This window comes from Pan paniscus, chromosome 14, assembly GCF_029289425.2.
Source record: "Pan paniscus chromosome 14, NHGRI_mPanPan1-v2.0_pri, whole genome shotgun sequence".
NCBI classification, from domain to species: Eukaryota; Metazoa; Chordata; class Mammalia; order Primates; family Hominidae; genus Pan; species Pan paniscus.
In genome coordinates, this window is record NC_073263.2 from 58,515,833 (window position 1) to 58,576,861 (window position 61,029).

The 61,029-nt window shown below is 49.7% G+C and overlaps 9 protein-coding genes across 9 annotated transcripts in view; all 9 read left to right on the forward strand.

Moving 5' to 3' along the window:
• Positions 1–1,492, forward strand: part of LOC129393721 (proline-rich protein 20E) — a 1,684-nt gene extending 192 nt beyond the window's left edge. Inside the window, exon 2 of the mRNA XM_055097187.2 lies at positions 879–1,492. Coding sequence (XP_054953162.2) covers positions 879–1,492 — 614 coding nt within the window. The remainder of the gene's footprint in view (positions 1–878) is intronic.
• Positions 1,493–6,366: 4,874 nt separating this feature from the next.
• LOC134728867 (proline-rich protein 20E) lies at positions 6,367–8,050 on the forward strand. Its single transcript, XM_063596024.1, has 2 exons — positions 6,367–6,418; positions 7,437–8,050. Exons 1-2 carry the CDS (start codon positions 6,367–6,369, stop codon positions 8,048–8,050), a joined length of 666 nt encoding a protein of 221 aa, XP_063452094.1.
• Positions 8,051–12,923: 4,873 nt separating this feature from the next.
• On the forward strand, positions 12,924–14,607 carry LOC129393729 (proline-rich protein 20E). The gene is made up of 2 exons (XM_055097196.1): positions 12,924–12,975; positions 13,994–14,607. The coding sequence occupies exons 1-2, from the start codon at positions 12,924–12,926 to the stop codon at positions 14,605–14,607; spliced, it is 666 nt and encodes a 221-aa protein (XP_054953171.1).
• A 4,874-nt stretch (positions 14,608–19,481) lies between these two features.
• LOC129393716 (proline-rich protein 20E) lies at positions 19,482–21,165 on the forward strand. The gene is made up of 2 exons (XM_055097182.1): positions 19,482–19,533; positions 20,552–21,165. The coding sequence occupies exons 1-2, from the start codon at positions 19,482–19,484 to the stop codon at positions 21,163–21,165; spliced, it is 666 nt and encodes a 221-aa protein (XP_054953157.1).
• Positions 21,166–25,649: 4,484 nt separating this feature from the next.
• On the forward strand, positions 25,650–28,667 carry LOC134728868 (proline-rich protein 20E). Its single transcript, XM_063596025.1, has 3 exons — positions 25,650–25,863; positions 26,018–26,088; positions 27,107–28,667. Exons 2-3 carry the CDS (start codon positions 26,037–26,039, stop codon positions 27,718–27,720), a joined length of 666 nt encoding a protein of 221 aa, XP_063452095.1. The 5' UTR covers positions 25,650–25,863; positions 26,018–26,036; the 3' UTR covers positions 27,721–28,667.
• A 3,922-nt stretch (positions 28,668–32,589) lies between these two features.
• LOC129393731 (proline-rich protein 20E) lies at positions 32,590–34,273 on the forward strand. Its single transcript, XM_055097198.1, has 2 exons — positions 32,590–32,641; positions 33,660–34,273. The coding sequence occupies exons 1-2, from the start codon at positions 32,590–32,592 to the stop codon at positions 34,271–34,273; spliced, it is 666 nt and encodes a 221-aa protein (XP_054953173.1).
• An 11,428-nt stretch (positions 34,274–45,701) lies between these two features.
• On the forward strand, positions 45,702–47,385 carry LOC129393734 (proline-rich protein 20E). The gene is made up of 2 exons (XM_055097201.2): positions 45,702–45,753; positions 46,772–47,385. The coding sequence occupies exons 1-2, from the start codon at positions 45,702–45,704 to the stop codon at positions 47,383–47,385; spliced, it is 666 nt and encodes a 221-aa protein (XP_054953176.2).
• Positions 47,386–52,262: 4,877 nt separating this feature from the next.
• LOC129393748 (proline-rich protein 20E) lies at positions 52,263–53,946 on the forward strand. The gene is made up of 2 exons (XM_055097212.2): positions 52,263–52,314; positions 53,333–53,946. The coding sequence occupies exons 1-2, from the start codon at positions 52,263–52,265 to the stop codon at positions 53,944–53,946; spliced, it is 666 nt and encodes a 221-aa protein (XP_054953187.2).
• A 4,877-nt stretch (positions 53,947–58,823) lies between these two features.
• Positions 58,824–60,507, forward strand: LOC129393725 (proline-rich protein 20E). The gene is made up of 2 exons (XM_055097192.1): positions 58,824–58,875; positions 59,894–60,507. The coding sequence occupies exons 1-2, from the start codon at positions 58,824–58,826 to the stop codon at positions 60,505–60,507; spliced, it is 666 nt and encodes a 221-aa protein (XP_054953167.1).
• Positions 60,508–61,029: the final 522 nt, after the last annotated feature.

Sequence of the window (61,029 nt, forward strand, 5' to 3'; positions counted from 1 at the left end):
CAGCTCCCAGGTTCCACATCCTCTGGCAAATTCCCTTCCCTCTTTCGAACTGTAATCCCATTTCCCAAATCTGAGATTTGCTGTTGTTGTCGCTGTTTCCTTCTGTTTCGTTTTGTATTACTGTTTGTCCGTAGCAGAGCGAGTCCTCACGCTACGTCTTGATCTATGATAAACCGGTACTTCCACCTTGTTCTTTCCCGGAGGAGTTGGAACTTTACGGCTGTTGCCACGTTGTTCTCCAAAACATTTCCCTTCCTACGCTGAGTGTCCTAAATCTTTTAATCTTGTCTAGTTTGACAGATGCAGAACAATAAAGCATCCACTGAAAGCAAATTCTTTAACATCTTGCTGGTCTGAAACATCTTCATTCTCCCCTCCCAGATTCTTTAGTGAAACTTTGGTTGGACAGGACACTTTAGGTGGGAAATTCATTTCCCTTGAAATTTCGAAGACATTTTCTGTTATGTTCTAGACTGAACTGCTGCTTTTGAGATGTCTGATTTTTGAGACATGTGGAATCCTAGCCCTTTCCATGTGACTTTTCCTTTCTCTGTCTCCCGCTCCCTACAATCTTTTAGAATCTTCTCTTTTTCCTCAGCACTCTGAAATTTTGTGGTGAAATGTCTCAGCCACAACATACCTCTAATTCTCTTATATTTCATCCTTCTTTCCATCCTTTTAGGTTTTTGCTTTGTTCTGTGGGAGATCTTCTCAACTTCATTCTCCAATTTCCATGGAGAGTTTTGTTTCTTCTCTGACAATTTTAACTTCAAAAATCCCTCTTTTCTCTGAGTATTTATTTTTAAAAGTATCCTATAACTGCTTGATGGGTAAAATTCCTTCTATCTCTCTCTGCTCACGCTCTGCTTCTCTTTTAGCCTCAGGTGGGCCTCCTCCAGAGCCAGGCTGCTGTGTTGCGGACCCTGAAGACTCCGTGGAAGCAGATGGGCCCGCACAGCCAGCCCAACCCGCAAAACCCATCGCTTACGTGAAACCCTTCAGATGGCAGCCCCCAGCTCGCCCAGAGTCACCCCGTCCTGCAGAGAGAGGCCGGCGCCGGGGAGGAAGCCGGCGGCCAGGGCGAGGCCGTGGCAGAAGGGCTGGGCCCCGCGGGGACGCTGGCCAGAGACAGGGGGCAGAAGGCGTGATGGGACCGGACGTGCACATCCCACTGGACCACCATGGAGAGCCAGGCCACCAGGGGGAACCGGAAATCACGGAGACCGCAGCCTTCTCTCTTTCTGAAACAGGTCCTCTGCCTGGAACTGTGCAGGAAGGCCCTGGCCCCGACGTGGCGCAACCTGAGCTGGGGTTTCAGGAGCCGCCCACTGCTCCTGGGCCTCAGGCTGTTGACTGGCAACCCGCGTTGACCCTCTATCCCTGCATCGGGTTTAGGGCTCTGGGTGACTCAGCTGTTTTACAAGTCATTCAAACCCCCCACGGCACCTATGTGCAAGGGGTCCCAGTGTTCCTCACCGACATTGCATATTGACCACTATCCGCCACCCACGTTGTTCCCAGCCTCCCTTTCTTCCACCTGGACGTTCCCCCCAGCCCCACTTCTGCTCCACTCCTCCCCCGACTGGACCTGAAGCCTGAGCTTCCCCTGAACTTAGAGTACGCAACTTACAATATGCAAGCTGCCAAACCCCCTTTCTGTACAAGGCGATTGGAATGGAACTGTCATGTACAGTGAAAGTACACGTCACGTGTTTCAGCCAAGAAAGAGCCAAACCAGACGACCGGGAGGAAGTGGGATGCAACAAGGATCAGTAAGCATGGAAATTAGGAAACTGTATTCTTAAGTCCAGAGGAGTACGATTCTGGAAAAAGGATTGATGACCTAGAATTAAAATTCCAGAAGACACTCATATAGACATGTGGGGCATGCGAAAATTCAGAAGGAGCTAGAAGTTACTACAGTTCTTGTCTAGTGCCTGGAGACGATAGACTGGCTGAATATAAGAGCGATAAAACTCTAGACTGACACATTTTTAAGTCTCAACGTGGGTACCCTTTGGGAACCACTAAATGAATTGGAATAGAAGGTAAAATTTCAAACAGATTGAGGAAAAAGTGGATCAAAGGACATTTGATGAATCAGACAAAAGGTGTCGGGGTGGTGGGAGGGAGGCTAACGGAAACAAGGAGAGTGCATGACTCACTGGAACCGCTAAATGAGGAATCAGTGATTTGACGGCAGTGTCCTTGGCTTCCTCCTGGCTTTAATGGGAATATTTTAAATGTTTCACCATTAACCAAGATGTTTGCTCTAAGTTTCTCATAGATGTTTAAGTTGAGTTAGTTCCCATCTTTTCAGAGTTTGATAAATGTTGTATTATGAATTTTTGTATTTTTGTATTTTATTAAGTAGCCTCTTATTGGCTGGTTTTCACTCCTTTGTAAACGTCCAAATAAAATACAGATAACTTTTTACATCAAAGATTTTTCTCTTGTGTATTCAATCCTTCTAAATAAACCGTTCTCTTCGGACTTATTTTATACAACAGTTCTTTCACTAAACTTTCACAAATCGCAAATATAAAATGTGTTTACTAAAAGCAGAAAGGAAGGTAGAAAAATGGCTCCAGTCTCTGTTCTCCATTCATATCGCATCTCTCCCCATAGTCACACAAGTCTACACCAACAAACGTACACATTAAGAGCATCGTTTGTGGCTCGCTTTTACAAACACCTGGCGTGCCATGTGCCAGGGGTCCTGCTGAAGTGACTATAAGGTCCAGGCAGGCAACACAGGTGTGGTCAGGAGCACAGCCTCTGTGGAGTCCGTGCGTCTCCAAACTAGGAACAGGCGACTTCGTATTGAAGCATGGCATGGATCACAATGAGCACTGTGCAGTGGGAGCTGCTTCTTGGCTTGCCATTGGGGTCTGTCATCCATAAGCCAGAAAGCCCCCTTGCAGTCATCCCACGCACATGTGCCACTCTCTTCCTGCTGTATATCTGTCTGGAAAGAGGCACAGGTTTTACATTCCGCAGGTGGCGGTCTGCTGATACGCCACTTCCAGGACATTTCCACCACCAGAATGCTTCACTAAACATGTGTACGTGGAGTAAGACAGGGTCTCATTCAGTCATCCAGGCTGGAGTGCAGTGGTGCAATCACAGCTCACTGCAGCCCGCACCTCCTCAGCTCAGGTGATCCTCCAACATCAGGTTGCCAAGTAGCTCAGACTGCAGGCAGGCACCAAGACCCCTTGGTAATTCCTCCGGGTTTATTTATTCATTTATTTATTTATTTATTTATTTATTTTGAAACAGACTCTCACTCTTTCACCCACGCTGGAGCGCGGTGGCTTCGGCTCACTGAGAACTCCATTCCCGGGATTGAAGCGATTCTCATGTCTCGCCCTCATAAAAATAGAAAAATTAGCCAGGCATGGTGGTGGGCCACTGTAGTCCCAGCTGCTCAGGAGTCTGAGGCGGGAGAATCCTTTGAACCCAGGAGGCGGAGGTTGCAGTGAGCCCAGATTGCGCCATTGCAGTGATCCGAGATCATGCTATTGCACTCCAGCCTGGGTGACGGGAGCAAAACTTTGTCTCAAAATGGACAAAAGAGAGAGAGAAGTTATCCCAATAAGAAAGATAAACGTTTTGAAGAGAAACTTCACAGAAGAATCTATGGGTTTGGTCAGTGAGCACACGAAATCCCAATCAGGATGAGAATATGCAAATAAGCATGGAGCATCCTGTGGTGCCAGGGAGAAAGGAGCCGCCCAAAACCAAACAAAACCAAAAGCCACAGCGATGGGAGGTTGACAAAGGGACACGCAAGCCAACTAAGGGAGCTCCCGGTGGCCAAAGCTGGCGACACTCAGTAACAAAGTAATTAACTAAATAATTAATAATTAAATAGTTGAGTCATATATTTGACAAAATAATTAGTTCAATTATTAAATAATTCATCCCCTGAAGTATTGGAGTGTAAACCAAAGCATACAATAGGTGTCCATGAGTCCATACGGATATAAATAAGTGACTAAATCAACAACCATGTGGGGGAGAATGGGAAAATCCTCCACACAGGAGAACTCCACAGAATTTCGGTAGCTCTTCCCCCGCACGGAGATAAAGCAAAACTTCCCTTTTATTTAAGTATAGGCCCCAGGTAGCGACTTCCAAAAAGTACAGTAGAGAAAGAGGTGGGAAAATCACTTGATGGTGGAGAAACCTAATCAACACTGCCCCAGCCAGGTGACCAGGACTAATAGCAGCAGTGATAAGCCGGCTTGATGGTGTGTACTGTAGACAGGATGGGATGGGAATGGCGCTTTCCCGCTGCAATCTTCCTTACAAAAACATATAATTCCAGTCAGATCACAAGGAATACATCACACGAACTTCAGGAGGGGACATCCCACAATATATCTGATCAGTATTCCAAGTGTCAAGGTCATCAAAAACAAGGCAAGTGTGAGAAACCGTCGCAGCCAAGGGGAACCGTGACGAATTGTAAGGTGGTACCCTGGATGGGGTCTTGGGACAGAAAAGGTATGTGAGGTGAAAACATAGCAAAACCTCACTTCAACAACAAATACAACCCAAAAAAATAATTGGCCCGGCATGGTGGCTTGCGCCTGGGGTCCCAGCTACTCGGGAGGTTGAGCGGGAAGGACGGCTTGAGCTCAGGCCTTCCAAACAAGCCTGGGCACAGAGCGAAACCTCGTCTCTCCAAAAAATCCGAAAATTGTCCCGATGTGGTGGCGCTCACCTGTAGTCCAGCTACTCCGGAGGCCGAGACAGGAGAATCACTTGAACTGATTCTCCTATCTCAGCCCCCCAAGTAGCCGCAGCGAGCCGAGATGGCACCGCTGCACTCCAGCCTGGGCTACAGAGCGACAACCCGTCTCTGTAAAAAAAAAAAAAAAAACAAGGATGCAAACCAACCAAATAACCCACTGCGGGATTCCCCTCCAGTGTCCTGCTGTGTTTCCCGCTGTCTTCCTCCACCCGTGTGTGCGGCCACAGCAATAAAAGCCAGTGGTGTGGGTCTCACACGCATCTCCAGCCCCGTCGCCATCGCGCTGAGCTCGACTCTTTTTACAAAAGGCCACCTGACAACCTCACTTGGCAGTTCAAAAGCCCCTTCAGCCAGATGTGCGCAAGCCAAGCTCCGCAACTTCCCATTCAGAGCAGGTTCTCGGTCCACCTCTGCCTGAATGAACGGGCGGGCTACCAAGGCCGCAGTCTCTTCCTCAAGGGCTGTCCACACTGGGTCTGGCTTTCTCTGGGAAATTTCTCTCCCACCAGGGAACTTTCTCCTCCTCTACCTCCCTCAGTCTCAGTCTAACAGCACCCTGCGCCCAACCCCGAGGGCTGCAATAGCCTTCTTGCCTCTCCTGACTTAATTCTGCGGACCCTGGGTTGGCGCTCCTTCACAGCCAGGCTGGTCGTTTCTGAAATGTTAACCCGCTGCCGGACACCGTTCCACGGTTTTCCGCTGCCTTGGAACAAGACCAGCTCCTGCGCGGACCCTGCCTCCACCTCGCACCACCTCTGGGCCTGGACTTGGCCTCCGGTCCATTGCCAGAATGTGCCGGGCTCCCTTCCAGTCCGGGCCTCAGCACACCCTCTTCACTCCCTTTCCTTTCTCCCTGCCTCTCCCAACCCGGTTCAGGTTGACTAATTTCAAATTTTATGTTCCAGATTTCAGCCCAGATATCCCCCCTTTGGATGCTTTCCTTCACCGTGCTCAGATCTAAGCTAATCGCATCTTCCTATCAGCCGCTTTCCGGGCACCACACCCCATTGTGCTGACACTCAAAGGCCATTATGCATTTTGTCCCTCGATGATTAGATTAATCAATCAACCACGGGCGTCTAGAAATGGCGGCATCTCAGAAGGGCCCCATTTGACTGGCAGGGGACTGGCCCAATGCGCCTCGCAAGCCCAGCCAGGCCCGCCCCAGCCGGCCCCCCTCTGACCACGCCTGTCCCTTACGCGACTGCCTTGCTGCCATATAAGAGGGACCGCGCTCGGCCTCCAGCAGTCGGCTTTCTGCTGGGCTCGGAGCCAGAACCTGCTGCGTGCTCCCTCCAGACTCCCTGGCTGCGGGTGGACTACCTCAGAGCTACAGCGGTGAACCTGTGGACACCTCCGACTCCTCGGGCCTCTCTTCGTCGAAGAGTCTCCTAATTTTCAGATCTCCGGAGCCAGCTGTGGGAAGATCAGGTGTGTGTCTGGGAGTCCCGGAGGGGTGGACAGATCTTGGGTGGGTGCAGCTGGGGACAGAATCCTCATTCCCCTAGAAAGGCCACGGCCATCCCCCTGCCTTGTCACCTCTGTCTTCCTAAATCCGTTCTTGCTCTCTTGTTTTTCTCCCCAGCCCCTCCCGCCGATTGCTCATGGAGGAACCAAGGCCTTCGAAGCGACTTCGCTCCATGGCCCCTAATCAAGGTACATCAAACGCCTGCCACTCTCTTTTTAATTTCGTTTGTTCCCCAATTCTTCCCCAATTGTTTGAATTCAAACTCAATCGAGCATTCTCTGTTTCACCTTCTCCTAGCCTGCCTCAACCTGGGCTGGTTGTTGGAAGTCAGCTCCCAGGTTCCACATCCTCTGGCAAATTCCCTTCCCTCTTTCGAACTGTAATCCCATTTCCCAAATCTGAGATTTGCTGTTGTTGTCGCTGTTTCCTTCTGTTTCGTTTTGTATTACTGTTTCTCCGTAGCAGAGCGAGTCCTCACGCTACGTCTTGACCTAGGATAAACCGCTACTTCCACCTTGTTCTTTCCCGGAGGAGTTGGAATTTTACCGCTGTTGCCACGTTGTTCTCCAAAACATTTCCCTTCCTACGCTGAGTGTCCTAAATCTTTTAATCTTGTCTAGTTTGACAGATGCAGAACAATAAAGCATCCACTGAAAGCAAATTCTTTAACATCTTGCTGGTCTGAAACATCTTCATTCTCCCCTCCCAGATTCTTTAGTGAAACTTTGGTTGGACAGGACACTTTAGGTGGGAAATTCATTTCCCTTGAAATTTCGAAGACATTTTCTGTTATGTTCTAGACTGAACTGCTGCTTTTGAGATGTCTGATTTTTGAGACATGTGGAATCCTAGCCCTTTCCATGTGACTTTTCCTTTCTCTGTCTCCCGCTCCCTACAGTCTTTTAGAATCTTCTCTTTTTCCTCAGCACTCTGAAATTTTGTGGTGAAATGTCTCAGCCACAACATACCTCTAATTCTCTTATATTTCATCCTTCTTTCCATCCTTTTAGGTTTTTGCTTTGTTCTGTGGGAGATCTTCTCAACTTCATTCTCCAATTTCCATGGAGAGTTTTGTTTCTTCTCTGACAATTTTAACTTCAAAAATCCCTCTTTTCTCTGAGTATTTATTTTTAAAAGTATCCTATAACTGCTTGATGGGTAAAATTCCTTCTATCTCTCTCTGCTCACGCTCTGCTTCTCTTTTAGCCTCAGGTGGGCCTCCTCCAGAGCCAGGCTGCTGTGTTGCGGACCCTGAAGACTCCGTGGAAGCAGATGGGCCCGCACAGCCAGCCCAACCCGCAAAACCCATCGCTTACGTGAAACCCTTCAGATGGCAGCCCCCAGCTCGCCCAGAGTCACCCCGTCCTGCAGAGAGAGGCCGGCGCCGGGGAGGAAGCCGGCGGCCAGGGCGAGGCCGTGGCAGAAGGGCTGGGCCCCGCGGGGACGCTGGCCAGAGACAGGGGGCAGAAGGCGTGATGGGACCGGACGTGCACATCCCACTGGACCACCATGGAGAGCCAGGCCACCAGGGGGAACCGGAAATCACGGAGACCGCAGCCTTCTCTCTTTCTGAAACAGGTCCTCTGCCTGGAACTGTGCAGGAAGGCCCTGGCCCCGACGTGGCGCAACCTGAGCTGGGGTTTCAGGAGCCGCCCACTGCTCCTGGGCCTCAGGCTGTTGACTGGCAACCCGCGTTGACCCTCTATCCCTGCATCGGGTTTAGGGCTCTGGGTGACTCAGCTGTTTTACAAGTCATTCAAACCCCCCACGGCACCTATGTGCAAGGGGTCCCAGTGTTCCTCACCGACATTGCATATTGACCACTATCCGCCACCCACGTTGTTCCCAGCCTCCCTTTCTTCCACCTGGACGTTCCCCCCAGCCCCACTTCTGCTCCACTCCTCCCCCGACTGGACCTGAAGCCTGAGCTTCCCCTGAACTTAGAGTACGCAACTTACAATATGCAAGCTGCCAAACCCCCTTTCTGTACAAGGCGATTGGAATGGAACTGTCATGTACAGTGAAAGTACACGTCACGTGTTTCAGCCAAGAAAGAGCCAAACCAGACGACCGGGAGGAAGTGGGATGCAACAAGGATCAGTAAGCATGGAAATTAGGAAACTGTATACTTAAGTCCAGAGGAGTACGATTCTGGAAAAAGGATTGATGACCTAGAATTAAAATTCCAGAAGACACTCATATAGACATGTGGGGCATGCGAAAATTCAGAAGGAGCTAGAAGTTACTACAGTTCTTGTCTAGTGCCTGGAGACGATAGACTGGCTGAATATAAGAGCGATAAAACTCTAGACTGACACAGTTTTAAGTCTCAACGTGGGTACCCTTTGGGAACCACTAAATGAATTGGAATAGAAGGTAAAATTTCAAACAGATTGAGGAAAAAGTGGATCAAAGGACATTTGATGAATCAGACAAAAGGTGTCGGGGTGGTGGGAGGGAGGCTAACGGAAACAAGGAGAGTGCATGACTCACTGGAACCGCTAAATGAGGAATCAGTGATTTGACGGCAGTGTCCTTGGCTTCCTCCTGGCTTTAATGGGAATATTTTAAATGTTTCACCATTAACCAAGATGTTTGCTCTAAGTTTCTCATAGATGTTTAAGTTGAGTTAGTTCCCATCTTTTCAGAGTTTGATAAATGTTGTATTATGAATTTTTGTATTTTTGTATTTTATTAAGTAGCCTCTTATTGGCTGGTTTTCACTCCTTTGTAAACGTCCAAATAAAATACAGATAACTTTTTACATCAAAGATTTTTCTCTTGTGTATTCAATCCTTCTAAATAAACCGTTCTCTTCGGACTTATTTTATACAACAGTTCTTTCACTAAACTTTCACAAATCGCAAATATAAAATGTGTTTACTAAAAGCAGAAAGGAAGGTAGAAAAATGGCTCCAGTCTCTGTTCTCCATTCATATCGCATCTCTCCCCATAGTCACACAAGTCTACACCAACAAACGTACACATTAAAAGCATCGTTTGTGGCTCGCTTTTACAAACACCTGGCGTGCCATGTGCCAGGGGTCCTGCTGAAGTGACTATAAGGTCCAGGCAGGCAACACAGGTGTGGTCAGGAGCACAGCCTCTGTGGAGTCCGTGCGTCTCCAAACTAGGAACAGGCGACTTCGTATTGAAGCATGGCATGGATCACAATGAGCACTGTGCAGTGGGAGCTGCTTCTTGGCTTGCCATTGGGGTCTGTCATCCATAAGCCAGAAAGCCCCCTTGCAGTCATCCCACGCACATGTGCCACTCTCTTCCTGCTGTATATCTGTCTGGAAAGAGGCACAGGTTTTACATTCCGCAGGTGGCGGTCTGCTGATACGCCACTTCCAGGACATTTCCACCACCAGAATGCTTCACTAAACATGTGTACGTGGAGTAAGACAGGGTCTCATTCAGTCATCCAGGCTGGAGTGCAGTGGTGCAATCACAGCTCACTGCAGCCCGCACCTCCTCAGCTCAGGTGATCCTCCAACATCAGGTTGCCAAGTAGCTCAGACTGCAGGCAGGCACCAAGACCCCTTGGTAATTCCTCCGGGTTTATTTATTCATTTATTTATTTATTTATTTATTTATTTTGAAACAGACTCTCACTCTTTCACCCACGCTGGAGCGCGGTGGCTTCGGCTCACTGAGAACTCCATTCCCGGGATTGAAGCGATTCTCATGTCTCGCCCTCATAAAAATAGAAAAATTAGCCAGGCATGGTGGTGGGCCACTGTAGTCCCAGCTGCTCAGGAGTCTGAGGCGGGAGAATCCTTTGAACCCAGGAGGCGGAGGTTGCAGTGAGCCCAGATTGCGCCATTGCAGTGATCCGAGATCATGCTATTGCACTCCAGCCTGGGTGACGGGAGCAAAACTTTGTCTCAAAATGGACAAAAGAGAGAGAGAAGTTATCCCAATAAGAAAGATAAACGTTTTGAAGAGAAACTTCACAGAAGAATCTATGGGTTTGGTCAGTGAGCACACGAAATCCCAATCAGGATGAGAATATGCAAATAAGCATGGAGCATCCTGTGGTGCCAGGGAGAAAGGAGCCGCCCAAAACCAAACAAAACCAAAAGCCACAGCGATGGGAGGTTGACAAAGGGACACGCAAGCCAACTAAGGGAGCTCCCGGTGGCCAAAGCTGGCGACACTCAGTAACAAAGTAATTAACTAAATAATTAATAATTAAATAGTTGAGTCATATATTTGACAAAATAATTAGTTCAATTATTAAATAATTCATCCCCTGAAGTATTGGAGTGTAAACCAAAGCATACAATAGGTGTCCATGAGTCCATACGGATATAAATAAGTGACTAAATCAACAACCATGTGGGGGAGAATGGGAAAATCCTCCACACAGGAGAACTCCACAGAATTTCGGTAGCTCTTCCCCCGCACGGAGATAAAGCAAAACTTCCCTTTTATTTAAGTATAGGCCCCAGGTAGCGACTTCCAAAAAGTACAGTAGAGAAAGAGGTGGGAAAATCACTTGATGGTGGAGAAACCTAATCAACACTGCCCCAGCCAGGTGACCAGGACTAATAGCAGCAGTGATAAGCCGGCTTGATGGTGTGTACTGTAGACAGGATGGGATGGGAATGGCGCTTTCCCGCTGCAATCTTCCTTACAAAAACATATAATTCCAGTCAGATCACAAGGAATACATCACACGAACTTCAGGAGGGGACATCCCACAATATATCTGATCAGTATTCCAAGTGTCAAGGTCATCAAAAACAAGGCAAGTGTGAGAAACCGTCGCAGCCAAGGGGAACCGTGACGAATTGTAAGGTGGTACCCTGGATGGGGTCTTGGGACAGAAAAGGTATGTGAGGTGAAAACATAGCAAAACCTCACTTCAACAACAAATACAACCCAAAAAAATAATTGGCCCGGCATGGTGGCTTGCGCCTGGGGTCCCAGCTACTCGGGAGGTTGAGCGGGAAGGACGGCTTGAGCTCAGGCCTTCCAAACAAGCCTGGGCACAGAGCGAAACCTCGTCTCTCCAAAAAATCCGAAAATTGTCCCGATGTGGTGGCGCTCACCTGTAGTCCAGCTACTCCGGAGGCCGAGACAGGAGAATCACTTGAACTGATTCTCCTATCTCAGCCCCCCAAGTAGCCGCAGCGAGCCGAGATGGCACCGCTGCACTCCAGCCTGGGCTACAGAGCGACAACCCGTCTCTGTAAAAAAAAAAAAAAAACAAGGATGCAAACCAACCAAATAACCCACTGCGGGATTCCCCTCCAGTGTCCTGCTGTGTTTCCCGCTGTCTTCCTCCACCCGTGTGTGCAGCCACAGCAATAAAAGCCAGTGGTGTGGGTCTCACACGCATCTCCAGCCCCGTCGCCATCGCGCTGAGCTCGACTCTTTTTACAAAAGGCCACCTGACAACCTCACTTGGCAGTTCAAAAGCCCCTTCAGCCAGATGTGCGCAAGCCAAGCTCCGCAACTTCCCATTCAGAGCAGGTTCTCGGTCCACCTCTGCCTGAATGAACGGGCGGGCTACCAAGGCCGCAGTCTCTTCCTCAAGGGCTGTCCACACTGGGTCTGGCTTTCTCTGGGAAATTTCTCTCCCACCAGGGAACTTTCTCCTCCTCTACCTCCCTCAGTCTCAGTCTAACAGCACCCTGCGCCCAACCCCGAGGGCTGCAATAGCCTTCTTGCCTCTCCTGACTTAATTCTGCGGACCCTGGGTTGGCGCTCCTTCACAGCCAGGCTGGTCGTTTCTGAAATGTTAACCCGCTGCCGGACACCGTTCCACGGTTTTCCGCTGCCTTGGAACAAGACCAGCTCCTGCGCGGACCCTGCCTCCACCTCGCACCACCTCTGGGCCTGGACTTGGCCTCCGGTCCATTGCCAGAATGTGCCGGGCTCCCTTCCAGTCCGGGCCTCAGCACACCCTCTTCACTCCCTTTCCTTTCTCCCTGCCTCTCCCAACCCGGTTCAGGTTGACTAATTTCAAATTTTATGTTCCAGATTTCAGCCCAGATATCCCCCCTTTGGATGCTTTCCTTCACCGTGCTCAGATCTAAGCTAATCGCATCTTCCTATCAGCCGCTTTCCGGGCACCACACCCCATTGTGCTGACACTCAAAGGCCATTATGCATTTTGTCCCTCGATGATTAGATTAATCAATCAACCACGGGCGTCTAGAAATGGCGGCATCTCAGAAGGGCCCCATTTGACTGGCAGGGGACTGGCCCAATGCGCCTCGCAAGCCCAGCCAGGCCCGCCCCAGCCGGCCCCCCTCTGACCACGCCTGTCCCTTACGCGACTGCCTTGCTGCCGTATAAGAGGGACCGCGCTCGGCCTCCAGCAGTCGGCTTTCTGCTGGGCTCGGAGCCAGAACCTGCTGCGTGCTCCCTCCAGACTCCCTGGCTGCGGGTGGACTACCTCAGAGCTACAGCGGTGAACCTGTGGACACCTCCGACTCCTCGGGCCTCTCTTCGTCGAAGAGTCTCCTAATTTTCAGATCTCCGGAGCCAGCTGTGGGAAGATCAGGTGTGTGTCTGGGAGTCCCGGAGGGGTGGACAGATCTTGGGTGGGTGCAGCTGGGGACAGAATCCTCATTCCCCTAGAAAGGCCACGGCCATCCCCCTGCCTTGTCACCTCTGTCTTCCTAAATCCGTTCTTGCTCTCTTGTTTTTCTCCCCAGCCCCTCCCGCCGATTGCTCATGGAGGAACCAAGGCCTTCGAAGCGACTTCGCTCCATGGCCCCTAATCAAGGTACATCAAACGCCTGCCACTCTCTTTTTAATTTCGTTTGTTCCCCAATTCTTCCCCAATTGTTTGAATTCAAACTCAATCGAGCATTCTCTGTTTCACCTTCTCCTAGCCTGCCTCAACCTGGGCTGGTTGTTGGAAGTCAGCTCCCAGGTTCCACATCCTCTGGCAAATTCCCTTCCCTCTTTCGAACTGTAATCCCATTTCCCAAATCTGAGATTTGCTGTTGTTGTCGCTGTTTCCTTCTGTTTCGTTTTGTATTACTGTTTGTCCGTAGCAGAGCGAGTCCTCACGCTACGTCTTGATCTATGATAAACCGGTACTTCCACCTTGTTCTTTCCCGGAGGAGTTGGAACTTTACGGCTGTTGCCACGTTGTTCTCCAAAACATTTCCCTTCCTACGCTGAGTGTCCTAAATCTTTTAATCTTGTCTAGTTTGACAGATGCAGAACAATAAAGCATCCACTGAAAGCAAATTCTTTAACATCTTGCTGGTCTGAAACATCTTCATTCTCCCCTCCCAGATTCTTTAGTGAAACTTTGGTTGGACAGGACACTTTAGGTGGGAAATTCATTTCCCTTGAAATTTCGAAGACATTTTCTGTTATGTTCTAGACTGAACTGCTGCTTTTGAGATGTCTGATTTTTGAGACATGTGGAATCCTAGCCCTTTCCATGTGACTTTTCCTTTCTCTGTCTCCCGCTCCCTACAATCTTTTAGAATCTTCTCTTTTTCCTCAGCACTCTGAAATTTTGTGGTGAAATGTCTCAGCCACAACATACCTCTAATTCTCTTATATTTCATCCTTCTTTCCATCCTTTTAGGTTTTTGCTTTGTTCTGTGGGAGATCTTCTCAACTTCATTCTCCAATTTCCATGGAGAGTTTTGTTTCTTCTCTGACAATTTTAACTTCAAAAATCCCTCTTTTCTCTGAGTATTTATTTTTAAAAGTATCCTATAACTGCTTGATGGGTAAAATTCCTTCTATCTCTCTCTGCTCACGCTCTGCTTCTCTTTTAGCCTCAGGTGGGCCTCCTCCAGAGCCAGGCTGCTGTGTTGCGGACCCTGAAGACTCCGTGGAAGCAGATGGGCCCGCACAGCCAGCCCAACCCGCAAAACCCATCGCTTACGTGAAACCCTTCAGATGGCAGCCCCCAGCTCGCCCAGAGTCACCCCGTCCTGCAGAGAGAGGCCGGCGCCGGGGAGGAAGCCGGCGGCCAGGGCGAGGCCGTGGCAGAAGGGCTGGGCCCCGCGGGGACGCTGGCCAGAGACAGGGGGCAGAAGGCGTGATGGGACCGGACGTGCACATCCCACTGGACCACCATGGAGAGCCAGGCCACCAGGGGGAACCGGAAATCACGGAGACCGCAGCCTTCTCTCTTTCTGAAACAGGTCCTCTGCCTGGAACTGTGCAGGAAGGCCCTGGCCCCGACGTGGCGCAACCTGAGCTGGGGTTTCAGGAGCCGCCCACTGCTCCTGGGCCTCAGGCTGTTGACTGGCAACCCGCGTTGACCCTCTATCCCTGCATCGGGTTTAGGGCTCTGGGTGACTCAGCTGTTTTACAAGTCATTCAAACCCCCCACGGCACCTATGTGCAAGGGGTCCCAGTGTTCCTCACCGACATTGCATATTGACCACTATCCGCCACCCACGTTGTTCCCAGCCTCCCTTTCTTCCACCTGGACGTTCCCCCCAGCCCCACTTCTGCTCCACTCCTCCCCCGACTGGACCTGAAGCCTGAGCTTCCCCTGAACTTAGAGTACGCAACTTACAATATGCAAGCTGCCAAACCCCCTTTCTGTACAAGGCGATTGGAATGGAACTGTCATGTACAGTGAAAGTACACGTCACGTGTTTCAGCCAAGAAAGAGCCAAACCAGACGACCGGGAGGAAGTGGGATGCAACAAGGATCAGTAAGCATGGAAATTAGGAAACTGTATTCTTAAGTCCAGAGGAGTACGATTCTGGAAAAAGGATTGATGACCTAGAATTAAAATTCCAGAAGACACTCATATAGACATGTGGGGCATGCGAAAATTCAGAAGGAGCTAGAAGTTACTACAGTTCTTGTCTAGTGCCTGGAGACGATAGACTGGCTGAATATAAGAGCGATAAAACTCTAGACTGACACATTTTTAAGTCTCAACGTGGGTACCCTTTGGGAACCACTAAATGAATTGGAATAGAAGGTAAAATTTCAAACAGATTGAGGAAAAAGTGGATCAAAGGACATTTGATGAATCAGACAAAAGGTGTCGGGGTGGTGGGAGGGAGGCTAACGGAAACAAGGAGAGTGCATGACTCACTGGAACCGCTAAATGAGGAATCAGTGATTTGACGGCAGTGTCCTTGGCTTCCTCCTGGCTTTAATGGGAATATTTTAAATGTTTCACCATTAACCAAGATGTTTGCTCTAAGTTTCTCATAGATGTTTAAGTTGAGTTAGTTCCCATCTTTTCAGAGTTTGATAAATGTTGTATTATGAATTTTTGTATTTTTGTATTTTATTAAGTAGCCTCTTATTGGCTGGTTTTCACTCCTTTGTAAACGTCCAAATAAAATACAGATAACTTTTTACATCAAAGATTTTTCTCTTGTGTATTCAATCCTTCTAAATAAACCGTTCTCTTCGGACTTATTTTATACAACAGTTCTTTCACTAAACTTTCACAAATCGCAAATATAAAATGTGTTTACTAAAAGCAGAAAGGAAGGTAGAAAAATGGCTCCAGTCTCTGTTCTCCATTCATATCGCATCTCTCCCCATAGTCACACAAGTCTACACCAACAAACGTACACATTAAGAGCATCGTTTGTGGCTCGCTTTTACAAACACCTGGCGTGCCATGTGCCAGGGGTCCTGCTGAAGTGACTATAAGGTCCAGGCAGGCAACACAGGTGTGGTCAGGAGCACAGCCTCTGTGGAGTCCGTGCGTCTCCAAACTAGGAACAGGCGACTTCGTATTGAAGCATGGCATGGATCACAATGAGCACTGTGCAGTGGGAGCTGCTTCTTGGCTTGCCATTGGGGTCTGTCATCCATAAGCCAGAAAGCCCCCTTGCAGTCATCCCACGCACATGTGCCACTCTCTTCCTGCTGTATATCTGTCTGGAAAGAGGCACAGGTTTTACATTCCGCAGGTGGCGGTCTGCTGATACGCCACTTCCAGGACATTTCCACCACCAGAATGCTTCACTAAACATGTGTACGTGGAGTAAGACAGGGTCTCATTCAGTCATCCAGGCTGGAGTGCAGTGGTGCAATCACAGCTCACTGCAGCCCGCACCTCCTCAGCTCAGGTGATCCTCCAACATCAGGTTGCCAAGTAGCTCAGACTGCAGGCAGGCACCAAGACCCCTTGGTAATTCCTCCGGGTTTATTTATTCATTTATTTATTTATTTATTTATTTATTTTGAAACAGACTCTCACTCTTTCACCCACGCTGGAGCGCGGTGGCTTCGGCTCACTGAGAACTCCATTCCCGGGATTGAAGCGATTCTCATGTCTCGCCCTCATAAAAATAGAAAAATTAGCCAGGCATGGTGGTGGGCCACTGTAGTCCCAGCTGCTCAGGAGTCTGAGGCGGGAGAATCCTTTGAACCCAGGAGGCGGAGGTTGCAGTGAGCCCAGATTGCGCCATTGCAGTGATCCGAGATCATGCTATTGCACTCCAGCCTGGGTGACGGGAGCAAAACTTTGTCTCAAAATGGACAAAAGAGAGAGAGAAGTTATCCCAATAAGAAAGATAAACGTTTTGAAGAGAAACTTCACAGAAGAATCTATGGGTTTGGTCAGTGAGCACACGAAATCCCAATCAGGATGAGAATATGCAAATAAGCATGGAGCATCCTGTGGTGCCAGGGAGAAAGGAGCCGCCCAAAACCAAACAAAACCAAAAGCCACAGCGATGGGAGGTTGACAAAGGGACACGCAAGCCAACTAAGGGAGCTCCCGGTGGCCAAAGCTGGCGACACTCAGTAACAAAGTAATTAACTAAATAATTAATAATTAAATAGTTGAGTCATATATTTGACAAAATAATTAGTTCAATTATTAAATAATTCATCCCCTGAAGTATTGGAGTGTAAACCAAAGCATACAATAGGTGTCCATGAGTCCATACGGATATAAATAAGTGACTAAATCAACAACCATGTGGGGGAGAATGGGAAAATCCTCCACACAGGAGAACTCCACAGAATTTCGGTAGCTCTTCCCCCGCACGGAGATAAAGCAAAACTTCCCTTTTATTTAAGTATAGGCCCCAGGTAGCGACTTCCAAAAAGTACAGTAGAGAAAGAGGTGGGAAAATCACTTGATGGTGGAGAAACCTAATCAACACTGCCCCAGCCAGGTGACCAGGACTAATAGCAGCAGTGATAAGCCGGCTTGATGGTGTGTACTGTAGACAGGATGGGATGGGAATGGCGCTTTCCCGCTGCAATCTTCCTTACAAAAACATATAATTCCAGTCAGATCACAAGGAATACATCACACGAACTTCAGGAGGGGACATCCCACAATATATCTGATCAGTATTCCAAGTGTCAAGGTCATCAAAAACAAGGCAAGTGTGAGAAACCGTCGCAGCCAAGGGGAACCGTGACGAATTGTAAGGTGGTACCCTGGATGGGGTCTTGGGACAGAAAAGGTATGTGAGGTGAAAACATAGCAAAACCTCACTTCAACAACAAATACAACCCAAAAAAATAATTGGCCCGGCATGGTGGCTTGCGCCTGGGGTCCCAGCTACTCGGGAGGTTGAGCGGGAAGGACGGCTTGAGCTCAGGCCTTCCAAACAAGCCTGGGCACAGAGCGAAACCTCGTCTCTCCAAAAAATCCGAAAATTGTCCCGATGTGGTGGCGCTCACCTGTAGTCCAGCTACTCCGGAGGCCGAGACAGGAGAATCACTTGAACTGATTCTCCTATCTCAGCCCCCCAAGTAGCCGCAGCGAGCCGAGATGGCACCGCTGCACTCCAGCCTGGGCTACAGAGCGACAACCCGTCTCTGTAAAAAAAAAAAAAAAAACAAGGATGCAAACCAACCAAATAACCCACTGCGGGATTCCCCTCCAGTGTCCTGCTGTGTTTCCCGCTGTCTTCCTCCACCCGTGTGTGCGGCCACAGCAATAAAAGCCAGTGGTGTGGGTCTCACACGCATCTCCAGCCCCGTCGCCATCGCGCTGAGCTCGACTCTTTTTACAAAAGGCCACCTGACAACCTCACTTGGCAGTTCAAAAGCCCCTTCAGCCAGATGTGCGCAAGCCAAGCTCCGCAACTTCCCATTCAGAGCAGGTTCTCGGTCCACCTCTGCCTGAATGAACGGGCGGGCTACCAAGGCCGCAGTCTCTTCCTCAAGGGCTGTCCACACTGGGTCTGGCTTTCTCTGGGAAATTTCTCTCCCACCAGGGAACTTTCTCCTCCTCTACCTCCCTCAGTCTCAGTCTAACAGCACCCTGCGCCCAACCCCGAGGGCTGCAATAGCCTTCTTGCCTCTCCTGACTTAATTCTGCGGACCCTGGGTTGGCGCTCCTTCACAGCCAGGCTGGTCGTTTCTGAAATGTTAACCCGCTGCCGGACACCGTTCCACGGTTTTCCGCTGCCTTGGAACAAGACCAGCTCCTGCGCGGACCCTGCCTCCACCTCGCACCACCTCTGGGCCTGGACTTGGCCTCCGGTCCATTGCCAGAATGTGCCGGGCTCCCTTCCAGTCCGGGCCTCAGCACACCCTCTTCACTCCCTTTCCTTTCTCCCTGCCTCTCCCAACCCGGTTCAGGTTGACTAATTTCAAATTTTATGTTCCAGATTTCAGCCCAGATATCCCCCCTTTGGATGCTTTCCTTCACCGTGCTCAGATCTAAGCTAATCGCATCTTCCTATCAGCCGCTTTCCGGGCACCACACCCCATTGTGCTGACACTCAAAGGCCATTATGCATTTTGTCCCTCGATGATTAGATTAATCAATCAACCACGGGCGTCTAGAAATGGCGGCATCTCAGAAGGGCCCCATTTGACTGGCAGGGGACTGGCCCAATGCGCCTCGCAAGCCCAGCCAGGCCCGCCCCAGCCGGCCCCCCTCTGACGACGCCTGTCCCTTACGCGACTGCCTTGCTGCCATATAAGAGGGACCGCGCTCGGCCTCCAGCAGTCGGCTTTCTGCTGGGCTCGGAGCCAGAACCTGCTGCGTGCTCCCTCCAGACTCCCTGGCTGCGGGTGGACTACCTCAGAGCTACAGCGGTGAACCTGTGGACACCTCCGACTCCTCGGGCCTCTCTTCGTCGAAGAGTCTCCTAATTTTCAGATCTCCGGAGCCAGCTGTGGGAAGATCAGGTGTGTGTCTGGGAGTCCCGGAGGGGTGGACAGATCTTGGGTGGGTGCAGCTGGGGACAGAATCCTCATTCCCCTAGAAAGGCCACGGCCATCCCCCTGCCTTGTCACCTCTGTCTTCCTAAATCCGTTCTTGCTCTCTTGTTTTTCTCCCCAGCCCCTCCCGCCGATTGCTCATGGAGGAACCAAGGCCTTCGAAGCGACTTCGCTCCATGGCCCCTAATCAAGGTACATCAAACGCCTGCCACTCTCTTTTTAATTTCGTTTGTTCCCCAATTCTTCCCCAATTGTTTGAATTCAAACTCAATCGAGCATTCTCTGTTTCACCTTCTCCTAGCCTGCCTCAACCTGGGCTGGTTGTTGGAAGTCAGCTCCCAGGTTCCACATCCTCTGGCAAATTCCCTTCCCTCTTTCGAACTGTAATCCCATTTCCCAAATCTGAGATTTGCTGTTGTTGTCGCTGTTTCCTTCTGTTTCGTTTTGTATTACTGTTTCTCCGTAGCAGAGCGAGTCCTCACGCTACGTCTTGACCTAGGATAAACCGCTACTTCCACCTTGTTCTTTCCCGGAGGAGTTGGAATTTTACCGCTGTTGCCACGTTGTTCTCCAAAACATTTCCCTTCCTACGCTGAGTGTCCTAAATCTTTTGATCTTGTCTAGTTTGACAGATGCATAACAATAAAGCATCCACTGAAAGCAAATTCTTTAACATCTTGCTGGTCTGAAACATCTTCATTCTCCCCTCCCAGATTCTTTAGTGAAACTTTGGTTGGACAGGACATTTTAGGTGGGAAATTCATTTCCCTTGAAATTTCGAAGACATTTTCTGTTATGTTCTAGACTGAACTGCTGCTTTTGAGATGTCTGATTTTTGAGATATGTGGAATCCTAGCCATTTCCATGTGACTTTTCCTTTCTCTGTCTCCCGCTCCCTACAGTCTTTTAGAATCTTCTCTTTTTCCTCAGCACTCTGAAATTTTGTGGTGAAATATCTCAGCCACAACATACCTCTAATTCTCTTATATTTCATCCTTCTTTCCATCCTTTTAGGTTTTTGCTTTGTTCTGTGGGAGATCTTCTCAACTTCATTCTCCAATTTCCATGGAGAGTTTTGTTTCTTCTCTGACAATTTTAACTTCAAAAATCCCTCTTTTCTCTGAGTATTTATTTTTAAAAGTATCCTATAACTGCTTGATTGGTAAAATTCCTTCTATCTCTCTCTGCTCACGCTCTGCTTCTCTTTTAGCCTCAGGTGGGCCTCCTCCAGAGCCAGGCTGCTGTGTTGCGGACCCTGAAGACTCCGTGGAAGCAGATGGGCCCGCACAGCCAGCCCAACCCGCAAAACCCATCGCTTACGTGAAACCCTTCAGATGGCAGCCCCCAGCTCGCCCAGAGTCACCCCGTCCTGCAGAGAGAGGCCGGCGCCGGGGAGGAAGCCGGCGGCCAGGGCGAGGCCGTGGCAGAAGGGCTGGGCCCCGCGGGGACGCTGGCCAGAGACAGGGGGCAGAAGGCGTGATGGGACCGGACGTGCACATCCCACTGGACCACCATGGAGAGCCAGGCCACCAGGGGGAACCGGAAATCACGGAGACCGCAGCCTTCTCTCTTTCTGAAACAGGTCCTCTGCCTGGAACTGTGCAGGAAGGCCCTGGCCCCGACGTGGCGCAACCTGAGCTGGGGTTTCAGGAGCCGCCCACTGCTCCTGGGCCTCAGGCTGTTGACTGGCAACCCGCGTTGACCCTCTATCCCTGCATCGGGTTTAGGGCTCTGGGTGACTCAGCTGTTTTACAAGTCATTCAAACCCCCCACGGCACCTATGTGCAAGGGGTCCCAGTGTTCCTCACCGACATTGCATATTGACCACTATCCGCCACCCACGTTGTTCCCAGCCTCCCTTTCTTCCACCTGGACGTTCCCCCCAGCCCCACTTCTGCTCCACTCCTCCCCCGACTGGACCTGAAGCCTGAGCTTCCCCTGAACTTAGAGTACGCAACTTACAATATGCAAGCTGCCAAACCCCCTTTCTGTACAAGGCGATTGGAATGGAACTGTCATGTACAGTGAAAGTACACGTCACGTGTTTCAGCCAAGAAAGAGCCAAACCAGACGACCGGGAGGAAGTGGGATGCAACAAGGATCAGTAAGCATGGAAATTAGGAAACTGTATACTTAAGTCCAGAGGAGTACGATTCTGGAAAAAGGATTGATGACCTAGAATTAAAATTCCAGAAGACACTCATATAGACATGTGGGGCATGCGAAAATTCAGAAGGAGCTAGAAGTTACTACAGTTCTTGTCTAGTGCCTGGAGACGATAGACTGGCTGAATATAAGAGCGATAAAACTCTAGACTGACACAGTTTTAAGTCTCAACGTGGGTACCCTTTGGGAACCACTAAATGAATTGGAATAGAAGGTAAAATTTCAAACAGATTGAGGAAAAAGTGGATCAAAGGACATTTGATGAATCAGACAAAAGGTGTCGGGGTGGTGGGAGGGAGGCTAACGGAAACAAGGAGAGTGCATGACTCACTGGAACCGCTAAATGAGGAATCAGTGATTTGACGGCAGTGTCCTTGGCTTCCTCCTGGCTTTAATGGGAATATTTTAAATGTTTCACCATTAACCAAGATGTTTGCTCTAAGTTTCTCATAGATGTTTAAGTTGAGTTAGTTCCCATCTTTTCAGAGTTTGATAAATGTTGTATTATGAATTTTTGTATTTTTGTATTTTATTAAGTAGCCTCTTATTGGCTGGTTTTCACTCCTTTGTAAACGTCCAAATAAAATACAGATAACTTTTTACATCAAAGATTTTTCTCTTGTGTATTCAATCCTTCTAAATAAACCGTTCTCTTCGGACTTATTTTATACAACAGTTCTTTCACTAAACTTTCACAAATCGCAAATATAAAATGTGTTTACTAAAAGCAGAAAGGAAGGTAGAAAAATGGCTCCAGTCTCTGTTCTCCATTCATATCGCATCTCTCCCCATAGTCACACAAGTCTACACCAACAAACGTACACATTAAGAGCATCGTTTGTGGCTCGCTTTTACAAACACCTGGCGTGCCATGTGCCAGGGGTCCTGCTGAAGTGACTATAAGGTCCAGGCAGGCAACACAGGTGTGGTCAGGAGCACAGCCTCTGTGGAGTCCGTGCGTCTCCAAACTAGGAACAGGCGACTTCGTATTGAAGCATGGCATGGATCACAATGAGCACTGTGCAGTGGGAGCTGCTTCTTGGCTTGCCATTGGGGTCTGTCATCCATAAGCCAGAAAGCCCCCTTGCAGTCATCCCACGCACATGTGCCACTCTCTTCCTGCTGTATATCTGTCTGGAAAGAGGCACAGGTTTTACATTCCGCAGGTGGCGGTCTGCTGATACGCCACTTCCAGGACATTTCCACCACCAGAATGCTTCACTAAACATGTGTACGTGGAGTAAGACAGGGTCTCATTCAGTCATCCAGGCTGGAGTGCAGTGGTGCAATCACAGCTCACTGCAGCCCGCACCTCCTCAGCTCAGGTGATCCTCCAACATCAGGTTGCCAAGTAGCTCAGACTGCAGGCAGGCACCAAGACCCCTTGGTAATTCCTCCGGGTTTATTTATTCATTTATTTATTTATTTATTTATTTTGAAACAGACTCTCACTCTTTCACCCACGCTGGAGCGCGGTGGCTTCGGCTCACTGAGAACTCCATTCCCGGGATTGAAGCGATTCTCATGTCTCGCCCTCATAAAAATAGAAAAATTAGCCAGGCATGGTGGTGGGCCACTGTAGTCCCAGCTGCTCAGGAGTCTGAGGCGGGAGAATCCTTTGAACCCAGGAGGCGGAGGTTGCAGTGAGCCCAGATTGCGCCATTGCAGTGATCCGAGATCATGCTATTGCACTCCAGCCTGGGTGACGGGAGCAAAACTTTGTCTCAAAATGGACAAAAGAGAGAGAGAAGTTATCCCAATAAGAAAGATAAACGTTTTGAAGAGAAACTTCACAGAAGAATCTATGGGTTTGGTCAGTGAGCACACGAAATCCCAATCAGGATGAGAATATGCAAATAAGCATGGAGCATCCTGTGGTGCCAGGGAGAAAGGAGCCGCCCAAAACCAAACAAAACCAAAAGCCACAGCGATGGGAGGTTGACAAAGGGACACGCAAGCCAACTAAGGGAGCTCCCGGTGGCCAAAGCTGGCGACACTCAGTAACAAAGTAATTAACTAAATAATTAATAATTAAATAGTTGAGTCATATATTTGACAAAATAATTAGTTCAATTATTAAATAATTCATCCCCTGAAGTATTGGAGTGTAAACCAAAGCATACAATAGGTGTCCATGAGTCCATACGGATATAAATAAGTGACTAAATCAACAACCATGTGGGGGAGAATGGGAAAATCCTCCACACAGGAGAACTCCACAGAATTTCGGTAGCTCTTCCCCCGCACGGAGATAAAGCAAAACTTCCCTTTTATTTAAGTATAGGCCCCAGGTAGCGACTTCCAAAAAGTACAGTAGAGAAAGAGGTGGGAAAATCACTTGATGGTGGAGAAACCTAATCAACACTGCCCCAGCCAGGTGACCAGGACTAATAGCAGCAGTGATAAGCCGGCTTGATGGTGTGTACTGTAGACAGGATGGGATGGGAATGGCGCTTTCCCGCTGCAATCTTCCTTACAAAAACATATAATTCCAGTCAGATCACAAGGAATACATCACACGAACTTCAGGAGGGGACATCCCACAATATATCTGATCAGTATTCCAAGTGTCAAGGTCATCAAAAACAAGGCAAGTGTGAGAAACCGTCGCAGCCAAGGGGAACCGTGACGAATTGTAAGGTGGTACCCTGGATGGGGTCTTGGGACAGAAAAGGTATGTGAGGTGAAAACATAGCAAAACCTCACTTCAACAACAAATACAACCCAAAAAAATAATTGGCCCGGCATGGTGGCTTGCGCCTGGGGTCCCAGCTACTCGGGAGGTTGAGCGGGAAGGACGGCTTGAGCTCAGGCCTTCCAAACAAGCCTGGGCACAGAGCGAAACCTCGTCTCTCCAAAAAATCCGAAAATTGTCCCGATGTGGTGGCGCTCACCTGTAGTCCAGCTACTCCGGAGGCCGAGACAGGAGAATCACTTGAACTGATTCTCCTATCTCAGCCCCCCAAGTAGCCGCAGCGAGCCGAGATGGCACCGCTGCACTCCAGCCTGGGCTACAGAGCGACAACCCGTCTCTGTAAAAAAAAAAAAAAAAAACAAGGATGCAAACCAACCAAATAACCCACTGCGGGATTCCCCTCCAGTGTCCTGCTGTGTTTCCCGCTGTCTTCCTCCACCCGTGTGTGCGGCCACAGCAATAAAAGCCAGTGGTGTGGGTCTCACACGCATCTCCAGCCCCGTCGCCATCGCGCTGAGCTCGACTCTTTTTACAAAAGGCCACCTGACAACCTCACTTGGCAGTTCAAAAGCCCCTTCAGCCAGATGTGCGCAAGCCAAGCTCCGCAACTTCCCATTCAGAGCAGGTTCTCGGTCCACCTCTGCCTGAATGAACGGGCGGGCTACCAAGGCCGCAGTCTCTTCCTCAAGGGCTGTCCACACTGGGTCTGGCTTTCTCTGGGAAATTTCTCTCCCACCAGGGAACTTTCTCCTCCTCTACCTCCCTCAGTCTCAGTCTAACAGCACCCTGCGCCCAACCCCGAGGGCTGCAATAGCCTTCTTGCCTCTCCTGACTTAATTCTGCGGACCCTGGGTTGGCGCTCCTTCACAGCCAGGCTGGTCGTTTCTGAAATGTTAACCCGCTGCCGGACACCGTTCCACGGTTTTCCGCTGCCTTGGAACAAGACCAGCTCCTGCGCGGACCCTGCCTCCACCTCGCACCACCTCTGGGCCTGGACTTGGCCTCCGGTCCATTGCCAGAATGTGCCGGGCTCCCTTCCAGTCCGGGCCTCAGCACACCCTCTTCACTCCCTTTCCTTTCTCCCTGCCTCTCCCAACCCGGTTCAGGTTGACTAATTTCAAATTTTATGTTCCAGATTTCAGCCCAGATATCCCCCCTTTGGATGCTTTCCTTCACCGTGCTCAGATCTAAGCTAATCGCATCTTCCTATCAGCCGCTTTCCGGGCACCACACCCCATTGTGCTGACACTCAAAGGCCATTATGCATTTTGTCCCTCGATGATTAGATTAATCAATCAACCACGGGCGTCTAGAAATGGCGGCATCTCAGAAGGGCCCCATTTGACTGGCAGGGGACTGGCCCAATGCGCCTCGCAAGCCCAGCCAGGCCCGCCCCAGCCGGCCCCCCTCTGACCACGCCTGTCCCTTACGCGACTGCCTTGCTGCCATATAAGAGGGACCGCGCTCGGCCTCCAGCAGTCGGCTTTCTGCTGGGCTCGGAGCCAGAACCTGCTGCGTGCTCCCTCCAGACTCCCTGGCTGCGGGTGGACTACCTCAGAGCTACAGCGGTGAACCTGTGGACACCTCCGACTCCTCGGGCCTCTCTTCGTCGAAGAGTCTCCTAATTTTCAGATCTCCGGAGCCAGCTGTGGGAAGATCAGGTGTGTGTCTGGGAGTCCCGGAGGGGTGGACAGATCTTGGGTGGGTGCAGCTGGGGACAGAATCCTCATTCCCCTAGAAAGGCCACGGCCATCCCCCTGCCTTGTCACCTCTGTCTTCCTAAATCCGTTCTTGCTCTCTTGTTTTTCTCCCCAGCCCCTCCCGCCGATTGCTCATGGAGGAACCAAGGCCTTCGAAGCGACTTCGCTCCATGGCCCCTAATCAAGGTACATCAAACGCCTGCCACTCTCTTTTTAATTTCGTTTGTTCCCCAATTCTTCCCCAATTGTTTGAATTCAAACTCAATCGAGCATTCTCTGTTTCACCTTCTCCTAGCCTGCCTCAACCTGGGCTGGTTGTTGGAAGTCAGCTCCCAGGTTCCACATCCTCTGGCAAATTCCCTTCCCTCTTTCGAACTGTAATCCCATTTCCCAAATCTGAGATTTGCTGTTGTTGTCGCTGTTTCCTTCTGTTTCGTTTTGTATTACTGTTTCTCCGTAGCAGAGCGAGTCCTCACGCTACGTCTTGACCTAGGATAAACCGCTACTTCCACCTTGTTCTTTCCCGGAGGAGTTGGAATTTTACCGCTGTTGCCACGTTGTTCTCCAAAACATTTCCCTTCCTACGCTGAGTGTCCTAAATCTTTTAATCTTGTCTAGTTTGACAGATGCAGAACAATAAAGCATCCACTGAAAGCAAATTCTTTAACATCTTGCTGGTCTGAAACATCTTCATTCTCCCCTCCCAGATTCTTTAGTGAAACTTTGGTTGGACAGGACACTTTAGGTGGGAAATTCATTTCCCTTGAAATTTCGAAGACATTTTCTGTTATGTTCTAGACTGAACTGCTGCTTTTGAGATGTCTGATTTTTGAGACATGTGGAATCCTAGCCCTTTCCATGTGACTTTTCCTTTCTCTGTCTCCCGCTCCCTACAGTCTTTTAGAATCTTCTCTTTTTCCTCAGCACTCTGAAATTTTGTGGTGAAATGTCTCAGCCACAACATACCTCTAATTCTCTTATATTTCATCCTTCTTTCCATCCTTTTAGGTTTTTGCTTTGTTCTGTGGGAGATCTTCTCAACTTCATTCTCCAATTTCCATGGAGAGTTTTGTTTCTTCTCTGACAATTTTAACTTCAAAAATCCCTCTTTTCTCTGAGTATTTATTTTTAAAAGTATCCTATAACTGCTTGATGGGTAAAATTCCTTCTATCTCTCTCTGCTCACGCTCTGCTTCTCTTTTAGCCTCAGGTGGGCCTCCTCCAGAGCCAGGCTGCTGTGTTGCGGACCCTGAAGACTCCGTGGAAGCAGATGGGCCCGCACAGCCAGCCCAACCCGCAAAACCCATCGCTTACGTGAAACCCTTCAGATGGCAGCCCCCAGCTCGCCCAGAGTCACCCCGTCCTGCAGAGAGAGGCCGGCGCCGGGGAGGAAGCCGGCGGCCAGGGCGAGGCCGTGGCAGAAGGGCTGGGCCCCGCGGGGACGCTGGCCAGAGACAGGGGGCAGAAGGCGTGATGGGACCGGACGTGCACATCCCACTGGACCACCATGGAGAGCCAGGCCACCAGGGGGAACCGGAAATCACGGAGACCGCAGCCTTCTCTCTTTCTGAAACAGGTCCTCTGCCTGGAACTGTGCAGGAAGGCCCTGGCCCCGACGTGGCGCAACCTGAGCTGGGGTTTCAGGAGCCGCCCACTGCTCCTGGGCCTCAGGCTGTTGACTGGCAACCCGCGTTGACCCTCTATCCCTGCATCGGGTTTAGGGCTCTGGGTGACTCAGCTGTTTTACAAGTCATTCAAACCCCCCACGGCACCTATGTGCAAGGGGTCCCAGTGTTCCTCACCGACATTGCATATTGACCACTATCCGCCACCCACGTTGTTCCCAGCCTCCCTTTCTTCCACCTGGACGTTCCCCCCAGCCCCACTTCTGCTCCACTCCTCCCCCGACTGGACCTGAAGCCTGAGCTTCCCCTGAACTTAGAGTACGCAACTTACAATATGCAAGCTGCCAAACCCCCTTTCTGTACAAGGCGATTGGAATGGAACTGTCATGTACAGTGAAAGTACACGTCACGTGTTTCAGCCAAGAAAGAGCCAAACCAGACGACCGGGAGGAAGTGGGATGCAACAAGGATCAGTAAGCATGGAAATTAGGAAACTGTATTCTTAAGTCCAGAGGAGTACGATTCTGGAAAAAGGATTGATGACCTAGAATTAAAATTCCAGAAGACACTCATATAGACATGTGGGGCATGCGAAAATTCAGAAGGAGCTAGAAGTTACTACAGTTCTTGTCTAGTGCCTGGAGACGATAGACTGGCTGAATATAAGAGCGATAAAACTCTAGACTGACACATTTTTAAGTCTCAACGTGGGTACCCTTTGGGAACCACTAAATGAATTGGAATAGAAGGTAAAATTTCAAACAGATTGAGGAAAAAGTGGATCAAAGGACATTTGATGAATCAGACAAAAGGTGTCGGGGTGGTGGGAGGGAGGCTAACGGAAACAAGGAGAGTGCATGACTCACTGGAACCGCTAAATGAGGAATCAGTAATTTGACGGCAGTGTCCTTGGCTTCCTCCTGGCTTTAATGGGAATATTTTAAATGTTTCACCATTAACCAAGATGTTTGCTCTAAGTTTCTCATAGATGTTTAAGTTGAGTTAGTTCCCATCTTTTCAGAGTTTGATAAATGTTGTATTATGAATTTTTGTATTTTGTATTTTATTAAGTAGCCTCTTATTGGCTGGTTTTCACTCCTTTGTAAACGTCCAAATAAAATACAGATAACTTTTTACATCAAAGATTTTTCTCTTGTGTATTCAATCCTTCTAAATAAACCGTTCTCTTCGGACTTATTTTATACAACAGTTCTTTCACTAAACTTTCACAAATCGCAAATATAAAATGTGTTTACTAAAAGCAGAAAGGAAGGTAGAAAAATGGCTCCAGTCTCTGTTCTCCATTCATATCGCATCTCTCCCCATAGTCACACAAGTCTACACCAACAAACGTACACATTAAGAGCATCGTTTGTGGCTCGCTTTTACAAACACCTGGCGTGCCATGTGCCAGGGGTCCTGCTGAAGTGACTATAAGGTCCAGGCAGGCAACACAGGTGTGGTCAGGAGCACAGCCTCTGTGGAGTCCGTGCGTCTCCAAACTAGGAACAGGCGACTTCGTATTGAAGCATGGCATGGATCACAATGAGCACTGTGCAGTGGGAGCTGCTTCTTGGCTTGCCATTGGGGTCTGTCATCCATAAGCCAGAAAGCCCCCTTGCAGTCATCCCACGCACATGTGCCACTCTCTTCCTGCTGTATATCTGTCTGGAAAGAGGCACAGGTTTTACATTCCGCAGGTGGCGGTCTGCTGATACGCCACTTCCAGGACATTTCCACCACCAGAATGCTTCACTAAACATGTGTACGTGGAGTAAGACAGGGTCTCATTCAGTCATCCAGGCTGGAGTGCAGTGGTGCAATCACAGCTCACTGCAGCCCGCACCTCCTCAGCTCAGGTGATCCTCCAACATCAGGTTGCCAAGTAGCTCAGACTGCAGGCAGGCACCAAGACCCCTTGGTAATTCCTCCGGGTTTATTTATTCATTTATTTATTTATTTATTTATTTTGAAACAGACTCTCACTCTTTCACCCACGCTGGAGCGCGGTGGCTTCGGCTCACTGAGAACTCCATTCCCGGGATTGAAGCGATTCTCATGTCTCGCCCTCATAAAAATAGAAAAATTAGCCAGGCATGGTGGTGGGCCACTGTAGTCCCAGCTGCTCAGGAGTCTGAGGCGGGAGAATCCTTTGAACCCAGGAGGCGGAGGTTGCAGTGAGCCCAGATTGCGCCATTGCAGTGATCCGAGATCATGCTATTGCACTCCAGCCTGGGTGACGGGAGCAAAACTTTGTCTCAAAATGGACAAAAGAGAGAGAGAAGTTATCCCAATAAGAAAGATAAACGTTTTGAAGAGAAACTTCACAGAAGAATCTATGGGTTTGGTCAGTGAGCACACGAAATCCCAATCAGGATGAGAATATGCAAATAAGCATGGAGCATCCTGTGGTGCCAGGGAGAAAGGAGCCGCCCAAAACCAAACAAAACCAAAAGCCACAGCGATGGGAGGTTGACAAAGGGACACGCAAGCCAACTAAGGGAGCTCCCGGTGGCCAAAGCTGGCGACACTCAGTAACAAAGTAATTAACTAAATAATTAATAATTAAATAGTTGAGTCATATATTTGACAAAATAATTAGTTCAATTATTAAATAATTCATCCCCTGAAGTATTGGAGTGTAAACCAAAGCATACAATAGGTGTCCATGAGTCCATACGGATATAAATAAGTGACTAAATCAACAACCATGTGGGGGAGAATGGGAAAATCCTCCACACAGGAGAACTCCACAGAATTTCGGTAGCTCTTCCCCCGCACGGAGATAAAGCAAAACTTCCCTTTTATTTAAGTATAGGCCCCAGGTAGCGACTTCCAAAAAGTACAGTAGAGAAAGAGGTGGGAAAATCACTTGATGGTGGAGAAACCTAATCAACACTGCCCCAGCCAGGTGACCAGGACTAATAGCAGCAGTGATAAGCCGGCTTGATGGTGTGTACTGTAGACAGGATGGGATGGGAATGGCGCTTTCCCGCTGCAATCTTCCTTACAAAAACATATAATTCCAGTCAGATCACAAGGAATACATCACACGAACTTCAGGAGGGGACATCCCACAATATATCTGATCAGTATTCCAAGTGTCAAGGTCATCAAAAACAAGGCAAGTGTGAGAAACCGTCGCAGCCAAGGGGAACCGTGACGAATTGTAAGGTGGTACCCTGGATGGGGTCTTGGGACAGAAAAGGTATGTGAGGTGAAAACATAGCAAAACCTCACTTCAACAACAAATACAACCCAAAAAAATAATTGGCCCGGCATGGTGGCTTGCGCCTGGGGTCCCAGCTACTCGGGAGGTTGAGCGGGAAGGACGGCTTGAGCTCAGGCCTTCCAAACAAGCCTGGGCACAGAGCGAAACCTCGTCTCTCCAAAAAATCCGAAAATTGTCCCGATGTGGTGGCGCTCACCTGTAGTCCAGCTACTCCGGAGGCCGAGACAGGAGAATCACTTGAACTGATTCTCCTATCTCAGCCCCCCAAGTAGCCGCAGCGAGCCGAGATGGCACCGCTGCACTCCAGCCTGGGCTACAGAGCGACAACCCGTCTCTGTAAAAAAAAAAAAAAAAACAAGGATGCAAACCAACCAAATAACCCACTGCGGGATTCCCCTCCAGTGTCCTGCTGTGTTTCCCGCTGTCTTCCTCCACCCGTGTGTGCAGCCACAGCAATAAAAGCCAGTGGTGTGGGTCTCACACGCATCTCCAGCCCCGTCGCCATCGCGCTGAGCTCGACTCTTTTTACAAAAGGCCACCTGACAACCTCACTTGGCAGTTCAAAAGCCCCTTCAGCCAGATGTGCGCAAGCCAAGCTCCGCAACTTCCCATTCAGAGCAGGTTCTCGGTCCACCTCTGCCTGAATGAACGGGCGGGCTACCAAGGCCGCAGTCTCTTCCTCAAGGGCTGTCCACACTGGGTCTGGCTTTCTCTGGGAAATTTCTCTCCCACCAGGGAACTTTCTCCTCCTCTACCTCCCTCAGTCTCAGTCTAACAGCACCCTGCGCCCAACCCCGAGGGCTGCAATAGCCTTCTTGCCTCTCCTGACTTAATTCTGCGGACCCTGGGTTGGCGCTCCTTCACAGCCAGGCTGGTCGTTTCTGAAATGTTAACCCGCTGCCGGACACCGTTCCACGGTTTTCCGCTGCCTTGGAACAAGACCAGCTCCTGCGCGGACCCTGCCTCCACCTCGCACCACCTCTGGGCCTGGACTTGGCCTCCGGTCCATTGCCAGAATGTGCCGGGCTCCCTTCCAGTCCGGGCCTCAGCACACCCTCTTCACTCCCTTTCCTTTCTCCCTGCCTCTCCCAACCCGGTTCAGGTTGACTAATTTCAAATTTTATGTTCCAGATTTCAGCCCAGATATCCCCCCTTTGGATGCTTTCCTTCACCGTGCTCAGATCTAAGCTAATCGCATCTTCCTATCAGCCGCTTTCCGGGCACCACACCCCATTGTGCTGACACTCAAAGGCCATTATGCATTTTGTCCCTCGATGATTAGATTAATCAATCAACCACGGGCGTCTAGAAATGGCGGCATCTCAGAAGGGCCCCATTTGACTGGCAGGGGACTGGCCCAATGCGCCTCGCAAGCCCAGCCAGGCCCGCCCCAGCCGGCCCCCCTCTGACGACGCCTGTCCCTTACGCGACTGCCTTGCTGCCATATAAGAGGGACCGCGCTCGGCCTCCAGCAGTCGGCTTTCTGCTGGGCTCGGAGCCAGAACCTGCTGCGTGCTCCCTCCAGACTCCCTGGCTGCGGGTGGACTACCTCAGAGCTACAGCGGTGAACCTGTGGACACCTCCGACTCCTCGGGCCTCTCTTCGTCGAAGAGTCTCCTAATTTTCAGATCTCCGGAGCCAGCTGTGGGAAGATCAGGTGTGTGTCTGGGAGTCCCGGAGGGGTGGACAGATCTTGGGTGGGTGCAGCTGGGGACAGAATCCTCATTCCCCTAGAAAGGCCACGGCCATCCCCCTGCCTTGTCACCTCTGTCTTCCTAAATCCGTTCTTGCTCTCTTGTTTTTCTCCCCAGCCCCTCCCGCCGATTGCTCATGGAGGAACCAAGGCCTTCGAAGCGACTTCGCTCCATGGCCCCTAATCAAGGTACATCAAACGCCTGCCACTCTCTTTTTAATTTCGTTTGTTCCCCAATTCTTCCCCAATTGTTTGAATTCAAACTCAATCGAGCATTCTCTGTTTCACCTTCTCCTAGCCTGCCTCAACCTGGGCTGGTTGTTGGAAGTCAGCTCCCAGGTTCCACATCCTCTGGCAAATTCCCTTCCCTCTTTCGAACTGTAATCCCATTTCCCAAATCTGAGATTTGCTGTTGTTGTCGCTGTTTCCTTCTGTTTCGTTTTGTATTACTGTTTCTCCGTAGCAGAGCGAGTCCTCACGCTACGTCTTGACCTAGGATAAACCGCTACTTCCACCTTGTTCTTTCCCGGAGGAGTTGGAATTTTACCGCTGTTGCCACGTTGTTCTCCAAAACATTTCCCTTCCTACGCTGAGTGTCCTAAATCTTTTGATCTTGTCTAGTTTGACAGATGCATAACAATAAAGCATCCACTGAAAGCAAATTCTTTAACATCTTGCTGGTCTGAAACATCTTCATTCTCCCCTCCCAGATTCTTTAGTGAAACTTTGGTTGGACAGGACATTTTAGGTGGGAAATTCATTTCCCTTGAAATTTCGAAGACATTTTCTGTTATGTTCTAGACTGAACTGCTGCTTTTGAGATGTCTGATTTTTGAGATATGTGGAATCCTAGCCATTTCCATGTGACTTTTCCTTTCTCTGTCTCCCGCTCCCTACAGTCTTTTAGAATCTTCTCTTTTTCCTCAGCACTCTGAAATTTTGTGGTGAAATATCTCAGCCACAACATACCTCTAATTCTCTTATATTTCATCCTTCTTTCCATCCTTTTAGGTTTTTGCTTTGTTCTGTGGGAGATCTTCTCAACTTCATTCTCCAATTTCCATGGAGAGTTTTGTTTCTTCTCTGACAATTTTAACTTCAAAAATCCCTCTTTTCTCTGAGTATTTATTTTTAAAAGTATCCTATAACTGCTTGATTGGTAAAATTCCTTCTATCTCTCTCTGCTCACGCTCTGCTTCTCTTTTAGCCTCAGGTGGGCCTCCTCCAGAGCCAGGCTGCTGTGTTGCGGACCCTGAAGACTCCGTGGAAGCAGATGGGCCCGCACAGCCAGCCCAACCCGCAAAACCCATCGCTTACGTGAAACCCTTCAGATGGCAGCCCCCAGCTCGCCCAGAGTCACCCCGTCCTGCAGAGAGAGGCCGGCGCCGGGGAGGAAGCCGGCGGCCAGGGCGAGGCCGTGGCAGAAGGGCTGGGCCCCGCGGGGACGCTGGCCAGAGACAGGGGGCAGAAGGCGTGATGGGACCGGACGTGCACATCCCACTGGACCACCATGGAGAGCCAGGCCACCAGGGGGAACCGGAAATCACGGAGACCGCAGCCTTCTCTCTTTCTGAAACAGGTCCTCTGCCTGGAACTGTGCAGGAAGGCCCTGGCCCCGACGTGGCGCAACCTGAGCTGGGGTTTCAGGAGCCGCCCACTGCTCCTGGGCCTCAGGCTGTTGACTGGCAACCCGCGTTGACCCTCTATCCCTGCATCGGGTTTAGGGCTCTGGGTGACTCAGCTGTTTTACAAGTCATTCAAACCCCCCACGGCACCTATGTGCAAGGGGTCCCAGTGTTCCTCACCGACATTGCATATTGACCACTATCCGCCACCCACGTTGTTCCCAGCCTCCCTTTCTTCCACCTGGACGTTCCCCCCAGCCCCACTTCTGCTCCACTCCTCCCCCGACTGGACCTGAAGCCTGAGCTTCCCCTGAACTTAGAGTACGCAACTTACAATATGCAAGCTGCCAAACCCCCTTTCTGTACAAGGCGATTGGAATGGAACTGTCATGTACAGTGAAAGTACACGTCACGTGTTTCAGCCAAGAAAGAGCCAAACCAGACGACCGGGAGGAAGTGGGATGCAACAAGGATCAGTAAGCATGGAAATTAGGAAACTGTATACTTAAGTCCAGAGGAGTACGATTCTGGAAAAAGGATTGATGACCTAGAATTAAAATTCCAGAAGACACTCATATAGACATGTGGGGCATGCGAAAATTCAGAAGGAGCTAGAAGTTACTACAGTTCTTGTCTAGTGCCTGGAGACGATAGACTGGCTGAATATAAGAGCGATAAAACTCTAGACTGACACAGTTTTAAGTCTCAACGTGGGTACCCTTTGGGAACCACTAAATGAATTGGAATAGAAGGTAAAATTTCAAACAGATTGAGGAAAAAGTGGATCAAAGGACATTTGATGAATCAGACAAAAGGTGTCGGGGTGGTGGGAGGGAGGCTAACGGAAACAAGGAGAGTGCATGACTCACTGGAACCGCTAAATGAGGAATCAGTGATTTGACGGCAGTGTCCTTGGCTTCCTCCTGGCTTTAATGGGAATATTTTAAATGTTTCACCATTAACCAAGATGTTTGCTCTAAGTTTCTCATAGATGTTTAAGTTGAGTTAGTTCCCATCTTTTCAGAGTTTGATAAATGTTGTATTATGAATTTTTGTATTTTTGTATTTTATTAAGTAGCCTCTTATTGGCTGGTTTTCACTCCTTTGTAAACGTCCAAATAAAATACAGATAACTTTTTACATCAAAGATTTTTCTCTTGTGTATTCAATCCTTCTAAATAAACCGTTCTCTTCGGACTTATTTTATACAACAGTTCTTTCACTAAACTTTCACAAATCGCAAATATAAAATGTGTTTACTAAAAGCAGAAAGGAAGGTAGAAAAATGGCTCCAGTCTCTGTTCTCCATTCATATCGCATCTCTCCCCATAGTCACACAAGTCTACACCAACAAACGTACACATTAAGAGCATCGTTTGTGGCTCGCTTTTACAAACACCTGGCGTGCCATGTGCCAGGGGTCCTGCTGAAGTGACTATAAGGTCCAGGCAGGCAACACAGGTGTGGTCAGGAGCACAGCCTCTGTGGAGTCCGTGCGTCTCCAAACTAGGAACAGGCGACTTCGTATTGAAGCATGGCATGGATCACAATGAGCACTGTGCAGTGGGAGCTGCTTCTTGGCTTGCCATTGGGGTCTGTCATCCATAAGCCAGAAAGCCCCCTTGCAGTCATCCCACGCACATGTGCCACTCTCTTCCTGCTGTATATCTGTCTGGAAAGAGGCACAGGTTTTACATTCCGCAGGTGGCGGTCTGCTGATACGCCACTTCCAGGACATTTCCACCACCAGAATGCTTCACTAAACATGTGTACGTGGAGTAAGACAGGGTCTCATTCAGTCATCCAGGCTGGAGTGCAGTGGTGCAATCACAGCTCACTGCAGCCCGCACCTCCTCAGCTCAGGTGATCCTCCAACATCAGGTTGCCAAGTAGCTCAGACTGCAGGCAGGCACCAAGACCCCTTGGTAATTCCTCCGGGTTTATTTATTCATTTATTTATTTATTTATTTATTTTGAAACAGACTCTCACTCTTTCACCCACGCTGGAGCGCGGTGGCTTCGGCTCACTGAGAACTCCATTCCCGGGATTGAAGCGATTCTCATGTCTCGCCCTCATAAAAATAGAAAAATTAGCCAGGCATGGTGGTGGGCCACTGTAGTCCCAGCTGCTCAGGAGTCTGAGGCGGGAGAATCCTTTGAACCCAGGAGGCGGAGGTTGCAGTGAGCCCAGATTGCGCCATTGCAGTGATCCGAGATCATGCTATTGCACTCCAGCCTGGGTGACGGGAGCAAAACTTTGTCTCAAAATGGACAAAAGAGAGAGAGAAGTTATCCCAATAAGAAAGATAAACGTTTTGAAGAGAAACTTCACAGAAGAATCTATGGGTTTGGTCAGTGAGCACACGAAATCCCAATCAGGATGAGAATATGCAAATAAGCATGGAGCATCCTGTGGTGCCAGGGAGAAAGGAGCCGCCCAAAACCAAACAAAACCAAAAGCCACAGCGATGGGAGGTTGACAAAGGGACACGCAAGCCAACTAAGGGAGCTCCCGGTGGCCAAAGCTGGCGACACTCAGTAACAAAGTAATTAACTAAATAATTAATAATTAAATAGTTGAGTCATATATTTGACAAAATAATTAGTTCAATTATTAAATAATTCATCCCCTGAAGTATTGGAGTGTAAACCAAAGCATACAATAGGTGTCCATGAGTCCATACGGATATAAATAAGTGACTAAATCAACAACCATGTGGGGGAGAATGGGAAAATCCTCCACACAGGAGAACTCCACAGAATTTCGGTAGCTCTTCCCCCGCACGGAGATAAAGCAAAACTTCCCTTTTATTTAAGTATAGGCCCCAGGTAGCGACTTCCAAAAAGTACAGTAGAGAAAGAGGTGGGAAAATCACTTGATGGTGGAGAAACCTAATCAACACTGCCCCAGCCAGGTGACCAGGACTAATAGCAGCAGTGATAAGCCGGCTTGATGGTGTGTACTGTAGACAGGATGGGATGGGAATGGCGCTTTCCCGCTGCAATCTTCCTTACAAAAACATATAATTCCAGTCAGATCACAAGGAATACATCACACGAACTTCAGGAGGGGACATCCCACAATATATCTGATCAGTATTCCAAGTGTCAAGGTCATCAAAAACAAGGCAAGTGTGAGAAACCGTCGCAGCCAAGGGGAACCGTGACGAATTGTAAGGTGGTACCCTGGATGGGGTCTTGGGACAGAAAAGGTATGTGAGGTGAAAACATAGCAAAACCTCACTTCAACAACAAATACAACCCAAAAAAATAATTGGCCCGGCATGGTGGCTTGCGCCTGGGGTCCCAGCTACTCGGGAGGTTGAGCGGGAAGGACGGCTTGAGCTCAGGCCTTCCAAACAAGCCTGGGCACAGAGCGAAACCTCGTCTCTCCAAAAAATCCGAAAATTGTCCCGATGTGGTGGCGCTCACCTGTAGTCCAGCTACTCCGGAGGCCGAGACAGGAGAATCACTTGAACTGATTCTCCTATCTCAGCCCCCCAAGTAGCCGCAGCGAGCCGAGATGGCACCGCTGCACTCCAGCCTGGGCTACAGAGCGACAACCCGTCTCTGTAAAAAAAAAAAAAAAAACAAGGATGCAAACCAACCAAATAACCCACTGCGGGATTCCCCTCCAGTGTCCTGCTGTGTTTCCCGCTGTCTTCCTCCACCCGTGTGTGCGGCCACAGCAATAAAAGCCAGTGGTGTGGGTCTCACACGCATCTCCAGCCCCGTCGCCATCGCGCTGAGCTCGACTCTTTTTACAAAAGGCCACCTGACAACCTCACTTGGCAGTTCAAAAGCCCCTTCAGCCAGATGTGCGCAAGCCAAGCTCCGCAACTTCCCATTCAGAGCAGGTTCTCGGTCCACCTCTGCCTGAATGAACGGGCGGGCTACCAAGGCCGCAGTCTCTTCCTCAAGGGCTGTCCACACTGGGTCTGGCTTTCTCTGGGAAATTTCTCTCCCACCAGGGAACTTTCTCCTCCTCTACCTCCCTCAGTCTCAGTCTAACAGCACCCTGCGCCCAACCCCGAGGGCTGCAATAGCCTTCTTGCCTCTCCTGACTTAATTCTGCGGACCCTGGGTTGGCGCTCCTTCACAGCCAGGCTGGTCGTTTCTGAAATGTTAACCCGCTGCCGGACACCGTTCCACGGTTTTCCGCTGCCTTGGAACAAGACCAGCTCCTGCGCGGACCCTGCCTCCACCTCGCACCACCTCTGGGCCTGGACTTGGCCTCCGGTCCATTGCCAGAATGTGCCGGGCTCCCTTCCAGTCCGGGCCTCAGCACACCCTCTTCACTCCCTTTCCTTTCTCCCTGCCTCTCCCAACCCGGTTCAGGTTGACTAATTTCAAATTTTATGTTCCAGATTTCAGCCCAGATATCCCCCCTTTGGATGCTTTCCTTCACCGTGCTCAGATCTAAGCTAATCGCATCTTCCTATCAGCCGCTTTCCGGGCACCACACCCCATTGTGCTGACACTCAAAGGCCATTATGCATTTTGTCCCTCGATGATTAGATTAATCAATCAACCACGGGCGTCTAGAAATGGCGGCATCTCAGAAGGGCCCCATTTGACTGGCAGGGGACTGGCCCAATGCGCCTCGCAAGCCCAGCCAGGCCCGCCCCAGCCGGCCCCCCTCTGACGACGCCTGTCCCTTACGCGACTGCCTTGCTGCCATATAAGAGGGACCGCGCTCGGCCTCCAGCAGTCGGCTTTCTGCTGGGCTCGGAGCCAGAACCTGCTGCGTGCTCCCTCCAGACTCCCTGGCTGCGGGTGGACTACCTCAGAGCTACAGCGGTGAACCTGTGGACACCTCCGACTCCTCGGGCCTCTCTTCGTCGAAGAGTCTCCTAATTTTCAGATCTCCGGAGCCAGCTGTGGGAAGATCAGGTGTGTGTCTGGGAGTCCCGGAGGGGTGGACAGATCTTGGGTGGGTGCAGCTGGGGACAGAATCCTCATTCCCCTAGAAAGGCCACGGCCATCCCCCTGCCTTGTCACCTCTGTCTTCCTAAATCCGTTCTTGCTCTCTTGTTTTTCTCCCCAGCCCCTCCCGCCGATTGCTCATGGAGGAACCAAGGCCTTCGAAGCGACTTCGCTCCATGGCCCCTAATCAAGGTACATCAAACGCCTGCCACTCTCTTTTTAATTTCGTTTGTTCCCCAATTCTTCCCCAATTGTTTGAATTCAAACTCAATCGAGCATTCTCTGTTTCACCTTCTCCTAGCCTGCCTCAACCTGGGCTGGTTGTTGGAAGTCAGCTCCCAGGTTCCACATCCTCTGGCAAATTCCCTTCCCTCTTTCGAACTGTAATCCCATTTCCCAAATCTGAGATTTGCTGTTGTTGTCGCTGTTTCCTTCTGTTTCGTTTTGTATTACTGTTTCTCCGTAGCAGAGCGAGTCCTCACGCTACGTCTTGACCTAGGATAAACCGCTACTTCCACCTTGTTCTTTCCCGGAGGAGTTGGAATTTTACCGCTGTTGCCACGTTGTTCTCCAAAACATTTCCCTTCCTACGCTGAGTGTCCTAAATCTTTTAATCTTGTCTAGTTTGACAGATGCAGAACAATAAAGCATCCACTGAAAGCAAATTCTTTAACATCTTGCTGGTCTGAAACATCTTCATTCTCCCCTCCCAGATTCTTTAGTGAAACTTTGGTTGGACAGGACACTTTAGGTGGGAAATTCATTTCCCTTGAAATTTCGAAGACATTTTCTGTTATGTTCTAGACTGAACTGCTGCTTTTGAGATGTCTGATTTTTGAGACATGTGGAATCCTAGCCCTTTCCATGTGACTTTTCCTTTCTCTGTCTCCCGCTCCCTACAGTCTTTTAGAATCTTCTCTTTTTCCTCAGCACTCTGAAATTTTGTGGTGAAATGTCTCAGCCACAACATACCTCTAATTCTCTTATATTTCATCCTTCTTTCCATCCTTTTAGGTTTTTGCTTTGTTCTGTGGGAGATCTTCTCAACTTCATTCTCCAATTTCCATGGAGAGTTTTGTTTCTTCTCTGACAATTTTAACTTCAAAAATCCCTCTTTTCTCTGAGTATTTATTTTTAAAAGTATCCTATAACTGCTTGATGGGTAAAATTCCTTCTATCTCTCTCTGCTCACGCTCTGCTTCTCTTTTAGCCTCAGGTGGGCCTCCTCCAGAGCCAGGCTGCTGTGTTGCGGACCCTGAAGACTCCGTGGAAGCAGATGGGCCCGCACAGCCAGCCCAACCCGCAAAACCCATCGCTTACGTGAAACCCTTCAGATGGCAGCCCCCAGCTCGCCCAGAGTCACCCCGTCCTGCAGAGAGAGGCCGGCGCCGGGGAGGAAGCTGGCGGCCAGGGCGAGGCCGTGGCAGAAGGGCTGGGCCCCGCGGGGACGCTGGCCAGAGACAGGGGGCAGAAGGCGTGATGGGACCGGACGTGCACATCCCACTGGACCACCATGGAGAGCCAGGCCACCAGGGGGAACCGGAAATCACGGAGACCGCAGCCTTCTCTCTTTCTGAAACAGGTCCTCTGCCTGGAACTGTGCAGGAAGGCCCTGGCCCCGACGTGGCGCAACCTGAGCTGGGGTTTCAGGAGCCGCCCACTGCTCCTGGGCCTCAGGCTGTTGACTGGCAACCCGCGTTGACCCTCTATCCCTGCATCGGGTTTAGGGCTCTGGGTGACTCAGCTGTTTTACAAGTCATTCAAACCCCCCACGGCACCTATGTGCAAGGGGTCCCAGTGTTCCTCACCGACATTGCATATTGACCACTATCCGCCACCCACGTTGTTCCCAGCCTCCCTTTCTTCCACCTGGACGTTCCCCCCAGCCCCACTTCTGCTCCACTCCTCCCCCGACTGGACCTGAAGCCTGAGCTTCCCCTGAACTTAGAGTACGCAACTTACAATATGCAAGCTGCCAAACCCCCTTTCTGTACAAGGCGATTGGAATGGAACTGTCATGTACAGTGAAAGTACACGTCACGTGTTTCAGCCAAGAAAGAGCCAAACCAGACGACCGGGAGGAAGTGGGATGCAACAAGGATCAGTAAGCATGGAAATTAGGAAACTGTATACTTAAGTCCAGAGGAGTACGATTCTGGAAAAAGGATTGATGACCTAGAATTAAAATTCCAGAAGACACTCATATAGACATGTGGGGCATGCGAAAATTCAGAAGGAGCTAGAAGTTACTACAGTTCTTGTCTAGTGCCTGGAGACGATAGACTGGCTGAATATAAGAGCGATAAAACTCTAGACTGACACAGTTTTAAGTCTCAACGTGGGTACCCTTTGGGAACCACTAAATGAATTGGAATAGAAGGTAAAATTTCAAACAGATTGAGGAAAAAGTGGATCAAAGGACATTTGATGAATCAGACAAAAGGTGTCGGGGTGGTGGGAGGGAGGCTAACGGAAACAAGGAGAGTGCATGACTCACTGGAACCGCTAAATGAGGAATCAGTGATTTGACGGCAGTGTCCTTGGCTTCCTCCTGGCTTTAATGGGAATATTTTAAATGTTTCACCATTAACCAAGATGTTTGCTCTAAGTTTCTCATAGATGTTTAAGTTGAGTTAGTTCCCATCTTTTCAGAGTTTGATAAATGTTGTATTATGAATTTTTGTATTTTTGTATTTTATTAAGTAGCCTCTTATTGGCTGGTTTTCACTCCTTTGTAAACGTCCAAATAAAATACAGATAACTTTTTACATCAAAGATTTTTCTCTTGTGTATTCAATCCTTCTAAATAAACCGTTCTCTTCGGACTTATTTTATACAACAGTTCTTTCACTAAACTTTCACAAATCGCAAATATAAAATGTGTTTACTAAAAGCAGAAAGGAAGGTAGAAAAATGGCTCCAGTCTCTGTTCTCCATTCATATCGCATCTCTCCCCATAGTCACACAAGTCTACACCAACAAACGTACACATTAAGAGCATCGTTTGTGGCTCGCTTTTACAAACACCTGGCGTGCCATGTGCCAGGGGTCCTGCTGAAGTGACTATAAGGTCCAGGCAGGCAACACAGGTGTGGTCAGGAGCACAGCCTCTGTGGAGTCCGTGCGTCTCCAAACTAGGAACAGGCGACTTCGTATTGAAGCATGGCATGGATCACAATGAGCACTGTGCAGTGGGAGCTGCTTCTTGGCTTGCCATTGGGGTCTGTCATCCATAAGCCAGAAAGCCCCCTTGCAGTCATCCCACGCACATGTGCCACTCTCTTCCTGCTGTATATCTGTCTGGAAAGAGGCACAGGTTTTACATTCCGCAGGTGGCGGTCTGCTGATACGCCACTTCCAGGACATTTCCACCACCAGAATGCTTCACTAAACATGTGTACGTGGAGTAAGACAGGGTCTCATTCAGTCATCCAGGCTGGAGTGCAGTGGTGCAATCACAGCTCACTGCAGCCCGCACCTCCTCAGCTCAGGTGATCCTCCAACATCAGGTTGCCAAGTAGCTCAGACTGCAGGCAGGCACCAAGACCCCTTGGTAATTCCTCCGGGTTTATTTATTCATTTATTTATTTATTTATTTATTTATTTTGAAACAGACTCTCACTCTTTCACCCACGCTGGAGCGCGGTGGCTTCGGCTCACTGAGAACTCCATTCCCGGGATTGAAGCGATTCTCATGTCTCGCCCTCATAAAAATAGAAAAATTAGCCAGGCATGGTGGTGGGCCACTGTAGTCCCAGCTGCTCAGGAGTCTGAGGCGGGAGAATCCTTTGAACCCAGGAGGCGGAGGTTGCAGTGAGCCCAGATTGCGCCATTGCAGTGATCCGAGATCATGCTATTGCACTCCAGCCTGGGTGACGGGAGCAAAACTTTGTCTCAAAATGGACAAAAGAGAGAGAGAAGTTATCCCAATAAGAAAGATAAACGTTTTGAAGAGAAACTTCACAGAAGAATCTATGGGTTTGGTCAGTGAGCACACGAAATCCCAATCAGGATGAGAATATGCAAATAAGCATGGAGCATCCTGTGGTGCCAGGGAGAAAGGAGCCGCCCAAAACCAAACAAAACCAAAAGCCACAGCGATGGGAGGTTGACAAAGGGACACGCAAGCCAACTAAGGGAGCTCCCGGTGGCCAAAGCTGGCGACACTCAGTAACAAAGTAATTAACTAAATAATTAATAATTAAATAGTTGAGTCATATATTTGACAAAATAATTAGTTCAATTATTAAATAATTCATCCCCTGAAGTATTGGAGTGTAAACCAAAGCATACAATAGGTGTCCATGAGTCCATACGGATATAAATAAGTGACTAAATCAACAACCATGTGGGGGAGAATGGGAAAATCCTCCACACAGGAGAACTCCACAGAATTTCGGTAGCTCTTCCCCCGCACGGAGATAAAGCAAAACTTCCCTTTTATTTAAGTATAGGCCCCAGGTAGCGACTTCCAAAAAGTACAGTAGAGAAAGAGGTGGGAAAATCACTTGATGGTGGAGAAACCTAATCAACACTGCCCCAGCCAGGTGACCAGGACTAATAGCAGCAGTGATAAGCCGGCTTGATGGTGTGTACTGTAGACAGGATGGGATGGGAATGGCGCTTTCCCGCTGCAATCTTCCTTACAAAAACATATAATTCCAGTCAGATCACAAGGAATACATCACACGAACTTCAGGAGGGGACATCCCACAATATATCTGATCAGTATTCCAAGTGTCAAGGTCATCAAAAACAAGGCAAGTGTGAGAAACCGTCGCAGCCAAGGGGAACCGTGACGAATTGTAAGGTGGTACCCTGGATGGGGTCTTGGGACAGAAAAGGTATGTGAGGTGAAAACATAGCAAAACCTCACTTCAACAACAAATACAACCCAAAAAAATAATTGGCCCGGCATGGTGGCTTGCGCCTGGGGTCCCAGCTACTCGGGAGGTTGAGCGGGAAGGACGGCTTGAGCTCAGGCCTTCCAAACAAGCCTGGGCACATAGCGAAACCTCGTCTCTCCAAAAAATCCGAAAATTGTCCCGATGTGGTGGCGCTCACCTGTAGTCCAGCTACTCCGGAGGCCGAGACAGGAGAATCACTTGAACTGATTCTCCTATCTCAGCCCCCCAAGTAGCCGCAGCGAGCCGAGATGGCACCGCTGCACTCCAGCCTGGGCTACAGAGCGACAACCCGTCTCTGTAAAAAAAAAAAAAAAAACAAGGATGCAAACCAACCAAATAACCCACTGCGGGATTCCCCTCCAGTGTCCTGCTGTGTTTCCCGCTGTCTTCCTCCACCCGTGTGTGCGGCCACAGCAATAAAAGCCAGTGGTGTGGGTCTCACACGCATCTCCAGCCCCGTCGCCATCGCGCTGAGCTCGACTCTTTTTACAAAAGGCCACCTGACAACCTCACTTGGCAGTTCAAAAGCCCCTTCAGCCAGATGTGCGCAAGCCAAGCTCCGCAACTTCCCATTCAGAGCAGGTTCTCGGTCCACCTCTGCCTGAATGAACGGGCGGGCTACCAAGGCCGCAGTCTCTTCCTCAAGGGCTGTCCACACTGGGTCTGGCTTTCTCTGGGAAATTTCTCTCCCACCAGGGAACTTTCTCCTCCTCTACCTCCCTCAGTCTCAGTCTAACAGCACCCTGCGCCCAACCCCGAGGGCTGCAATAGCCTTCTTGCCTCTCCTGACTTAATTCTGCGGACCCTGGGTTGGCGCTCCTTCACAGCCAGGCTGGTCGTTTCTGAAATGTTAACCCGCTGCCGGACACCGTTCCACGGTTTTCCGCTGCCTTGGAACAAGACCAGCTCCTGCGCGGACCCTGCCTCCACCTCGCACCACCTCTGGGCCTGGACTTGGCCTCCGGTCCATTGCCAGAATGTGCCGGGCTCCCTTCCAGTCCGGGCCTCAGCACACCCTCTTCACTCCCTTTCCTTTCTCCCTGCCTCTCCCAACCCGGTTCAGGTTGACTAATTTCAAATTTTATGTTCCAGATTTCAGCCCAGATATCCCCCCTTTGGATGCTTTCCTTCACCGTGCTCAGATCTAAGCTAATCGCATCTTCCTATCAGCCGCTTTCCGGGCACCACACCCCATTGTGCTGACACTCAAAGGCCATTATGCATTTTGTCCCTCGATGATTAGATTAATCAATCAACCACGGGCGTCTAGAAATGGCGGCATCTCAGAAGGGCCCCATTTGACTGGCAGGGGACTGGCCCAATGCGCCTCGCAAGCCCAGCCAGGCCCGCCCCAGCCGGCCCCCCTCTGACCACGCCTGTCCCTTACGCGACTGCCTTGCTGCCGTATAAGAGGGACCGCGCTCGGCCTCCAGCAGTCGGCTTTCTGCTGGGCTCGGAGCCAGAACCTGCTGCGTGCTCCCTCCAGACTCCCTGGCTGCGGGTGGACTACCTCAGAGCTACAGCGGTGAACCTGTGGACACCTCCGACTCCTCGGGCCTCTCTTCGTCGAAGAGTCTCCTAATTTTCAGATCTCCGGAGCCAGCTGTGGGAAGATCAGGTGTGTGTCTGGGAGTCCCGGAGGGGTGGACAGATCTTGGGTGGGTGCAGCTGGGGACAGAATCCTCATTCCCCTAGAAAGGCCACGGCCATCCCCCTGCCTTGTCACCTCTGTCTTCCTAAATCCGTTCTTGCTCTCTTGTTTTTCTCCCCAGCCCCTCCCGCCGATTGCTCATGGAGGAACCAAGGCCTTCGAAGCGACTTCGCTCCATGGCCCCTAATCAAGGTACATCAAACGCCTGCCACTCTCTTTTTAATTTCGTTTGTTCCCCAATTCTTCCCCAATTGTTTGAATTCAAACTCAATCGAGCATTCTCTGTTTCACCTTCTCCTAGCCTGCCTCAACCTGGGCTGGTTGTTGGAAGTCAGCTCCCAGGTTCCACATCCTCTGGCAAATTCCCTTCCCTCTTTCGAACTGTAATCCCATTTCCCAAATCTGAGATTTGCTGTTGTTGTCGCTGTTTCCTTCTGTTTCGTTTTGTATTACTGTTTGTCCGTAGCAGACCGAGTCCTCACGCTACGTCTTGATCTATGATAAACCGGTACTTCCACCTTGTTCTTTCCCGGAGGAGTTGGAATTTTACGGCTGTTGCCACGTTGTTCTCCAAAACATTTCCCTTCCTACGCTGAGTGTCCTAAATCTTTTAATCTTGTCTAGTTTGACAGATGCAGAACAATAAAGCATCCACTGAAAGCAAATTCTTTAACATCTTGCTGGTCTGAAACATCTTCATTCTCCCCTCCCAGATTCTTTAGTGAAACTTTGGTTGGACAGGACACTTTAGGTGGGAAATTCATTTCCCTTGAAATTTCGAAGACATTTTCTGTTATGTTCTAGACTGAACTGCTGCTTTTGAGATGTCTGATTTTTGAGACATGTGGAATCCTAGCCCTTTCCATGTGACTTTTCCTTTCTCTGTCTCCCGCTCCCTACAATCTTTTAGAATCTTCTCTTTTTCCTCAGCACTCTGAAATTTTGTGGTGAAATGTCTCAGCCACAACATACCTCTAATTCTCTTATGTTTCATCCTTCTTTCCATCCTTTTAGGTTTTTGCTTTGTTCTGTGGGAGATCTTCTCAACTTCATTCTCCAATTTCCATGGAGAGTTTTGTTTCTTCTCTGACAATTTTAACTTCAAAAATCCCTCTTTTCTCTGAGTATTTATTTTTAAAAGTATCCTATAACTGCTTGATGGGTAAAATTCCTTCTATCTCTCTCTGCTCACGCTCTGCTTCTCTTTTAGCCTCAGGTGGGCCTCCTCCAGAGCCAGGCTGCTGTGTTGCGGACCCTGAAGACTCCGTGGAAGCAGATGGGCCCGCACAGCCAGCCCAACCCGCAAAACCCATCGCTTACGTGAAACCCTTCAGATGGCAGCCCCCAGCTCGCCCAGAGTCACCCCGTCCTGCAGAGAGAGGCCGGCGCCGGGGAGGAAGCCGGCGGCCAGGGCGAGGCCGTGGCAGAAGGGCTGGGCCCCGCGGGGACGCTGGCCAGAGACAGGGGGCAGAAGGCGTGATGGGACCGGACGTGCACATCCCACTGGACCACCATGGAGAGCCAGGCCACCAGGGGGAACCGGAAATCACGGAGACCGCAGCCTTCTCTCTTTCTGAAACAGGTCCTCTGCCTGGAACTGTGCAGGAAGGCCCTGGCCCCGACGTGGCGCAACCTGAGCTGGGGTTTCAGGAGCCGCCCACTGCTCCTGGGCCTCAGGCTGTTGACTGGCAACCCGCGTTGACCCTCTATCCCTGCATCGGGTTTAGGGCTCTGGGTGACTCAGCTGTTTTACAAGTCATTCAAACCCCCCACGGCACCTATGTGCAAGGGGTCCCAGTGTTCCTCACCGACATTGCATATTGACCACTATCCGCCACCCACGTTGTTCCCAGCCTCCCTTTCTTCCACCTGGACGTTCCCCCCAGCCCCACTTCTGCTCCACTCCTCCCCCGACTGGACCTGAAGCCTGAGCTTCCCCTGAACTTAGAGTACGCAACTTACAATATGCAAGCTGCCAAACCCCCTTTCTGTACAAGGCGATTGGAATGGAACTGTCATGTACAGTGAAAGTACACGTCACGTGTTTCAGCCAAGAAAGAGCCAAACCAGACGACCGGGAGGAAGTGGGATGCAACAAGGATCAGTAAGCATGGAAATTAGGAAACTGTATTCTTAAGTCCAGAGGAGTACGATTCTGGAAAAAGGATTGATGACCTAGAATTAAAATTCCAGAAGACACTCATATAGACATGTGGGGCATGCGAAAATTCAGAAGGAGCTAGAAGTTACTACAGTTCTTGTCTAGTGCCTGGAGACGATAGACTGGCTGAATATAAGAGCGATAAAACTCTAGACTGACACATTTTTAAGTCTCAACGTGGGTACCCTTTGGGAACCACTAAATGAATTGGAATAGAAGGTAAAATTTCAAACAGATTGAGGAAAAAGTGGATCAAAGGACATTTGATGAATCAGACAAAAGGTGTCGGGGTGGTGGGAGGGAGGCTAACGGAAACAAGGAGAGTGCATGACTCACTGGAACCGCTAAATGAGGAATCAGTGATTTGACGGCAGTGTCCTTGGCTTCCTCCTGGCTTTAATGGGAATATTTTAAATGTTTCACCATTAACCAAGATGTTTGCTCTAAGTTTCTCATAGATGTTTAAGTTGAGTTAGTTCCCATCTTTTCAGAGTTTGATAAATGTTGTATTATGAATTTTTGTATTTTTGTATTTTATTAAGTAGCCTCTTATTGGCTGGTTTTCACTCCTTTGTAAACGTCCAAATAAAATACAGATAACTTTTTACATCAAAGATTTTTCTCTTGTGTATTCAATCCTTCTAAATAAACCGTTCTCTTCGGACTTATTTTATACAACAGTTCTTTCACTAAACTTTCACAAATCGCAAATATAAAATGTGTTTACTAAAAGCAGAAAGGAAGGTAGAAAAATGGCTCCAGTCTCTGTTCTCCATTCATATCGCATCTCTCCCCATAGTCACACAAGTCTACACCAACAAACGTACACATTAAGAGCATCGTTTGTGGCTCGCTTTTACAAACACCTGGCGTGCCATGTGCCAGGGGTCCTGCTGAAGTGACTATAAGGTCCAGGCAGGCAACACAGGTGTGGTCAGGAGCACAGCCTCTGTGGAGTCCGTGCGTCTCCAAACTAGGAACAGGCGACTTCGTATTGAAGCATGGCATGGATCACAATGAGCACTGTGCAGTGGGAGCTGCTTCTTGGCTTGCCATTGGGGTCTGTCATCCATAAGCCAGAAAGCCCCCTTGCAGTCATCCCACGCACATGTGCCACTCTCTTCCTGCTGTATATCTGTCTGGAAAGAGGCACAGGTTTTACATTCCGCAGGTGGCGGTCTGCTGATACGCCACTTCCAGGACATTTCCACCACCAGAATGCTTCACTAAACATGTGTACGTGGAGTAAGACAGGGTCTCATTCAGTCATCCAGGCTGGAGTGCAGTGGTGCAATCACAGCTCACTGCAGCCCGCACCTCCTCAGCTCAGGTGATCCTCCAACATCAGGTTGCCAAGTAGCTCAGACTGCAGGCAGGCACCAAGACCCCTTGGTAATTCCTCCGGGTTTATTTATTCATTTATTTATTTATTTATTTATTTATTTATTTTGAAACAGACTCTCACTCTTTCACCCACGCTGGAGCGCGGTGGCTTCGGCTCACTGAGAACTCCATTCCCGGGATTGAAGCGATTCTCATGTCTCGCCCTCATAAAAATAGAAAAATTAGCCAGGCATGGTGGTGGGCCACTGTAGTCCCAGCTGCTCAGGAGTCTGAGGCGGGAGAATCCTTTGAACCCAGGAGGCGGAGGTTGCAGTGAGCCCAGATTGCGCCATTGCAGTGATCCGAGATCATGCTATTGCACTCCAGCCTGGGTGACGGGAGCAAAACTTTGTCTCAAAATGGACAAAAGAGAGAGAGAAGTTATCCCAATAAGAAAGATAAACGTTTTGAAGAGAAACTTCACAGAAGAATCTATGGGTTTGGTCAGTGAGCACACGAAATCCCAATCAGGATGAGAATATGCAAATAAGCATGGAGCATCCTGTGGTGCCAGGGAGAAAGGAGCCGCCCAAAACCAAACAAAACCAAAAGCCACAGCGATGGGAGGTTGACAAAGGGACACGCAAGCCAACTAAGGGAGCTCCCGGTGGCCAAAGCTGGCGACACTCAGTAACAAAGTAATTAACTAAATAATTAATAATTAAATAGTTGAGTCATATATTTGACAAAATAATTAGTTCAATTATTAAATAATTCATCCCCTGAAGTATTGGAGTGTAAACCAAAGCATACAATAGGTGTCCATGAGTCCATACGGATATAAATAAGTGACTAAATCAACAACCATGTGGGGGAGAATGGGAAAATCCTCCACACAGGAGAACTCCACAGAATTTCGGTAGCTCTTCCCCCGCACGGAGATAAAGCAAAACTTCCCTTTTATTTAAGTATAGGCCCCAGGTAGCGACTTCCAAAAAGTACAGTAGAGAAAGAGGTGGGAAAATCACTTGATGGTGGAGAAACCTAATCAACACTGCCCCAGCCAGGTGACCAGGACTAATAGCAGCAGTGATAAGCCGGCTTGATGGTGTGTACTGTAGACAGGATGGGATGGGAATGGCGCTTTCCCGCTGCAATCTTCCTTACAAAAACATATAATTCCAGTCAGATCACAAGGAATACATCACACGAACTTCAGGAGGGGACATCCCACAATATATCTGATCAGTATTCCAAGTGTCAAGGTCATCAAAAACAAGGCAAGTGTGAGAAACCGTCGCAGCCAAGGGGAACCGTGACGAATTGTAAGGTGGTACCCTGGATGGGGTCTTGGGACAGAAAAGGTATGTGAGGTGAAAACATAGCAAAACCTCACTTCAACAACAAATACAACCCAAAAAAATAATTGGCCCGGCATGGTGGCTTGCGCCTGGGGTCCCAGCTACTCGGGAGGTTGAGCGGGAAGGACGGCTTGAGCTCAGGCCTTCCAAACAAGCCTGGGCACAGAGCGAAACCTCGTCTCTCCAAAAAATCCGAAAATTGTCCCGATGTGGTGGCGCTCACCTGTAGTCCAGCTACTCCGGAGGCCGAGACAGGAGAATCACTTGAACTGATTCTCCTATCTCAGCCCCCCAAGTAGCCGCAGCGAGCCGAGATGGCACCGCTGCACTCCAGCCTGGGCTACAGAGCGACAACCCGTCTCTGTAAAAAAAAAAAAAAAACAAGGATGCAAACCAACCAAATAACCCACTGCGGGATTCCCCTCCAGTGTCCTGCTGTGTTTCCCGCTGTCTTCCTCCACCCGTGTGTGCAGCCACAGCAATAAAAGCCAGTGGTGTGGGTCTCACACGCATCTCCAGCCCCGTCGCCATCGCGCTGAGCTCGACTCTTTTTACAAAAGGCCACCTGACAACCTCACTTGGCAGTTCAAAAGCCCCTTCAGCCAGATGTGCGCAAGCCAAGCTCCGCAACTTCCCATTCAGAGCAGGTTCTCGGTCCACCTCTGCCTGAATGAACGGGCGGGCTACCAAGGCCGCAGTCTCTTCCTCAAGGGCTGTCCACACTGGGTCTGGCTTTCTCTGGGAAATTTCTCTCCCACCAGGGAACTTTCTCCTCCTCTACCTCCCTCAGTCTCAGTCTAACAGCACCCTGCGCCCAACCCCGAGGGCTGCAATAGCCTTCTTGCCTCTCCTGACTTAATTCTGCGGACCCTGGGTTGGCGCTCCTTCACAGCCAGGCTGGTCGTTTCTGAAATGTTAACCCGCTGCCGGACACCGTTCCACGGTTTTCCGCTGCCTTGGAACAAGACCAGCTCCTGCGCGGACCCTGCCTCCACCTCGCACCACCTCTGGGCCTGGACTTGGCCTCCGGTCCATTGCCAGAATGTGCCGGGCTCCCTTCCAGTCCGGGCCTCAGCACACCCTCTTCACTCCCTTTCCTTTCTCCCTGCCTCTCCCAACCCGGTTCAGGTTGACTAATTTCAAATTTTATGTTCCAGATTTCAGCCCAGATATCCCCCCTTTGGATGCTTTCCTTCACCGTGCTCAGATCTAAGCTAATCGCATCTTCCTATCAGCCGCTTTCCGGGCACCACACCCCATTGTGCTGACACTCAAAGGCCATTATGCATTTTGTCCCTCGATGATTAGATTAATCAATCAACCACGGGCGTCTAGAAATGGCGGCATCTCAGAAGGGCCCCATTTGACTGGCAGGGGACTGGCCCAATGCGCCTCGCAAGCCCAGCCAGGCCCGCCCCAGCCGGCCCCCCTCTGACCACGCCTGTCCCTTACGCGACTGCCTTGCTGCCGTATAAGAGGGACCGCGCTCGGCCTCCAGCAGTCGGCTTTCTGCTGGGCTCGGAGCCAGAACCTGCTGCGTGCTCCCTCCAGACTCCCTGGCTGCGGGTGGACTACCTCAGAGCTACAGCGGTGAACCTGTGGACACCTCCGTCTCCTCGGGCCTCTCTTCGTCGAAGAGTCTCCTAATTTTCAGATCTCCGGAGCCAGCTGTGGGAAGATCAGGTGTGTGTCTGGGAGTCCCGGAGGGGTGGACAGATCTTGGGTGGGTGCAGCTGGGGACAGAATCCTCATTCCCCTAGAAAGGCCACGGCCATCCCCCTGCCTTGTCACCTCTGTCTTCCTAAATCCGTTCTTGCTCTCTTGTTTTTCTCCCCAGCCCCTCCCGCCGATTGCTCATGGAGGAACCAAGGCCTTCGAAGCGACTTCGCTCCATGGCCCCTAATCAAGGTACATCAAACGCCTGCCACTCTCTTTTTAATTTCGTTTGTTCCCCAATTCTTCCCCAATTGTTTGAATTCAAACTCAATCGAGCATTCTCTGTTTCACCTTCTCCTAGCCTGCCTCAACCTGGGCTGGTTGTTGGAAGTCAGCTCCCAGGTTCCACATCCTCTGGCAAATTCCCTTCCCTCTTTCGAACTGTAATCCCATTTCCCAAATCTGAGATTTGCTGTTGTTGTCGCTGTTTCCTTCTGTTTCGTTTTGTATTACTGTTTGTCCGTAGCAGAGCGAGTCCTCACGCTACGTCTTGATCTATGATAAACCGGTACTTCCACCTTGTTCTTTCCCGGAGGAGTTGGAATTTTACGGCTGTTGCCACGTTGTTCTCCAAAACATTTCCCTTCCTACGCTGAGTGTCCTAAATCTTTTAATCTTGTCTAGTTTGACAGATGCAGAACAATAAAGCATCCACTGAAAGCAAATTCTTTAACATCTTGCTGGTCTGAAACATCTTCATTCTCCCCTCCCAGATTCTTTAGTGAAACTTTGGTTGGACAGGACACTTTAGGTGGGAAATTCATTTCCCTTGAAATTTCGAAGACATTTTCTGTTATGTTCTAGACTGAACTGCTGCTTTTGAGATGTCTGATTTTTGAGACATGTGGAATCCTAGCCCTTTCCATGTGACTTTTCCTTTCTCTGTCTCCCGCTCCCTACAATCTTTTAGAATCTTCTCTTTTTCCTCAGCACTCTGAAATTTTGTGGTGAAATGTCTCAGCCACAACATACCTCTAATTCTCTTATATTTCATCCTTCTTTCCATCCTTTTAGGTTTTTGCTTTGTTCTGTGGGAGATCTTCTCAACTTCATTCTCCAATTTCCATGGAGAGTTTTGTTTCTTCTCTGACAATTTTAACTTCAAAAATCCCTCTTTTCTCTGAGTATTTATTTTTAAAAGTATCCTATAACTGCTTGATGGGTAAAATTCCTTCTATCTCTCTCTGCTCACGCTCTGCTTCTCTTTTAGCCTCAGGTGGGCCTCCTCCAGAGCCAGGCTGCTGTGTTGCGGACCCTGAAGACTCCGTGGAAGCAGATGGGCCCGCACAGCCAGCCCAACCCGCAAAACCCATCGCTTACGTGAAACCCTTCAGATGGCAGCCCCCAGCTCGCCCAGAGTCACCCCGTCCTGCAGAGAGAGGCCGGCGCCGGGGAGGAAGCCGGCGGCCAGGGCGAGGCCGTGGCAGAAGGGCTGGGCCCCGCGGGGACGCTGGCCAGAGACAGGGGGCAGAAGGCGTGATGGGACCGGACGTGCACATCCCACTGGACCACCATGGAGAGCCAGGCCACCAGGGGGAACCGGAAATCACGGAGACCGCAGCCTTCTCTCTTTCTGAAACAGGTCCTCTGCCTGGAACTGTGCAGGAAGGCCCTGGCCCCGACGTGGCGCAACCTGAGCTGGGGTTTCAGGAGCCGCCCACTGCTCCTGGGCCTCAGGCTGTTGACTGGCAACCCGCGTTGACCCTCTATCCCTGCATCGGGTTTAGGGCTCTGGGTGACTCAGCTGTTTTACAAGTCATTCAAACCCCCCACGGCACCTATGTGCAAGGGGTCCCAGTGTTCCTCACCGACATTGCATATTGACCACTATCCGCCACCCACGTTGTTCCCAGCCTCCCTTTCTTCCACCTGGACGTTCCCCCCAGCCCCACTTCTGCTCCACTCCTCCCCCGACTGGACCTGAAGCCTGAGCTTCCCCTGAACTTAGAGTACGCAACTTACAATATGCAAGCTGCCAAACCCCCTTTCTGTACAAGGCGATTGGAATGGAACTGTCATGTACAGTGAAAGTACACGTCACGTGTTTCAGCCAAGAAAGAGCCAAACCAGACGACCGGGAGGAAGTGGGATGCAACAAGGATCAGTAAGCATGGAAATTAGGAAACTGTATTCTTAAGTCCAGAGGAGTACGATTCTGGAAAAAGGATTGATGACCTAGAATTAAAATTCCAGAAGACACTCATATAGACATGTGGGGCATGCGAAAATTCAGAAGGAGCTAGAAGTTACTACAGTTCTTGTCTAGTGCCTGGAGACGATAGACTGGCTGAATATAAGAGCGATAAAACTCTAGACTGACACATTTTTAAGTCTCAACGTGGGTACCCTTTGGGAACCACTAAATGAATTGGAATAGAAGGTAAAATTTCAAACAGATTGAGGAAAAAGTGGATCAAAGGACATTTGATGAATCAGACAAAAGGTGTCGGGGTGGTGGGAGGGAGGCTAACGGAAACAAGGAGAGTGCATGACTCACTGGAACCGCTAAATGAGGAATCAGTGATTTGACGGCAGTGTCCTTGGCTTCCTCCTGGCTTTAATGGGAATATTTTAAATGTTTCACCATTAACCAAGATGTTTGCTCTAAGTTTCTCATAGATGTTTAAGTTGAGTTAGTTCCCATCTTTTCAGAGTTTGATAAATGTTGTATTATGAATTTTTGTATTTTTGTATTTTATTAAGTAGCCTCTTATTGGCTGGTTTTCACTCCTTTGTAAACGTCCAAATAAAATACAGATAACTTTTTACATCAAAGATTTTTCTCTTGTGTATTCAATCCTTCTAAATAAACCGTTCTCTTCGGACTTATTTTATACAACAGTTCTTTCACTAAACTTTCACAAATCGCAAATATAAAATGTGTTTACTAAAAGCAGAAAGGAAGGTAGAAAAATGGCTCCAGTCTCTGTTCTCCATTCATATCGCATCTCTCCCCATAGTCACACAAGTCTACACCAACAAACGTACACATTAAGAGCATCGTTTGTGGCTCGCTTTTACAAACACCTGGCGTGCCATGTGCCAGGGGTCCTGCTGAAGTGACTATAAGGTCCAGGCAGGCAACACAGGTGTGGTCAGGAGCACAGCCTCTGTGGAGTCCGTGCGTCTCCAAACTAGGAACAGGCGACTTCGTATTGAAGCATGGCATGGATCACAATGAGCACTGTGCAGTGGGAGCTGCTTCTTGGCTTGCCATTGGGGTCTGTCATCCATAAGCCAGAAAGCCCCCTTGCAGTCATCCCACGCACATGTGCCACTCTCTTCCTGCTGTATATCTGTCTGGAAAGAGGCACAGGTTTTACATTCCGCAGGTGGCGGTCTGCTGATACGCCACTTCCAGGACATTTCCACCACCAGAATGCTTCACTAAACATGTGTACGTGGAGTAAGACAGGGTCTCATTCAGTCATCCAGGCTGGAGTGCAGTGGTGCAATCACAGCTCACTGCAGCCCGCACCTCCTCAGCTCAGGTGATCCTCCAACATCAGGTTGCCAAGTAGCTCAGACTGCAGGCAGGCACCAAGACCCCTTGGTAATTCCTCCGGGTTTATTTATTCATTTATTTATTTATTTATTTATTTATTTATTTTGAAACAGACTCTCACTCTTTCACCCACGCTGGAGCGCGGTGGCTTCGGCTCACTGAGAACTCCATTCCCGGGATTGAAGCGATTCTCATGTCTCGCCCTCATAAAAATAGAAAAATTAGCCAGGCATGGTGGTGGGCCACTGTAGTCCCAGCTGCTCAGGAGTCTGAGGCGGGAGAATCCTTTGAACCCAGGAGGCGGAGGTTGCAGTGAGCCCAGATTGCGCCATTGCAGTGATCCGAGATCATGCTATTGCACTCCAGCCTGGGTGACGGGAGCAAAACTTTGTCTCAAAATGGACAAAAGAGAGAGAGAAGTTATCCCAATAAGAAAGATAAACGTTTTGAAGAGAAACTTCACAGAAGAATCTATGGGTTTGGTCAGTGAGCACACGAAATCCCAATCAGGATGAGAATATGCAAATAAGCATGGAGCATCCTGTGGTGCCAGGGAGAAAGGAGCCGCCCAAAACCAAACAAAACCAAAAGCCACAGCGATGGGAGGTTGACAAAGGGACACGCAAGCCAACTAAGGGAGCTCCCGGTGGCCAAAGCTGGCGACACTCAGTAACAAAGTAATTAACTAAATAATTAATAATTAAATAGTTGAGTCATATATTTGACAAAATAATTAGTTCAATTATTAAATAATTCATCCCCTGAAGTATTGGAGTGTAAACCAAAGCATACAATAGGTGTCCATGAGTCCATACGGATATAAATAAGTGACTAAATCAACAACCATGTGGGGGAGAATGGGAAAATCCTCCACACAGGAGAACTCCACAGAATTTCGGTAGCTCTTCCCCCGCACGGAGATAAAGCAAAACTTCCCTTTTATTTAAGTATAGGCCCCAGGTAGCGACTTCCAAAAAGTACAGTAGAGAAAGAGGTGGGAAAATCACTTGATGGTGGAGAAACCTAATCAACACTGCCCCAGCCAGGTGACCAGGACTAATAGCAGCAGTGATAAGCCGGCTTGATGGTGTGTACTGTAGACAGGATGGGATGGGAATGGCGCTTTCCCGCTGCAATCTTCCTTACAAAAACATATAATTCCAGTCAGATCACAAGGAATACATCACACGAACTTCAGGAGGGGACATCCCACAATATATCTGATCAGTATTCCAAGTGTCAAGGTCATCAAAAACAAGGCAAGTGTGAGAAACCGTCGCAGCCAAGGGGAACCGTGACGAATTGTAAGGTGGTACCCTGGATGGGGTCTTGGGACAGAAAAGGTATGTGAGGTGAAAACATAGCAAAACCTCACTTCAACAACAAATACAACCCAAAAAAATAATTGGCCCGGCATGGTGGCTTGCGCCTGGGGTCCCAGCTACTCGGGAGGTTGAGCGGGAAGGACGGCTTGAGCTCAGGCCTTCCAAACAAGCCTGGGCACAGAGCGAAACCTCGTCTCTCCAAAAAATCCGAAAATTGTCCCGATGTGGTGGCGCTCACCTGTAGTCCAGCTACTCCGGAGGCCGAGACAGGAGAATCACTTGAACTGATTCTCCTATCTCAGCCCCCCAAGTAGCCGCAGCGAGCCGAGATGGCACCGCTGCACTCCAGCCTGGGCTACAGAGCGACAACCCGTCTCTGTAAAAAAAAAAAAAAAACAAGGATGCAAACCAACCAAATAACCCACTGCGGGATTCCCCTCCAGTGTCCTGCTGTGTTTCCCGCTGTCTTCCTCCACCCGTGTGTGCAGCCACAGCAATAAAAGCCAGTGGTGTGGGTCTCACACGCATCTCCAGCCCCGTCGCCATCGCGCTGAGCTCGACTCTTTTTACAAAAGGCCACCTGACAACCTCACTTGGCAGTTCAAAAGCCCCTTCAGCCAGATGTGCGCAAGCCAAGCTCCGCAACTTCCCATTCAGAGCAGGTTCTCGGTCCACCTCTGCCTGAATGAACGGGCGGGCTACCAAGGCCGCAGTCTCTTCCTCAAGGGCTGTCCACACTGGGTCTGGCTTTCTCTGGGAAATTTCTCTCCCACCAGGGAACTTTCTCCTCCTCTACCTCCCTCAGTCTCAGTCTAACAGCACCCTGCGCCCAACCCCGAGGGCTGCAATAGCCTTCTTGCCTCTCCTGACTTAATTCTGCGGACCCTGGGTTGGCGCTCCTTCACAGCCAGGCTGGTCGTTTCTGAAATGTTAACCCGCTGCCGGACACCGTTCCACGGTTTTCCGCTGCCTTGGAACAAGACCAGCTCCTGCGCGGACCCTGCCTCCACCTCGCACCACCTCTGGGCCTGGACTTGGCCTCCGGTCCATTGCCAGAATGTGCCGGGCTCCCTTCCAGTCCGGGCCTCAGCACACCCTCTTCACTCCCTTTCCTTTCTCCCTGCCTCTCCCAACCCGGTTCAGGTTGACTAATTTCAAATTTTATGTTCCAGATTTCAGCCCAGATATCCCCCCTTTGGATGCTTTCCTTCACCGTGCTCAGATCTAAGCTAATCGCATCTTCCTATCAGCCGCTTTCCGGGCACCACACCCCATTGTGCTGACACTCAAAGGCCATTATGCATTTTGTCCCTCGATGATTAGATTAATCAATCAACCACGGGCGTCTAGAAATGGCGGCATCTCAGAAGGGCCCCATTTGACTGGCAGGGGACTGGCCCAATGCGCCTCGCAAGCCCAGCCAGGCCCGCCCCAGCCGGCCCCCCTCTGACCACGCCTGTCCCTTACGCGACTGCCTTGCTGCCGTATAAGAGGGACCGCGCTCGGCCTCCAGCAGTCGGCTTTCTGCTGGGCTCGGAGCCAGAACCTGCTGCGTGCTCCCTCCAGACTCCCTGGCTGCGGGTGGACTACCTCAGAGCTACAGCGGTGAACCTGTGGACACCTCCGTCTCCTCGGGCCTCTCTTCGTCGAAGAGTCTCCTAATTTTCAGATCTCCGGAGCCAGCTGTGGGAAGATCAGGTGTGTGTCTGGGAGTCCCGGAGGGGTGGACAGATCTTGGGTGGGTGCAGCTGGGGACAGAATCCTCATTCCCCTAGAAAGGCCACGGCCATCCCCCTGCCTTGTCACCTCTGTCTTCCTAAATCCGTTCTTGCTCTCTTGTTTTTCTCCCCAGCCCCTCCCGCCGATTGCTCATGGAGGAACCAAGGCCTTCGAAGCGACTTCGCTCCATGGCCCCTAATCAAGGTACATCAAACGCCTGCCACTCTCTTTTTAATTTCGTTTGTTCCCCAATTCTTCCCCAATTGTTTGAATTCAAACTCAATCGAGCATTCTCTGTTTCACCTTCTCCTAGCCTGCCTCAACCTGGGCTGGTTGTTGGAAGTCAGCTCCCAGGTTCCACATCCTCTGGCAAATTCCCTTCCCTCTTTCGAACTGTAATCCCATTTCCCAAATCTGAGATTTGCTGTTGTTGTCGCTGTTTCCTTCTGTTTCGTTTTGTATTACTGTTTGTCCGTAGCAGAGCGAGTCCTCACGCTACGTCTTGATCTATGATAAACCGGTACTTCCACCTTGTTCTTTCCCGGAGGAGTTGGAATTTTACGGCTGTTGCCACGTTGTTCTCCAAAACATTTCCCTTCCTACGCTGAGTGTCCTAAATCTTTTAATCTTGTCTAGTTTGACAGATGCAGAACAATAAAGCATCCACTGAAAGCAAATTCTTTAACATCTTGCTGGTCTGAAACATCTTCATTCTCCCCTCCCAGATTCTTTAGTGAAACTTTGGTTGGACAGGACACTTTAGGTGGGAAATTCATTTCCCTTGAAATTTCGAAGACATTTTCTGTTATGTTCTAGACTGAACTGCTGCTTTTGAGATGTCTGATTTTTGAGACATGTGGAATCCTAGCCCTTTCCATGTGACTTTTCCTTTCTCTGTCTCCCGCTCCCTACAATCTTTTAGAATCTTCTCTTTTTCCTCAGCACTCTGAAATTTTGTGGTGAAATGTCTCAGCCACAACATACCTCTAATTCTCTTATATTTCATCCTTCTTTCCATCCTTTTAGGTTTTTGCTTTGTTCTGTGGGAGATCTTCTCAACTTCATTCTCCAATTTCCATGGAGAGTTTTGTTTCTTCTCTGACAATTTTAACTTCAAAAATCCCTCTTTTCTCTGAGTATTTATTTTTAAAAGTATCCTATAACTGCTTGATGGGTAAAATTCCTTCTATCTCTCTCTGCTCACGCTCTGCTTCTCTTTTAGCCTCAGGTGGGCCTCCTCCAGAGCCAGGCTGCTGTGTTGCGGACCCTGAAGACTCCGTGGAAGCAGATGGGCCCGCACAGCCAGCCCAACCCGCAAAACCCATCGCTTACGTGAAACCCTTCAGATGGCAGCCCCCAGCTCGCCCAGAGTCACCCCGTCCTGCAGAGAGAGGCCGGCGCCGGGGAGGAAGCCGGCGGCCAGGGCGAGGCCGTGGCAGAAGGGCTGGGCCCCGCGGGGACGCTGGCCAGAGACAGGGGGCAGAAGGCGTGATGGGACCGGACGTGCACATCCCACTGGACCACCATGGAGAGCCAGGCCACCAGGGGGAACCGGAAATCACGGAGACCGCAGCCTTCTCTCTTTCTGAAACAGGTCCTCTGCCTGGAACTGTGCAGGAAGGCCCTGGCCCCGACGTGGCGCAACCTGAGCTGGGGTTTCAGGAGCCGCCCACTGCTCCTGGGCCTCAGGCTGTTGACTGGCAACCCGCGTTGACCCTCTATCCCTGCATCGGGTTTAGGGCTCTGGGTGACTCAGCTGTTTTACAAGTCATTCAAACCCCCCACGGCACCTATGTGCAAGGGGTCCCAGTGTTCCTCACCGACATTGCATATTGACCACTATCCGCCACCCACGTTGTTCCCAGCCTCCCTTTCTTCCACCTGGACGTTCCCCCCAGCCCCACTTCTGCTCCACTCCTCCCCCGACTGGACCTGAAGCCTGAGCTTCCCCTGAACTTAGAGTACGCAACTTACAATATGCAAGCTGCCAAACCCCCTTTCTGTACAAGGCGATTGGAATGGAACTGTCATGTACAGTGAAAGTACACGTCACGTGTTTCAGCCAAGAAAGAGCCAAACCAGACGACCGGGAGGAAGTGGGATGCAACAAGGATCAGTAAGCATGGAAATTAGGAAACTGTATTCTTAAGTCCAGAGGAGTACGATTCTGGAAAAAGGATTGATGACCTAGAATTAAAATTCCAGAAGACACTCATATAGACATGTGGGGCATGCGAAAATTCAGAAGGAGCTAGAAGTTACTACAGTTCTTGTCTAGTGCCTGGAGACGATAGACTGGCTGAATATAAGAGCGATAAAACTCTAGACTGACACATTTTTAAGTCTCAACGTGGGTAC

What these genes read in the sequence shown, in the direction of transcription:
- LOC134728867 (XM_063596024.1), top strand. Translation starts at nt 6,367, where the DNA reads ATGGAGGAACCAAGGCCTTCGAAGCGACTTCGCTCCATGGCCCCTAAT. An exon ending in CTCCATGGCCCCTAATCAAG is followed by an intron (nt 6,419 to 7,436) that starts GTACATCAAACG and finishes CTTCTCTTTTAG; the next exon opens with CCTCAGGTGGGCCTCCTCCA.
- LOC129393716 (XM_055097182.1), top strand. Translation starts at nt 19,482, where the DNA reads ATGGAGGAACCAAGGCCTTCGAAGCGACTTCGCTCCATGGCCCCTAAT. An exon ending in CTCCATGGCCCCTAATCAAG is followed by an intron (nt 19,534 to 20,551) that starts GTACATCAAACG and finishes CTTCTCTTTTAG; the next exon opens with CCTCAGGTGGGCCTCCTCCA.
- LOC129393734 (XM_055097201.2), top strand. Translation starts at nt 45,702, where the DNA reads ATGGAGGAACCAAGGCCTTCGAAGCGACTTCGCTCCATGGCCCCTAAT. An exon ending in CTCCATGGCCCCTAATCAAG is followed by an intron (nt 45,754 to 46,771) that starts GTACATCAAACG and finishes CTTCTCTTTTAG; the next exon opens with CCTCAGGTGGGCCTCCTCCA.
- LOC129393748 (XM_055097212.2), top strand. Translation starts at nt 52,263, where the DNA reads ATGGAGGAACCAAGGCCTTCGAAGCGACTTCGCTCCATGGCCCCTAAT. An exon ending in CTCCATGGCCCCTAATCAAG is followed by an intron (nt 52,315 to 53,332) that starts GTACATCAAACG and finishes CTTCTCTTTTAG; the next exon opens with CCTCAGGTGGGCCTCCTCCA.
- LOC129393731 (XM_055097198.1), top strand. Translation starts at nt 32,590, where the DNA reads ATGGAGGAACCAAGGCCTTCGAAGCGACTTCGCTCCATGGCCCCTAAT. An exon ending in CTCCATGGCCCCTAATCAAG is followed by an intron (nt 32,642 to 33,659) that starts GTACATCAAACG and finishes CTTCTCTTTTAG; the next exon opens with CCTCAGGTGGGCCTCCTCCA.
- LOC129393725 (XM_055097192.1), top strand. Translation starts at nt 58,824, where the DNA reads ATGGAGGAACCAAGGCCTTCGAAGCGACTTCGCTCCATGGCCCCTAAT. An exon ending in CTCCATGGCCCCTAATCAAG is followed by an intron (nt 58,876 to 59,893) that starts GTACATCAAACG and finishes CTTCTCTTTTAG; the next exon opens with CCTCAGGTGGGCCTCCTCCA.
- LOC129393729 (XM_055097196.1), top strand. Translation starts at nt 12,924, where the DNA reads ATGGAGGAACCAAGGCCTTCGAAGCGACTTCGCTCCATGGCCCCTAAT. An exon ending in CTCCATGGCCCCTAATCAAG is followed by an intron (nt 12,976 to 13,993) that starts GTACATCAAACG and finishes CTTCTCTTTTAG; the next exon opens with CCTCAGGTGGGCCTCCTCCA.
- LOC134728868 (XM_063596025.1), top strand. Translation starts at nt 26,037, where the DNA reads ATGGAGGAACCAAGGCCTTCGAAGCGACTTCGCTCCATGGCCCCTAAT. An exon ending in CTCCATGGCCCCTAATCAAG is followed by an intron (nt 26,089 to 27,106) that starts GTACATCAAACG and finishes CTTCTCTTTTAG; the next exon opens with CCTCAGGTGGGCCTCCTCCA.